Source organism: Desmodus rotundus, chromosome 1, assembly GCF_022682495.2.
Source record: "Desmodus rotundus isolate HL8 chromosome 1, HLdesRot8A.1, whole genome shotgun sequence".
Taxonomy (NCBI): Eukaryota; Metazoa; Chordata; class Mammalia; order Chiroptera; family Phyllostomidae; genus Desmodus; species Desmodus rotundus.
The window spans coordinates 25,507,582-25,579,670 of NC_071387.1; positions in this window are offsets into that span (position 1 = coordinate 25,507,582).

The window sequence follows — 72,089 nt, forward strand, 5'->3', positions numbered from 1 at the left end:
ATATTGTGTGCAATTGGGAATTTTTTTCACTTGTTTATAATTTCATGAAGAAATTAATAATATTCATTCCTTTAATACATTTTTATTTTATGCTTACAATTTTCCAAGTACTTATTTAGGCATGAAAGTTACAAAGATAAATAAGCATAATTTCTGCTATCAAAAAGCTTACATTTGGAAATGAGAGGAAGTGTAACATTATGGAAACCTGAAATTTCCATATAAAAGTATAAAGATATGACAAAAATCAAACAAAATGATATTAATTTTTACTGACACTAGGGAATGGCCTCAAACCACCATACATGTTAAGGTAATTCTGGAAATAAACCAGAAGATAGAAAAAGCTTCGTGGAAGAATGACTCATAGTTCTGTTTCCCAGGAAAATGGTAGGTAAATCCTCGTCATATCTTGTAACTTATAGAGGCAAGAAGTCATATCATTTACGTTAAGAACTTTTTTCTTTGGGAGCCCATTTAAAACAACATAAATCAATACATTTTTCAAATCACGGCAGCAGCACTGAAAGAGGACAGCCTGACTGCTCCATTCAGAAAATAATAATTGAAAAGTGTGTGTAAAGCACGGTTTGTGATGAGTGGGTGTATTAGTCTCCTGGGGCTGCCATAACAAAGCACCACAAACCGGGTGGCTTAAAATAAGAGAAATGTATTGTTTCATGGTTCTGGAGGTTAGAGCCAAAGAAAGGTGTTGCTAGGGCCACGCACCCTGTAAAACTTGTCTGGGTGAATCTTTCCTTGCCTCTCCTTCATTTCTAGTGGTTTGTCAGCAATCTTTGGCATGCTGTGGATTTCAGATACAGCATCGCAATCTCCATTGAGCCTCCATTGCCCTGAGCCATTTTTCCTGTGTCTGTCTTTAGTGTTTTTCTCTTACCACAAGAATTCCAATCATATTGTATTAGAGCCAACCCTAATGACCTCACCTTAATTAATTACATCTGCAAAGATTCTGTTTCCTAAAAGGTCACATTCACAGATACCTGGGTTAGGACATCAACATATCTTTTAAAGTCCCAATGGTAAGTTTTCATTTTTTTTTGAAGACTTATTCTGCTGTATGAAAACATCTTTTATTAAAGGATAATCATAATAAGGTAGAGCCTCTTCCTCTCCTTAGTGATAGATAAGAGTGAATCCATCCTATCGAGTTGAGACTAGGGTATGTACCATCACATCATTAATAAGATAGAATCTTAATACTTATTTTAAGCACAAAACAAAAAATTTTTTAAATAATAAAGTAGAAATTAATAATGGTAAAAGCAGGCATAAATATAATGAAATACAAAACAAGAAAATATTGAAAAAGATAAATCAATAAAAATCTGGTTTAGGTGCTTGATTAAAATATGAAATCAGATTTATCCACAGACATAGATAAACTGATAGATTTTGAAGAAAATATTACCTGTAAACTCTAGGGCAAGAAATTTAAAATCTGAAGGGAGTAGATAATTTTTTTTAGTGAGAGTTAAAATGCCTCCATCGATACAAGAAGGACAAATAATTTGATAAATGTATTACCGTAAAATAAATTGTGAAGCTGATTGAAAGTTTATTCTTTGAAAAAACACTGACTAGATCATTTTACAGATGGGTTCTCCCTAATTTTTAAATAGTATTAAATCCAATATAATTAAAAATATTCAGGACTATAAAAAACATAAGCTCTTTCTAATTGACTTTTTAAACCTAAATAACTCCTGGCTGATGAGGCTTAGTGGATTGGGTGCCGGCCAGTGAACCAGAAGATCACGGGTTTAATTCCTGGTCAGGGCACATGCTTGGGTTGTGGGCCAGTTCCCCAGATGGGGTGAGCAGGAGGCAACCAATCAATGTTTCTCTCCCTCTCTTTCTCCCTCCCTTCTCCTCTCTCTGAAAATAAATAAATAAAATCTTGAAAACAAATCCTAAATAACAACATTTAATAACCATGGGATAAAACAACTCAGTAAAAGAAAACAACTGACTACTTACACATGATTATGGATTCAAAATAAAATAAAAGCAAACAGTGTGACTTATCAATAGATTATCAGGATTTATTCTAAGACTTCAAAAGCAAATCATCTTTAGGAATGTTAACAATGTAATAAATTGCATTAATAAATTATAGAAGACAAACCATGTGGTTTTATCAAGGATGCTACAGAAGGAGCGAGTGGAGGCTGCAGCCCGGCTTGGCTCGCGCTTCGCCACTGCTGCCGCGAAGACCCCCGCCCCGCTTCCGCTGTGTTGGGATGAGCTCCCGGAAAGTGCTGGCCATTCAGGCCCGAAAGCGGAGGCCGAAAAGAGAGAAACATCCAAAAAAAAATCAAGCAGAAGATTGAGCTGCTGATGTCAGTTAACTCTGAGAAGTCGTCCTCTTCAGAAAGTTACGTGATGGCGGCAACATAGGTGGGAGCAGAATCCACTTCCCCTCAGCGCCAGGGAAATACCTAGCTGATCTGAGGAGCAGAGCGAACAGCCAACAGTACTCCAGCATATACGAAGATTAGAGACCAAAGATAGAGGACACTGAAAGATCTGACGGTAAGAAGAGTGCTCAAGGACAATAAGGTCCACGGGACCCAGGACCGCGCGGTAAAAGGGCTGCAGAGGCGCCAGCCCTGGCGCAGGGGCTGCTGCAGGAGTCCTGGGAGAGGGCCAGGCTGCGCTGTGAGCAGCCAGGTGCTTGATTGGACCAGGGGGGCTTGAAAAGGAAGAATTTCTCAAAAAGAAAAAGAAAATAGAGACACTCAGGGGCTAGTTAGAGAACTCTCGGTGGTGGCTGAGGCCCCTGGCGCCCCTCCCCCCTCCGCCCCTGGACTGCGAACGGGGAACGCGGGATAAGCAGCACCGGCGCTCACCTGAGGTCAGGTCCGGTTGCGTGCGGTAGCGCGCGCGCAGATTAGCGAACGGGGCCCATACATGAAACCCCGGAGGGGCGCCCACACCTGAAACCTCCGAGATCTTTTGGAGCAGAGACTAGCTGCTCCACCCACAGACCCAAAACCTCGGAACCGAGGACCGCGTGATTCGGTCCCAGGGCGGCCCCGCCCACCCGAGAGTCTCAAGCCCCGGGCGGCTGGATCGGGCCCCCAAGCGTAGAGCCTCTGGCTCGGCGGCGGGCTGCGCGCTCACCAAGCGTAGGGCCGGCTGGATGCGCACTTCCCAAGCACAAAGGGGCTGGCGAGAGTCGTAACACCAAGGCGGCTGAACCAGCAGCTTGCAGCGCGCCAGCCTCCCTAGCCTGGGCGGCTCGATTGGTCGGCCGGCTGCGCGCTCAGAGCCCAAATAACGTCACAAACCCGAAGCGGCTGGATTCCCCTGCTGCGCGCGCACGCGTCCGGAGCCAAAGCGGCTGGAGCAGCCACTCGAGAGTCCCAAGAACAAAGCTGCTGGATTGGCTGATCAACGGCCTGATTGCCTGCCAGGGACCACACCTACAAAACAGTGAAGAGTGTGACCCAGGAAGGAAGAAAAGTGAAACCAATCCTTCCAACCACCCCCTCCCATTGCACAGACAGGACAACAGCAGAAATAACCTGAACGGTTTAAAGCCAACAGAAGATTTTTTTTTTTCCCTTTTTTTTTTTTTTCCTTTTCCTTTCCCCCTGAACTCCTTCTTCCTCTCTCTCTCTTTTTTTTCTTTCATTCCTTCTTCCTCCCATCCTTTACCATTTTTATGTCTTCTTCCTCCCTTCTTTTATCTATTTCTATGTTTTAATTTTTGTTAAAATTCCTTCTTATCTTGCCTCCGATCTTTCTTTAATCCTTCTTCCCTCCTTCCTCCCTTTCCTCCTTTCCTATTTCCTTTTTCCCTCCTTCCCATCTTTGGTTTTTTTTTTTTGTTTGTTTGTTTGTTTGTTTGTTTTTTCCTTTTCTTTCTCCCCCCCTTTCTATTTTTCCCACAGGTGCGACAACAAAACCTGGAGTGCTGAAAAGACTAGAGTTAGACCGTGTTAAACACATAAACGTCAGCTCAAGACCAGTGAGCACAGGAGAGTAAGGAGACAGCACCACCGAATCCCATTGGCATTCTACCATAGAAGTTCATATCATAAACCCAGGGATTCAGAACAAAGCAATTTAAGAAGCAGAGGCCAACAAGAAGAGCCTCACAAACAATGGGAAGACAAAGAAACAATTCCCAAATGAAAGGAAAGGAGGAAGTCTCAGAAAGAATACTAACCGAAAAAGAGGCAAGTCAACTATCAGATACTGAGTTCAAAGCAATGGTCATCAGGAAGCTCACTGAGCTCTCTGAGCTCAAAGAGAACTACCAGAAACTACAAGGAAACTACAATGAACTCACTGCAAACTATATCAACATGAAAAAGGAAATAGAAAATATCAACAAGAGCCAAGAGGAAATGAAGAATACAATTTCTGAATTGAAGAACACAGTAGAAGGAATTAAAAGCAGACTTGATGAAGCAGAGGATCGGATCAGCGAGCTGGAGGATAAAGTAGAAAAAAACACCCAGAAGGAGCAAGAAAAGGAAAAGCGGCTCAGAAAGAATGAAGAGGCAATAAGGGAAATGCAGGACAACATGAAACGTAACAATATCCGTATAATAGGAATACCAGAAGGAGAAGAAGAAGAGCAAGGGATAGAAAACCTGTTTGAAAAAGTAATGATGGAAAATTTCCCTAATCTGAGGAGAGAAAAAGTCACCCAAATCCAGGAATCACAGAGAGTCCCAAACAAGAGGAACCCAAAGAGACCCACTGCAAGACACATCATAATTAAAATGGCAAATTTCCAAGACAAAGAGAGGATCTTAAAGGCAGCAAGGGAGAAAAAGGAAGTAACATACAAGGGAGCCCCAATAAGGTTAGCAACTGACTTCTCAATGGAAACGCTCCAAGCCAGAAGAGAATGGCAAAAAATATTCCAAGTAATGAGAACCAGAGGCCTCCAACCAAGACTACTTTACCCAGCAAGGCTCTCAATCAAGATAGAAGACCAAATAAAGAGCTTCCCAGACAAAAGAAGTCTAAAAGAATACATCTCCACCAAACCAGCTCTGCAAGAGATGCTAAAGGGACTGCTTTAAGGAAAGGAAGGAAAAGAGAAAGACAGAGGAACACAGGTAGGAAATAATGGCAATGAATAACTACCTATCGATAATAACCTTAAATGTAAATGGATTAAATGCTCCAATCAAAAGACATAGAACAGCTGAATGGATAAGAAAACATGACCCACACATATGCTGCCTACAAGAAACCCATCTCAGGACAAAAGACTTACACAGACTGAAAGTGAAGGGCTGGAAACAAATTTTCCAAGCAAACGGACAGGAAAAAAAAGCAGGGGTAGCAATACTCATATCAGACAAAATAGACTTCCAAAGAAGGGCCATAAAGAGAGACCCAGAAGGTCACTTCATAATACTCAAAGGAAGAATCCACCAAGAAGACATAAACATTATAAATATATATGCACCCAACATAGGAGCACCCAAATACATAAAGAAAATCTTGGAGGATTTCAAGAAAGATATTGACAGCAACACAATTATAGTAGGGGATTTTAACACCCCACTATCAAAAATGGACAGGTCTTCCAAACAAAAGATTAACAAAGATATTGTGTCACTTAACAATACCCTAGAGGAAATGGACTTAACTGATATATACAGAGCTCTTCATCCCAAAGAAGCAAAATACACATTCTTTTCAAGTGTCCATGGATCTTTTTCAAAGATAGACCACATGATAGGACACAAAGCAACCCTCAACAAATTCAAGAAAATTGAAATCATATCAAGCATCTTCTCTGACCACAAGGGTCTGAAACTAGAAACCAACCCCAAGGGTAAAAACCCAAAACACTCAAAATCATGGAGACTGAATAGCATGCTATTAAACAATGAATGGGTCAAGAACGAGATTAGGGAAGAAATCAAAAACTTCCTGGAAACAAATGAAAACGAAATCACAACAACCCAAAACCTATGGGACACAGCTAAGGCAGTCCTGAGAGGGAAGTTCATAGCAATACAGGCCTACCTTAAGAAGTTAGAAACAGTTCACACAAACAACCTAACCCTACGCCTACAAGAACTGGAGGAACAACAACAAAGACAGCCCAGAGCAAGCAGAAGGAAGGAAATAACCAAGATCAGAGCAGAACTAAATGACATAGAGACTAAAAGCACAATTGTAAGGATCAATGAATCCAGAAGCTGGTTCTTTGAAAAGATAAACAAAATCGACAAGCCTTTAAGTAGGCTTATCAAGAAGAAAAGAGAGAGGATCCAAATAAACAGAATTAGAAATGAAAGTGGAGAGATTACAACTGATACCACAGAAATACAAAGGATCGTAAGAAATTACTATGAAGACCTATATGCTAAGAAATTTGAAAACCTAGATGAAATGGACACATTTCTAGAAAAATATAATCTTCCAAAACTGACTGAAGAAGAAGCAGAAAACCTGAACAGACCAATATCAGCAAAGGAAATTGAAGCAGTCATCAAGAAACTCCCATCACACAAAAGCCCTGGACCAGATGGTTTCACAGGAGATTTCTACAAAGCATTTAAGGAAGAACTAACCCCTATCCTTCACAGACTATTCGAAAAAATCCAAACTGATGGAAGACTCCCAAACTCTTTTTATGAAGCCAACATCATCCTAATCCCAAAACCAGATAAAGACACAACGAAGAAAGAAAACTTCAGGCCAATATCGCTGATGAACATAGACACTAAAATTCTCAACAAAATATTAGCAAACCGCATCCAGCAATATATTAAAAAGATCATCCACCATGACCAAGTGGGATTCATCCCAGGGATGCAAGGATGGTACAATATTCGCAAATCAATAAACATAATACATCACATCAACAACAGCAAAGACAAAAATCACATGATCATATCAATAGATGCGGAAAAAGCATTCGATAAGATACAGCACCCATTTCTGATAAAAACACTCAGCCAAGTGGGAATAAAGGGAGCAGTCCTCAACATAATTAAGGCCATATATGAGAGACCTACAGCCAGCATCACATTCAATGGACAAAAACTTAGAGCTTTCCCACTAAGATCAGGAACAAGACAAGGATGCCCTCTCTCACCACTCCTATTCAACATAGTATTGGAAGTCCTAGCCACAGCAATCAGACAAGAAAAAGCAATAAAAGGCATCCAAATTGGAAAGGAGGAAATGAAACTGTCACTGTTTGCAGACGACATGATAGTGTACATGGAAAACCCTATAGACTCCACTCAAAAACTACTCGACCTAATAAATGAATTTGGCAAAATAGCTGGATACAGAGTCAATACCCAGAAATCAAAGGCATTCCTGTACACCAACAACGAAACTGCAGAAACACAAATCAGGAAAAAAATCCCATTCGATATAGCAACAAGAAAAATAAAGTACCTAGGAATAAACCTAACCAAGGAGGTAAAAGACCTGTACTCAGAAAACTACACAACACTGAAGAAAGAAATTAAGGAAGATACAAACAAATGGAAGCATGTACCATGTTCATGGATTGGAAGAATTAACATCATCAAAATGGCCATACTACCCAAAGCAATTTATAGATTCAATTCAATCCCTATTAGAGTACCCATGACATATTTCACAGATATAGAACAAACATTGCAGAAATTCATATGGAACCATAAACGACCTCGAATAGCAGCAGCAATTTTGAGAAAGAAGGACAAAGCAGGAGGTATCACAATACCTGATATCAAACTGTATTACAAGGCAACGGTAATCAAAACAGCCTGGTACTGGCATAAAAACAGGCTCATAGACCAATGGAACAGAATAGAGAGCCCAGAAATAAACTCAAATCTATACGATCAATTAATATTTGACAAAGGAGGCAGGAGCATAAAATGGAGCAAAAACAGTCTCTTCAACAGGTGGTGTTGGGAGATCTGGACAGCTACGTGCAAAAAAATGAAACTCGATCACCAACTTACGCCATACACGAAAATAAACTCAAGATGGATAAAAGACTTAAATATAAGCCGTAACACCATAAAAGTCCTTGAGGAAAACATTGGCAGGAAAATCTCAGACATTCCACGCAGCAACATCCTCACAGACACATCCCCTAAAGCAAGGGACATAAAGGAAAGAATAAACAAATGGGACCTCATCAAAATAAAAAGCTTCTGCATGGCTAAAGAAAACAGCACCAAATTACAAAGAGAACCAACAATATGGGAAAGCATATTTGCCAATGATACCTCAGACAAGGGCCTGATCTCCAAAATATATAAAGAACTCACACGACTCCACTCCAGGAAGACAAACAACCCAATTAAAAAATGGGCAAAGGACTTGAACAGACACTTCTCCAAGGAAGACATACAGAAGGCCCAGAGACATATGAAAAGATGCTCAGCATCACTAGCCATCAGAGAGATGCAAATTAAAACCACAATGAGGTATCATCTCACACCAGTCAGAATGGCCAACATAAACAAATCCACAAACAAATGTTGGAGAGGATGCGGAGAAAAGGGAACCCTAGTGCACTGTTGGTGGGAATGCAGACTGGTGAGGCCACTGTGGAAAACAATATGGAATTTCCTCAGAAAACTAAAAATGGAACTGCCCTTTGACCCAGTAATTCCGCTGCTGGGATTATACCCTAAGAACACTGAAACACCAATCCAAAAGAATCTGTGCACCCCAATGTTCATAGCAGCACAATTTACAATAGCCAAATACTGGAAGCAACCGAAGTGCCCATCAGCAAACGAGTGGATCCAAAAACTATGGTATATTTACACAATGGAATTCTACGCAGCAGAGAGAAAGAAGGAGCTTATACCCTTTGCAACAGCATGGATGAAACTGGAGAGCATTATGCTAAGTGAAATAAGCCAGGAAGTGAGGGACAAATACCATATGATCTCACCTTTAACTGGAACATAAGCAATAGAAGGAAAAAGCAAACAAAATATAACCAGAGACATTGAAGTTAAGAACAATGTAACAATAGCAAGGGCGGGGGTGGGGGGTGGGGGCGGGGACAGTGGGTAGAGGGGATTACAGGAACTACTATAAAGGACACATGAACAAATCCAAGGGGGAGGGTGGAGAGGGGGGAGGGAAGTGGGTTCACCTGGGGTGGGGTGAAGGGATGGGGGAAAAGGCATACAACTGTAATTAAATAACAATAAATAAATTAAAAAAAAAAAAAAAAAAAAAAAAAAAAAAGGATGCTACAGAAAACACCTTAGGATATTAAGCCAAGGACATTCATGAAAAAAAATAACAATTGAATGACTGATGATAATTTGTATCCCATGATAAAATTATATATCTGAATTTTTGTCTGCATCTTACTTTTACTGTGTGCACAATTATTTTTGGCATGGATTAAGGAATGGTTGATATTCAGAGATATCAGAAAAAACAATGACTTCGCTATTTTTCTGTTTGAAGCACCAAATGTTGCAGCCAAGACTAAAGCAGTTTTGGCTTAAGTCTGATTGCAAAGACACTCTTTGGACATTCGTACTAAAAACCTAGGGTTGTGTTCACGTCTTACTTTATTCTGGCTGTGTAAATGAGCTGGAAAACATCCTCTCTCATGTGATAAACATGTATGTCTGATTTTTAAATTGAAGCTCATTTCCACCAAAATGTAAGCTTCACTTTTCAAGAAGACTCCTCCCACCCCTAAGAGAGTTAACCACCCACTAGTAATTATTTAAAGCTAACTTAGTTCTTAGGACCATTTTTACATATAATATTCTGCTTGGCAATACTTCGTTTCTAAATTTATTTTTCTCATCGGACTCTGAGTTCATTAAGATAAAAATTAATGCACTGTGGAATTTCAATACATTATTACTGGGAAAATAAAAACTGAGAAAACTAAATTGAGGAACTCACTTTCTTAGTACTGAATAAAAGTGATCTGTTTCATCCATGCTATACAGAGATATTTCAAATGATGAATAGACTCCTGTAACAGAAGTAATCAAAATATCCCATAAAATTTGTACATAAAGTATCAAAATTCCCTAATGTGGGAGAACAATGGGTAAGGGCAGAAAATTCCACTTTGTAATTTTGTGAAATGAAAATATTTAATCATTTGTCATAGGTAAAATTAATCCTTACTCAATCTACCTTGCGATTTTCAGACAGAAGGAACTTGCTGGCCATGATATCATCTAGGAATTATCCCATGTGCTTTCGTCTTGTCAGTTGAAAAAGAGTCAACTGACTGTGATAGATGGGCATAAAAGTCTGTCACAGTGCTGATAGGTTGAGGAGGGAAAAGCCTGATGAATGCTGAGAGACAGGATGTCTTGATGACTATTTTTGCAAAGTTACTCAATTGTGTATGGGTACTTACCATAATTTATTCTAGGAAAATTATTATTGCCTACTAATCAAATACATTTTATTTCATTTTCTAGCTGAAAATGTCAATGATAATTTCATGCCTGAAATGATTATATATAGCAACAGAGAAAGAGACTTAATAAAATCATCAACTTTATAGTTTTCAATTTTAAAAACTATTGATATTCCAAGATTTATCTCTACCTTATGAATACCAATGTCATATGTATCTTAAATGTGTAAATATAAAAAATGACTACATTATGACTATATCTGGTAAACATTCTTTTAATATTTTATATTAATCTAATAATACTCCTTATAATTACTTTCACAAAACTCTCATTTTGAAAAAATCACTGGGAAATTAATTATACCTGTATAATTTTTCTGATTATAAATTGCATTTTTCTGCCAGAATAGTTAAATTATATATGAGAAGTCAAATAAAAGAAAATGCAATTTTTTGTTTCTATGTATTTTAATGTATATAATCTATCAGGCTGGTGTAATTCAGACCAACAAAATAGAAAAGAATTTTACATGGAAAGAAGTCTTAGTCTCATATAACTTCAGCTTTAATCGTCATTATATTTTGGACAATGTTTCTCTTTTTACAGAATCTCTGTCTCTCAAAAGATAGCCTCTTTAGTTTCCTCTGTATTCAAGAGGTAAAAAAAATAGGAGGGGCATCTTTTCATATCTTTCCTTAACCTTACGTGCGTTGCTGACCCAGAACCAACTGCCTTCAGATCCCTCACCCGCCTTCCCTGCTCTGTCTGGTGCAGCGCCAGGCCTGACCTTTGCCCACTGGGTTTCCTGGGCTTCACTTTCAGCTGACTCCAGTTTGTTTGGAGTTAGCGAGAGATGATACAGTAGCGGTTCCTCAAAAAATTAAATATAGAACCATATGAACCAGGATTTCCACTTCTGAGTGTTTATCCAAAAGAAAAAACACCAGTTCAAAAATGTATCTGCATCCATATGTTCATCGCAGCATTGTTTACAATAGCTACGATGTTCTCTTGTGCTTGTGTCTGTTTTTACATGTAAAACTCTTTGTGGTAATACTTTGTTTATATATATTTAAAATGTATGTGTGTGTGTGTGTGTATATATATATATATATATATATATATATATATATATATATCCTATTTTCTCATCAGACTCTGAGTTCATTAAAGTAAGAATGAATGCCATGTGGCAGTTCAATACATTATTATGGATAAGAAAATAGGACATACACATATATACATAATACACCCACACACAATGGCTATATGTTTACACAAATTTCTTCAACTGTTGAAATATAAAGAACTGAAAATATGTTCACTGAGTCTGCACATTATGCTTTTCTAACAATCTGCATGTCATCAGCAACTTCAGAGGCAAATCAACACTCATGTGAAATGATAAAGAACAAATCCTGAAGGTTGATCAAGAGTAATACCAGTCTCCTGGAGTATTCTCTTTCTCTGAGAGATTCCCAAAGCAATTTGAAAATCTCGGTAAAATCAATAAAATTAAGTTACTGAGTTTAGTTTAAAATTAAGTTCCTGAATTTAGTTTCTAAAAGTTATGTTGCAAAATATGGCTCTAAAAACTTTAAGAAAAATGATGCCTGACAAATAATATTTAAAATTTCAGAAAGGTTTGTTTTTCTTTTTATCTAGTTGTGGGATAAGGAAATTGCAAGGCAAAGGGATGCTTGTAATCGTTACCAAAGTAAAATGAGCACAAGCAAAGAAAGATAATTTAATTAATGAAAGTAATTGAGCCAGAGGTAGTCATCTGATCTTCTGCAGAAATCTTTGAGGTGTAATTATTATTTCCACAGTACATAAAATAGGAATTCAATCTAGTCTTACCAAGATGGTTTGGGCTAGGGTAATCCTAGACAAAACTCAAGTTACAAGTTTTGTGCCTTTTAATGTTTCTTTTTATTACATTTATTTAAACTCCAGAGCACAAGGATTCACATAATTTTATAGAATGAACTTGTATGTGAGTTTGGTCTGGAAGGTACCCAGCCATGTAATATGAAAAATAGAGACATTTATTGAACAATATACAAGATACAAGAAACGTTGTACTTAGGACAATGACACCACAGGCCCCCTCAAAATAGGCACCTTGCGACCTCACACAATTCTCCCAATTGTCATCAGCTGCCCTGTTGTATTTTCCTGCATCTCATCGACAGTCTGAAATCTCTTCCCTGTCCATGGTTATTTTAGTTTGGGGAAAAGCCAGAAGGTCCAGGGTGGCAAATCTGGGCTGTAGGGGTCAGAGGCACCTGGGTGATTTGATGTTTTGCAAAAAAAAACTCTGCACAAGATGTGAAACATGAACAGGTACCTTGTTTTGATAAAGCTGCCAATCACCAGTTACCCATAGCTGCAGCCTTCTGAATCATCCAAATAGTTTCTGCAGAGGAATGTTCAAGTTTAACACAAAATTTGATGCAGATTCATTGCTCTACTCATCAGTCATTTTGAATATGACAGCCACACAGTATACATGCTCACTCAACAGTGTCTACCATCCCCACTGACTAGTACAGTGAAGTCATCATTGTTCACACATGCACATTTGAGTCCACTCTCCTTGCTTGCCAGGTTACATGGACATCATGCAAACCATTCTCATTATATTAACAATAGCTGAACTTTTTCTGGACAGACCTCACATATGTTTCAATATTTGGTCCCAAGGCCATACCTAGTATCAAATATGGAAGGATAGATATGCTAATTTATATTTTATTTCTTTTGCCACAAAAGAAAAAATTAATTTTTAAGTATTACTAATTATTTTGGTTAAATATCTTCAAGACTACATATTTATATGAATCTTAAATTAGTAGTAAATTTAGAAATGTGCATTTTTACTTTGAAATAAGTATAGCCATAAAAATTCTTCATATGGGAATTGATATGAAATATTTTTTAAAGATTACATTTGCAGGGTGTTCAGAAAATGTGAGAAAGCTTTCATTGGTACAATAATAACTGTGTCGACATTCTGTATGCCAAAAAGTAGTTCTCACTGCATCTTGGAGACTGACAACTGACTTCAACTGATATCAGAAGAGAACAAAGCGCATCCAAGAAAAATTGAACAGCATTACAACTTTAGTTTGCTGGTGCAGTTGGAAAAAGATATTTCCTAGAAATAAAACGGTCAAAAGAGATCTAAGTTGGAGAGATTCTGTAGTGATAAATGAAGTTGTATGGTCTCTCCATGGGCCAAATTGTTAGGTTTCATTGTATTTCTAATTGGTTTTTGATTTAAAACTCCTAGCACAAATAAAAATCTTAAAGGAGAAGCTTAAAAGTGCAACTTGAATATCTTTATCATATGAAATTTGGCCTTAGTAGTCCTTTTGAACTATATAACCATTTTATCATAATTGGAGAATGCTATATTGAATCTCTAAAATGAACATATTGTAGTAAAACCATACAAATTACGTGCTCACCTAAGTCAGCTTCAAAATAATGTTTAAATAAGCTAACACATTTATGACCGATGTGCGTGCCAGGGAGCAAACCTTTGTTAACTGCTTATTTTTGTCTTCTATATTTCCATTTGCTTATTGTTAACTGTAAATAAAACATTAACAATGTTTTAAAATCTATAATCTTCCAGTTAGTGTTAAAAATACGACTATATGCATGTTGCTGTATTCTGTACATACTACAAGTGGCAAGACCTTGAAAGGATTTATAATTGTGTCTGAAAAATGACATGATTTGCTGGCTGAGGGAATTAAGGATATGACATTTCCTCAGATGTTTTGTTTAATGTCAGGTATATAAAAATGGAATTGATTCAGATAACAATGAAGAAGAATTCAAGAGACTCTAAATTATTCGGCAAGACACAGGATGGAAGACAGCATGGCATTTTAAAATAGCCAAGAGTAGGCTCACGGGGGAATTCGGTATATCTCCTCAGTATTTGAAAGCCTGTCATCAGTGAGGGGGTTAGTGGCTGCTTTAGATAAGTATTTCAAGCATAGAGTTGTGTTTAAGTGAAGGCAGTGTTTTGTGCCAAAGGGGTGCGAGTACGTCTGCTACCTGAGATAATGAGTACCCAGGCCCCACAGGGGAGACAACACTGATTCTACATATGAGAAAGAGGAATGCTTTGAAGGACATTTAACACTTATGCAGGCAGCATCTATCTGGTGCTGTTTATTGGAATTCATTTGACTTTCTTACTCCATTTGAGCACCTAGTTGGCTCAAACTATAATATCGGCATGAGTATACATGGGTGTATGCTCATAATTCTTTCACCGCGTTGACCAGATTGACGAACTCAGTGATTCGCAATGACAGTTTGAAGACGGAAACCTTGCTGACAGGGTCTGGATGTTGAAATTTCTATAGGAAATTGGCTAAACAGAATATGAATTCTTTTAAAAGTCCAGGTATTTCTGACAAAAATCTTTCATGTCCTTTATACACAGTTGCAAGCTAAAATCAAGGATGTCAAACATAATTCATTAGAAGAATAGTGGACCTTTTAAGTCAGCCTTGTATAGATTGACGTTTCAGCCCTGGCATTTGCCGGTTGTTGCCTACACCACTTAGGTGGATTATGAACAGGATTCAAGTGCGAAGATAAAAGTTAAATGAGATATGTAATGGACCTGGTTAATATCTGACACATATTATGGATTCATAAATGTTCATTTTTTCTTTACTTTAAAATGAAATTATTTTAATTCCAGCAGATTGAAATAACTATTTTTTATTGATAATCCACACATGTAAGAATATAACTCAAGTATGATTCATAAAATAATGTCCACCACATTTACTTCAATTTATTTACCTTCCACCCCCTGTCCAACCATGTCCTATGGATCACAGGCCAGGCTTGTGGAAGCAAAAGCTGTTTATAACTGTCTTATCCCCGCCCACTGTGTTTTAACTAATATATATGAACCACACTGCTTCAGACTAAGTCCCAGTCCCTAATTGAAGATAATGTAACTGGGACTGCAGGAGCATCCGTACTCCACTCCACCTGAAATAGCTGGCTCTGCCTTCCCTGTTCACACTACCTCTTCCTCTTAATCTCTTTTCAATTACACTTGACATTCAATATTATATTAGTTCAAACTACCACTTCTTAAAGCTAACAGAAAATTTGCAACCCTCCTGTCAAAAATCCGTTTAATTTATAGAAGTCAGAAAAGTTTGACAGAGACAAAGGAAGTCTCCAGTGCAGTGTTGTACTCTCGTTACGGTTTCTGAGGGAAGGAAGAAATCAGAGAGGTTCTAACGACTAACTTAAAATACTCAGTGGTCGCCAGGACAGCAGTGACGATCGTTTCCCTCGCCAGGAGCAAATATGTTTTCCTTCTGTGTGTGTGCTCTCTGTGAGTTATCGCCATTCCGAAACAATAAGCACAATTGCGTTATACTCTTAGCAAGCCATTGGCCTTATGTCATAAAATACTTGGTATTATTTCCATAAATATGGTTTTACAATTCTAAAATTTTCATTTTTATTAGTTTTTGTTGTTGGTAAAATGAAAGAAACTGCAATTGACTTTCCATGTATTTCTAACATAAGAATTTTGAATTAATAGATTCACCCAAATATGGACAGTTTCTTAGATTTTAATTGAATATATAAAATCTGCATTTTAAATTTTCTATATTATAAGCCCAGGTATATAATGATGGCCATATATCTTTTTTCCTGGGAAATATTATACCTTTTTATAAAAAAATATATTTTATTATTGAAAAATTTGAAATATTTGGAATTAGAAGAGGAATAAATATGTAGTGATTTATAATATGACTACCCAGTGATTCTTCAGCCTCTACATACATTACTGAGATTATAGTATATAATTTTAAGCCTTCAAATGCTGTTATGGCTTTTTCTCTCCTATTTCCACTCTACTTTTTCTTTTTCTCTGAGTTTCTCTTTTTTCTTGAATTATTCAACCCTAAAGCCATTAGTTGAGGGCAGAGCCACATGGCTCAGGATATCAGAGCTAAGCACAGTGACAGAGAAGCTGCTTGGCATATCGTGTAAAAGTCAAGGGAGACCTCGGCGTGCATCCACGTGGATAATTAATGCGGTGCGGGCTTTTGGATGCTAGTGGAGTGAAGCGGGTAGCCACCGGGCATATAGCCTCCTGTGAGGAGTCACAGTCCCAGTAGAGGCAGGAAGGCGTCCCCCCAGTGCAGGCTGTCTGACACCAAGTAGCCTGAAGAGTCTGTGGACAGCCTGGTGTAGTTCGGCAGTGCCCAGGCAAGGAAAAGAAGGTGGCCCACGCCTGGAGGTGTCCCAACGTGGGATGGCACCACCAAAATATGGTGAGGAATATGTCTATTCAGGGGGTAACCCCTTGTGGAGAGACACGCCCAGATGTAGTAAGTACATCAGTGACTAAGTGTGGATTAGCAGACCCTGAGAGAGTTACAGAAGGCATTCATACTGGAAGGAGGCCGGGCGTGATGTGTCAGATTCTGTGCTGGTTGGGAAGGACCTCTATGCAAATGGTAGAGCGCAACAGGGTGTGAGAGAGCAAGAAAGTGACAAAGGAGCAGAGGACACTGAAAATTCACGGGGGTGGCAAGAAATGGGGTGATGGATTTTAAGGTGACCTAGCATGAAGAGGCAGAGCCCGAGTGAGGGAGAGGAACATCCTTGTGGAGGTGTGGCCAGACAAGGAGTGTCAGAGCCCCTGTGTAGTGAGGGAGGGCTTCCGCTGGGGTGGTGCTGAGGAACACCGTTGTTGGAGCCCAAAGCTGTGAGTGCTTCCCCAAGAAGCAATAGCCCGAGGCAGAGATTCAGAGCCCGAGAAGGATCAGGAAGGCATTATGTGGGATGAAAACCCCATGAAATGGTGACAGAACCTAAAATGTTACAGAACCTTTCCATAAGGGAGCACGGCCTACCAAAGCTGTTCAGAGTCAGAATGAGTAAGGGAAACATCCAAAAGTGGGGGCAGCCAGTGTAAGGGGTCAGAGAGCATGTAGACAAGGAGGGTGCAGAGTTCCATCAGATGGATGAAGGTGACCATGCAGAAGCGTGATCCGCCTTGAAAGGCTGAAGCCTTAATGGGGCGAATGAAAATGTTTGCATGGGGAGGGAATACCTGGGTGGGCAGTAGAGCCTCTGTGGGGTGGTGAAGGGCTCTGCAAAGGAAAAGGGGTGTCGGGTTTAAGAGGGTGGATCAAGTGATAAACATATCAAAGGTAATGGCAGTAGGTTTCTTGCTGTTTAGGGAGAGTTATAAAAAGGAAGAAAATTACTGGATTGTCACTGGCAGTATCAGTATGGACTCATGGCTTAAAATATATAGAAACAGATGGTAAAATATAAATAAGGTTTCTGCTTCTGTCCATGAAGGAATACTTTCCAAAAGCCATTCTGTGTATCATAAACAACTGGGCCATTAGACCAAAAAAGGTGTCAAAAATTATTCATAAATATTTGACAAGAATAAATGCAGGAATTTGTTTCTTGAAGCCACATTAACCTTTCTTTGACCTCTTCCTGCATAGGCATTCTCCTAATCTTTCTCACGCTGTGAAGCGCTGGCAACCCTTGGGCTTCACGACCTCAAGCCTGGGCTACCACTTGGTGTGAAGATGCACCTCACCAGGTTAGCACAACTTGAAGCCTAGAGCCAAGTCTATCAGGGGTGTCCGAGCTTTTTGTGTCTCTGGGCCACACTGGAAGAAGAGTAGTCTTGGGTCACACATTAAATACACAAACATTAATGAAAACTAAAAAATCTCATAATGATTTAAGTAAATTTATGATTTTGTGTTGGGCCGCCTTCACAGCCATCCTGGGCTGCATGTGGCCCGCAGGCCGCAGGTTGGACACCCCTGGTACTAAGATAGTGGAAGTCAGTAAAATGTAAAAAAGGCAGTGCCCCCCCACCCCACCAGGGAATGATGCTGAATCAGCTGTACATGAACATGCGGAGCAATGAATTTAGACACAGGCTTTACACACTTCACAAATTTAACTCAAATAGATGATAGAGCTAGTGTAAAGTGCAAAATTATAAAATTACTGGAAGATAACATAGAGAAATCTAGAGGGCCTTGGATTTAGCAATAACTTTTTATATACAATTCCAAAGGCACCACCCATGAAAGAAAGTGAAAGAACTCAGTCTGAAAAGGTGACAGACTATATGATTCCAACTCTACGATGTTCTGGAAAAGGAGAAACTACAGAGACACTGAAAATATCAGTGGGTACCAGGGTTTAGGAAGGAGGGCTGACTAGGTGAAGCACATAGATTTCTTAGGGCAGTGAAAATATTCTATATTATATTACAATGGTGGATATATGTCGTAATACATTTGTCAAAACCCATAGAATGTTCAAAATCAAGAGTGAAACCTGGTGTAACCTACAGTCTCTGGGTGACAGTGTCGTGTCAGTGTAGGCTCGTAGATCGCAACAAACATACTGGATGGTAACAGTGGCGGACTTTGCATATCCCAGCGTGGGCACATGGAAAATCTCTGTACTTTCCGCTCAGTTTTGCTGTGAAGCAAACACTGCTCTAAAAATATAAAATCTATTATAAAAAACTTCAACTGAGACTGAAGCAAAAAAGATGATAATGGTTTCACACGTGGTTTCAAACACACACAGAAGTAAAACATAGGGTGACAGCTGTGGAAGTGCGGGAGGGGGAAATGACAGAATAGTACCTAAGATTCTTAAATTTATATGAGAACACAGTGTTTTTTGAAAGTGAAATGTGATAAATTGAAAATGCATAGTGCAATTCTAGAAAAATCACTAAAATTTAAACAAGGAAATTAGTTAAATAGCCAGTGATTAACTAAATATGCAATACAAATTAATTCAAAACACACGGAAAATTAAAAATGGGGAGGGTGCAAAGACGAGATAAAACAAATTGGAATCAAATAGCAAAATTTATAGCAAGATTGGGTATATACACTTATGTATAAATGTATTGATAACCAGGAAATTTTCTAAGGGTTTAAACATTGTAATTAAAAGGTAGATATAATCAAACTTGGTGAAAAAGCTGAACACAATTATATGCTGCTTACAAGAAAACCATAGTAGATATTTATTTTAAGTCATAATTAGAAAGTCAAAGTTTAGAAAGCAACATCCTATGCAAACACTAAACATAAGAAAGTTGTAGTGTATATATTAGTATCAGAAAAATGTGGCTGAAAAATAGGAATATTCTATGTATAAAAAGGAGTATTTCATTATAAAGGTGTTCATTCATTAAGGCATGACAATCCTTAAATATGTATGTACCTAATGTGAAAATTTCAAAGTAAATGAAGCCATAAATGACGGACTTAAAGAAATGCTAAAGTCATCTAGCTTTGGTTAATGGGGCCAAATTTATCCTCAAACAGCTAGAAAGTGGACAGAATATATGAAGCACGATTTTGAGCCATTGGAAAATGGTTAGTTTAGGGCTCCGATCCTTGGTAAATAGAATAAAAATGAGTGGAGCACTGTGGTTCCCCAGCCTGCTGCTTGTGGAGAGTTTGCAGTCTGGAGAGCAGTGAGGGACAACCCAAAAATGTTTCTGTGATTTTGTAGAGTTGGAAAGACTAAGACTGGAGTTTTGAGGGGTAGGCACAGGTAGAATGTGCGTGGCATAGCCTCTAACACAGGATAAAGCAAGCCTCTTTCCCTCCAGACCTTAATTGTACTAAAAGTTTGATGGTGTTGAAAAAGGAAAAAAGAATAATAGCACTTATACTTTGATCTAGTTATATAACATAGAATGCAGTGATTTAAATTGTCCATATCATTCACTCACACAGTATTTGCCATATTTTGCACTGTAATTTGTTTTTGTAGGAGGATTGCACACACTGATTGCATACACTGTGCGATGCCTGTGTTTGCGGGCAGCTGGAGTGAGTGGTAAGAAAGCAGCTTGCTCACTATCAACATGTATAAAACATGGAAACCATGGCTGAGTAGCTGCAATGTAATAATAGACCTAGTAAGTTATTTGTCATAAACTTAATGTTAAGAAATAATAACATGGCAAGGCTGTGTTCATTGAAATATAATCCTTAGGTCTGGGGCAGCAAAACTAACCCTGCTCTTTTCAGCTTCCTTAAGACATTTTCAGAGAAACCTCCAGTCATGGACAATTCACTTGCAGTGACATCAACACACTGGAGAACATTTAGAAGAGAACCTCTATCTTCAAACCATAAAGAATATTGAAATGCAAAAACAATAATATCATTTTAATATAAAATCAAATAATAAGAGTAGTTAACGTGTTTGGAACCTTTACTATATATCAGGCTGTGAGACACTGTCAAAGAGAAATACTGCTGGATTAAGTTCAACAGGCAAGGAGAACGTTATTCAAAGACATTTGTGATAAGAGGTCACGATTGTTACAACAGGGGAGAGAGAGTGAACGCTACTTCACTGAAAGCAAAGGAGGGAGACCTTTTAGGTGCGAGGGCGAGTTGGGGGAAGTCTACTGGAGGAAGTGAGGCCGGGGGTGCTGGTCAGTGTGATTGGGCCCTCTGTACTTGCTAGTTGGTGCTTATCAAAGTTAGACTTTTATTTTCCCACAGACACTGGGAAATGGGAGCACAATCTTTTCTTTTTAAACTATTGTACTGTGGTTTCATTGAAATCTAAATATGTAAAAAGCTTTACATATTTAATATATACAACAAAGTGAGTTCAAGGATACGTGTATACATGTGAAACCGCCACCACCATCAAGGCCATGGACATATTTAAAACATCCCAAAGTTTCCTCTCACCCCAAATATTAGTAGTAGTAGTAGTAGTAGTAGTAGTAGTAGTAGTAGTAGTAGTAGTAATTGTAAGATTACTTAAAAAAAAAATCTATTCCCTTAGAAAAATTTAAATATACAACGTGGTGTTGCTAATTGCAGCCCCTACGCTGCATAGTAGATCTTCAGAAATTGTTCATCTTGCACAACTGCAAGTTTGTAGCCTTGTAGCCACTTCCCCTGTCCTCCTGCACCCAGCCCCTGACGACTGCCTTTATATTTTCTGCTTCAATGTGACTTTGACTATTTTAGATTCCACATGCGCATGAGATTATGCAATATTTGTCTGTCCGTGTCTGGTTTATTTCACTTAGCACATTGTCCTCTAGGTTCACCTATGCTGTTACAAATTTCAGGAATCCCTTATTTCGTAAGGCTGAATAATGTTACATTGTATGATAATACCACATTGTCCGATCCCTTCATCCATCACGTGGTTGTTTAGGTTGTTTCCATATCGTGACTATTGTGAATGATGCCGCAAACACATGGGAGGGAGCACAGGTATCTCTTTAAGATCTAATTTCAAGTCCTTTGGATAAGTATCTAGAGATGGGATTTAAGGAATCATATGGTAGCTTTACATTTGATTTTTTAAGAATCACCATACTGTTTTTCACAATGGCTGTATCAATTTATATTCCCACCAACAGTGTCCCAGAGTTCCCTTTTCTACACGTCCTCATCAAATCTTGCTCTCTTTTTAATTTTGTTTTTAAATAATCACCATCTTAACAGTTGTGATGGGATATTTCATTGTGGTTATGATTTGCATTTCCCTAGTGATTAATAATGTTGAGCACCTTTTCATATACCTGCTGGCTATTTGTATGTCTTCTTTAGAGAAATATCTATTCATGCCCTTTACCCCCTTTTTAACCAGGTTATTGTTTCTGCAGCATCTAAGCGACGAAATTTCAAAGGATAGCTCCCGAATCCTTAAGAAAGACATTCCTGGGTTGTACAACTGACAAGAGACTAGGAGAAGATTGATACATCAAAGGGGCAGATGCTCTTCTAAAAAGGAGGTCAGGGGCATATAGTCAGGAAGAAATCTTTGAGTTTTCAGTCACCCTGAGAACATTAAGGCCACGATGGTCAGATAGCTCATGAGCAGCACAGCAGTTAAATACAGAGAAGCAGGGGACAACTGCCTGGACTGCAACACTGGCTAGCTGCCCAACATTGGACAAATGCTTAACCTCTCTCTATGTGCCTCTATCGCCTGACATATACAATAGGAGTAATACCTAGGTGGTATTAGGATTATATTAGTTAATATCTTAAATAAATACCCAGCACTTAATAGGCATTTTGTAGGTGATTATTAAAAGTATCTTTCGTTAGATCATTACAGTAGCCTCATTCCTATTTTATTGATAAGGAAATGAGGCTGAGGTGAATAAAATTACTTTATAGATCCGGCCTGTCTTGAAACACAGAAAGTCTGAAGCTGACACTATTCTCTACACGAGGAGGAACAAAGTGGAGTTGACGTTCAAGTAATAATTATGACAAAAAATTCCAGTAAACTAGCTGTCGAGTAAATATACAAAGGCAAATAATGATCTTTAATTTTTGTTAAGATTTTATTTATTTACTTTGAGAGAGAGGGAGAAAGAGAGGGAGAGAAACATCAGTGTATAGTTGCCTCTCATGTGCCCCTGCAGTGGGGACCTGGCCTGAAACCCAGGCATGTGCTCCCACTGGGAATCGAACCACTGACCCTTTGGTTCAGAGGCTGGCACTCAATCCACTGAGTCACACAAGCTAGGGCTAATTTTTTTTATTAATATTTTGAGATCCTATAAGGTCAAAATGGAGTTACATATGGAAATATTCATGCCTTAGAAGGAATTTTATTTAGTCACTTTTTTATTATTCTTTTTCTACACTCATGAGAAAGAGAAAAAAAATATTCACTAACCAGTTACTATGTGCTGACTACACATAGCACCATGATAAATGCCTGGGCGTTTCCCCCTGTATTAGTCAGACCCAGCTTGCATTTTAGTGACGTGCAAACGCAAACATGATAGATGCTTCTTTTCTTTTCACACATAGAGTTTACCAAATATTAACTACTGGTTAATAAAGGGAAGCTTTCAATAAGTAAGTCTTTTCAAAATAAGTAAATAAATAGAATTTTAAATCCAAAATTCAAGTAGAATGAATTATGCAAAGACTTTATAAATAACTTTGATGTTAAATTGCATATTTCTGCTAGAATCACATGAGTGCATTGTAAGAACACATGCTAAGTATATTTGCGTGTAAAGGGAAGTACAATAAGATTGACTTTACTAAAAGAATTCAGAATAGACCTAACCCATCCACAGACAAGTAGAAATTAATTGTACATTATTTTTATTATGATATTGCTTATATTCCATCTCTTTTAACTTTAGTTAGAAGGAAAATCCATTTTTAAACATGAGAAAGGACAAAAAAGAGACTGATCTTTACCAATTACCACATATAGAAGAGCAGATAATGAAAAGAGAAACATTATCAGCATAGATAAATGGGTGTGTGACCCCATTAGTTTAGCTGCAGGGGACTTTCAACAGTTAAAGAATTTCATATCACCTTTGAAAAATCATTACCTTTTTATAAACAGTTTCTCTGGCACTTTCTTCTGTTAGAAAGTCCTCTATTTGTGATGTCACAGATGCCATTATCCTCATGGGGTGAAAACTTCAACCTGGTTAATGGGGACACTCAGAACATAAATCTGAACTCAAATCAGTTAATGCAATAGATACACGGCTTGCCAGTGTGAGCAAGAGTCAAGCTGTTGTTGGAGAGAACAGACACTGATGGACCATTTTTAATTACAAAACATGGACTGCTTTTCAAAAAACAATATCAAACAACTTCTTCAGTAACTACTTTTGTTTTGTCATCTATAAAATGGGGCAACCTATCTTTACCAGAAAAGCATGTTGAGAATTTTTTTCAATGTCATTTTTGTTTCTTTTTTAAAAAAGTTTTCTGGAAGTTCATGCAGTGTACAATAAACTGCATATGGTCAAGGGCACCCTTGCTCATCCCTCGTCGTCCTTAGGAACTGCTGACCCACTAATTTACTGTTACTAGAGACCCGTGTGTATTTGCTAGAATGTTGTATCGGTAGAATGTTATGGTGTGTACTCTTTTTCTGAATAATTATTTTGAGGTTCCCTTATGTTGTGGCAGGTATCAATCATTTATCCCTGTCTGTTCCTGCCTTGTATTCCAATATGGATATACTATAGTTTATTCATTCACCTTTCTAAAACCATTATCTCTTTATAAACCTGTTGGTAGTTATTTAGATTGTTTCCAGTTTTTTTGGATATTTATAAGGCATATTAGGCATGCTTAAAAATGTTGGAGAGGATGTGGAGAAAAGGGAACCCCAGTGCACTGTTGGTGGGAATGCAGACTGGTGAAGCCACTGTGGAAAACAGTATGGAATTTCCTCAGAAAACTAAAAATGGAACTGCCCTTTGACCCAGTGATTCCACTGCTGGGATTATACCCTAAGAACCCTGAAACACCAATCCAAAAGAATATATGCACTCCAATGTTCATAGCAGCACAATTTACAATAGCCAAGTACTAGAAGCAACCTAAGTGCCCATCAGCAAATCAGTGGATTGAAAAACTATGGTACATTTACACAATGGAATTCTACACAGCCGAGAGAAAGGAGGAGCTTATACCCTTTGCAACAGCATGGATGGAACTGGAGAGCATTATGCTAAGTGAAATAAGCCAGGCGGTGAGGGACAAAACCATATGATCTCACCTTTAACTGGAACATAATCAATAAAAGAAAACAGCAAACAAAATATAACCAGAGACATTGAAGTTAAGAACAATCTAACAATAGTCAGGGGGGAGTGGGGAGGGGATAGTGGGGAGAGGGCTTTATAGGAACTATTATAAAGGACACATGGACAAAATCAAGGGGGAGGGTGGAGGCAGGGGAGGGAGGTGGGTTCAGCTGGGGTGGGGTGGAGGAATGGGGAGAAAAGGCAGACAACTGTAACTGAATAACAATAAAAAGTTTTAAAAAATGTAAACATATTATTTTGCCTGTACATTTCCTATAGTCTACCTGACAAATTCATAATTTGTTAACAGACTATGACCAAACTAAGTCAATGCTGTGGTTAAATTTTGATTTTATATTTTGAAATCTTTCAGAGTAATTTATTTTTTATATATTTATTGATTATGCTATTACAGTTGTCCCATTTCCACCCCTTCACTCAACTCCATCCTGCCCACCCCCTCCCTCCCACATTCCCCCCCTATAGTTCATGTCCATGGGTCATACTTATAAGTTCTTTGGCTTCTACATTTCCTACACTATTCTTACCCTCCCCCTGTCTATTTTCCACCTATCATTTATGCTGTTTATTCTCTGTACCTTTCCCCCCTCTCTCCCCCTCCCAATCCCCTATTGATAACCCTCCATGTGATCTCCATTTCTGTGGTTCTGTTTCTGTTCTAGTTGTTTGCTTAGTTTTCTTTTGTTTTGGTTTTAGGTGTAGTTGTTAATAACTGTGAGTTTGCTGTCATTTTTACTGTTCATATTTTTTATCTTCTTTTTCTTAGATAAGTCCCTTTAACATTTCATGTAATAATGGCTTGGTGATGATGACAACTGATGTAATGGGATTCTAGAATTCCGGTATCACGGAGGTAATATTGAAAAAATGAGAGAAGGAATACCCACTAATTTGTTACTCTGAAAGAGTAATTTAAATTACAATGTTCAAGGTAACAAATTAGTGGGTATTCCTTCTCTCATTTTTTCAATATTACCTCCGTGATACCGGAATTCTAGAATCCCATTACATCAGTTGTCTTTGGTTTTACATTAAAGAGAATGCTATGCCCTATCCATGATAGGAACATGCTATTTGTACATGGGGGCAGTTATTCCATTTTGCATCACCATGCCAGGCAGAATGAAGGTTTTTTTTTTAAATGGCATTTGCAAGGCATACACATTTAGAGTTAATGATGGTCACAGTAGATGAGATCTAATGGCTTCATTATTAGGTATTATTATAGTGGCCACTGTAGTAATGATTTGGATATCTTTTCTTCTAAGTATGTTTATAAATCATCAATTTAATTTAGCAATGTGAAGGTCGCAAGAACCTTGAGAAGAACATTTTTAATGGATGTATGAAGAGGGCTAAAAGCCTAGCTGGAATGAGAGAATCTTATAAACTGCTTTATAGTTTGACTATAAGATATTTGTAGATATTTATATTATGTACAATTTTTGCCATACATATACATATCTTCCCCAAATGCATGCCTCCATAAATTCTATGACTCAAATCATATTGGGTTACTTACTACTACCCAAAGATAGTACCATTTACTTTTAATTGCCTCTGTTTTTGCATTCCCCTTGATGACTCAGCCCTGACTCATTGCTATTTTTCATTATAGGAAAAAGAATTTATGGTCACTTACAGGAACCTGCTACTTCAATAATTGTAATTTCTTGAACTTCTCTTTCAACTTTTTTTGTTTATTTGAAAGTATACTAAAATAAATGTTTTTAAAATATCAGTAATATGTGGCATGAAAGAAAATAAAAAGTAAAGGGACTGATGAGAAATCTAGTTGAGTGAGATACTCCTTGAATAGGGTCTTTAGCTATATGAAGGGACAAGCCATGGGAAGCCGTGAAAAAAAAAATGCAGAGAAACACAAGCATGAAAGTGTTACTTAGTGCCTTTGAAGAATTACAAGAAATTTTGTAAAATGGAGTGGAGATAGTAGCAGGGAGAATGATTAGACACGAGGCAGTAATCAGAGTTTTGTAAATAATGTTAAATTATATGAATTACTTTCTCAGAGTAAAAGGGAACAAAATTGGGACACATAAGTGACGTGATCTGATTTACACTTAAAAATATTAGTTTTGTATACAGAAGGTTGAAAGGGAGATAAAGGAGGAAGTTAGGTAAAATTGTTAGAAAGTATTGCAGTGGTTCGGGTATAGAGGGTAGTTTTGCATGGACTGGTTGTGGTGGAGGTGGTGATAAGCAGTCACAAATGGCTTGTATTTTAAAGGGGAATCTACGGGCATTTTTTGTGGGGTCGCAGTGGTGCATCGATGAATGGAATGTCGTCAAGATTCTGTGCTTGGGCCGAAAGCAAACAAATGAACAAACAAAACAGACACATAGTCATAAACACAGAGAAAAAAACTGATAGTCACCAGAGGGCAGGGTGGTTGGGGAAATGGGTGAAAAATTGGAAAAAAACAACAAATTCTCAGTTATAAAATTTGTCACAGATATAAAATGCAGCATAAGGAGTATAGTCAACAATATTGGAATAACTATGTGTGGTGTCAGATGAGTGCTACACTTACCAGGGTGATAACTTCACTAGGCACAAGTGCCTAAGCACTGTGTTGTACACCTGGAACTAATAATATTGTATATCAACTGTAATTGAAGAATAAATTTTTTAATTAGACAAGATACATCATGATGAAATGAGAAAGTGCAATCTATTGCTAAGCGAATAAAGCTGATGATAAAACAAACAAAAAATAACCTGAATAAGCCATGAGCCATGAGGGGGCATCCTTAATATCAGTATCTACATGGAAAATCAGTTAAAAGGGACATGTATTTAGAGAATATATAGTAATTCAGCAATTAGTAGCTATTCAATAAAATTAACTACTAACATTGTGAGAACTACAAAATTCAACATATAAGGCAATATGCTTTTGGGGAAAGCAATAATGACTTAAATAACAAAAGGCATGGTTTATATTCCTACACAAATCTTGTTAGCTAAATAAACATAAAGAAGTAATTTAGCCATTTTGGGCCTATTTCCTGACATATGGATTAATGATAATAAATGACTTTACAAATTGAGTTTCTGAATCCAATAAAGTTGAATGTCTCATATCCCTTTGTAAAGTTATAATTGAAAACCACAGCCATCTGGATCTTAAGACATTTTATGGGCATTAGATGGTATAATAGGTAATAAGTCTTCCAATCTAGAAAATGCTAAAAATATGTGAATTAATGTCCTATTTGTAATTCAAAGCAGGTGACAAAATATGCTAGAGTAATAACAAAGCTTGTCTCTTTTTTATTGATGTATAGTTCACATGTAGTGTTGTGTCAGTTTCAGGTGCACCACACAATGATTTCATATTTGCATCCATTGTGAAATGACCACCACTGGAAGTCTGGTTAACATCTGTCACCGTACATGGTCACATTTTTTTCCATTAGGATGAGAACTTTTAAAATCTACTCTCAGCAAATTTCAAATATGTAATACACTATTATTAACTGTAATCACCATGCCATACATTATATCTCCATGACTTATTTTATAAACGGAACTTTGTGGGGTTTGTGCCATATTGTGTTTCTGTATTTATTTGGGTCATTCAGAAAAGTCCTTTCCTACACTTGATTTTTAGATTAAGGGTGAAGCTGTGAGCATAACTTCTTATTCACTATGTTCTCTAAGTGAGGTTGCTAATTGCTTCCAAGAACTTTTTATGCTATGAGAAAAACTTCAGTGTTTAAGGTGTCTATAAATCTCATGGACTCTGAAGGAATGTGGGAGAACTTCTTGAACAAAATAGGCTTCTGATGGGAATTGGTCTGTTCTGTTAGGTTGTAAATTGGATCTTTGATAGATTTATGGCTAACTGCAATATTGTAGCATAGTAAAGGGAGGAAACAAATATAGGAAAGAAAGAAAAGTGAGGAAAAATATGTACTACTAATATAAAAGAAAGGGATTAAAGACAAGTTGTAAGAATAAGGAAATAGAGCAGTCAGAATTAGTTGTAGGGAAAAAAATAGAAGGATATTCAAGCATCTTTCTGGTTCCTTTTTGGATATTTTTTTGTTAACTTATTTGTTCTAGAATAAACAGTTATTAGCTTTTGTGAACAAAGTGTGGATTTTCTTAATACTCTCAAATATATATATATATATATTTGAGAGTACTATATATATAATTATATATATATATAATTCTTTTATTTTGTTCAGTTACAGTTGTCCCCTTTTTTCTGCCATTGCTCCCTCCTGCCCTGCCCATACCCCCATGTTCCATCCTCCCCCACTGGACTACGGATTACCAATAGTTTTAAAAATATGATTCCATTTTTTAAACAGTCTGTTTATCTTTGTAGTTTCCTCATAGAGTTTCTATTACTAGAATATCTCTTTTGTATATATAAATCCTATGCAAGCAGTAAGGGTTTGGAGCCATCAAAATCATTCACTATATATGCAAGCTAATGATTATTAATAACTTCCTATATTACTATTGTTCTGTTATAATCTTTCACTTTGTTGGTCGCATTTAATTCAGACCAAATTGCTGGAAAGTAAGAATTGAACCTCAGAGAAGACCTGTGCATCTTGCAGAATCACAGTTAAATGAGCCAAAAAAAATCTACAGTTAAAATCATATTTTCATTATTTTAATTCCAAGATGGTTTTGGTTGTTGTTGTTGTTGTTCTTTTTTATTTTGTTGTTTTGTTTTGGTTTTGTCTGGTAGCCACAATTGTTGTAAAGGTAATTTCTTTACCAACAGTTAAGTTTATTAGTCAACGGTAAGGCAATTTTTAAGAATAGAGATGCCATTCTCCTTAATTCCCCAAACCTTTAGTCCTTAGAGAGAATTAGCATACAAATGAATAAAATGGCAATCATGAAACAAACATAGAATTTAATGAAACAGAAAATTAAATATGTAAATTAAAACGTAATAGTTTAAAGAGAAAAACTGATTATAATAAATAAATTGTTGACTAGAGTACAAACAAAAATTTCTCACAAGAGAAAAGTTAAAGCAATAAAAATGGGAAAAAATACCTGTGAGATGGGGAGAACATAAATGAAAGTTGCAGCATGTAACTAACTGGAATATACCAACCAGTTTATTTACCCATTCCATGTTGATGAAAATTAGGTTTTTCCAGGTTTATATTATTATGAAAAAAACATTCTATGATGGGGCTGTATGCACATATTTACTTACATTTCTCTTGAGTAAATACTTAAGAGTGGAATTGATAGGATAACTTTATGAGACCGACAAAATCTTTTCCTAATTGTTTGATTTTACACTGCAACTAGAAATGTGCGAGAGTTCCAGTTTAGTCCTTCATCACACACATTCAATCTCGTCAGTCTGTTTATCCTTCCCCGTTAGTCCTCTTTTTCTAATACAAGCATTTGTCCATTCCACAAATGTGTTTTTTAGTCATCATAATTTATTTCTAAATATTTTCTTTTTGTATTTCTCTGCAGGTTATTTACTAGTATGTGGATTAATCTCCATATAATTTATTACTAATTTTTAACAATCTCGTGTGGTCAGAAAACAAAGCTTGCATGTTTTCAATCCTTTTAAGTTTGCTGAGATCAGTTTTGTGGCCCAGCTTCTGGTCACTCTTTGCCAGTGCCCCACATGCAGTTAAAGAGAACATGCGTGCTGACATTGCTGGGCTTGGGTTTTCAAATGTCAGATGGTCAAGTGGGTTCACAGAACACTGTCTTTGGGTCTTACAATTGTTACTGATTTTGTCTGTTGAGTTTTATCAATTTTTCTATCAATTGCATTGAGAAATGAGTATTAATTCTCCTACTTTATTTCTATTTTTCTTCTTTCAGCTGTTTCAAGTGTGGTATCATCTATTATGAAGCTCCGTTATTATATGTATTACATTTAGGATCATATCATTATGACTTGGTCTTTTTGTCATTATGAAATGACCAACTGTGGTGGGGGTGGGGGAGGGAGGTGGGTTCAGCTGGGGTGGGGGGGAGGGAAGGGGAGAAAAGGCATACAACTGTAATCGAATAACAATAAAAATTTTAAAAAAAAGAAATGACCAACTGAATCCCTAGTAATATTTCCTGACACAAAATCTACTTTGTCTAAAGTGACCCAGCTTTCTTATGAGTAGTATATTTATGCTCTGTTTGTATCTTTTATTTTCAGAATACCCATTATTATAATAAAATGAGTATCCTACACCCAGCATATAGCTAGGCATTTGGTTTTGCTTTTTGGTGTTTTTTGGCATTCTGCTTTACTCCTCTTTTGGCTTATGATCTGTACACATGTCTAAATGGTCGCTCCTGGGTTTACGGTGTGTGCTTTCTACATATCACTGTTTACCTTCAAATGACACTGCCACAGTATGTTTCATGTAAGAGCCGCATAATAGGGCACTTCTCTGTTCTCCCAGTTCTCTGCTCTTTTTGTCATATGTTTTAATCCTACGTGTACTTTGAACAATCAATAGTGTTTTTTAAAAATTTTAAACTAAAAACAATACTTTAAAAAACTGATCCACATAATTATCATTTCTTATACTCCTCATTCTTTTGCACAATGTCAAGTTGCTATCTTGAGTTATTTTCCTTCAGCCTGAAGACATTAAATATTTCTTGTTGTGCAGAAATTCCTCAGATTTTCCCATTTTCACTGGATAGAAAATTCAGGGATGGTTTTTCAAAGTACTTAAAATATCATTTCATTATTGTATCATTGGTTCATTATATTATTGATTAATTATACTAGTTCTCTACTGATTATTTTGTATGTTATGTCTATAAATTTATCAGGAGACAGTGATATTTTATTTTTCTTTCATAAGTCCTTATAGATTTTATTATTTCCTTGGCTTAATGCCTTAGATAAGACCTTCAGTGTAACAAGGAAGAAGTGCTGTTGGTGGAAATCCCTGTCTGCCCACATGGAGAGTAAGGCTTCACTATTCAGCACCAAATATAACACTCTGGGTCTTTATATGTACACTTTCCTAAAGAGAAAAGAAGAAATTTTCTCACTTCTTAATACTAATAATTTGGTTTTCAATTTTTTAATCAATCTTTTGAGTAGGTTTTCAATTTTGTTGGTATTTTCAAAGAACCTCAATCTGGATATAATTTCTTACGAGATAATTTGTATTAAACATTATCATAAATATAACAGAATTATGTCCTTCAAAGTATTTTCATTAGGCTTACTACCTTTTATTTTCTAACTTTTATAATAGACACTGAGATCATTTCTTTACTGCCTAATGAATTTATCTGCTCACTCAAGTTCAATATATTATTTCTTCATTATTAGTCAGTTGTTCTGCTTTTAACTTTTCTGGGACTTTGCCCTCTCAAGCCTTAGCTGCCTTGGTATCCTTGAGTTTATTATTTTTCTTCCTATTCTGGTAAGACTGCTGAGAGCTCTGCTGCTTTCTGCTTGTTCTCTGAGCCCCGAACTGCTGAGGTATGGGGGGTTCTCAAGGAAAACACATCTAAGAACCTAGAACCCACCTTGCTTGTTCCCCACTTCCCAGCATCATGGCTCTTTGCTTACAACAAGTTATCTCTGAGGACTTTAAACAGAAAATGTGAGTGTGTATGTGGGGGTGTGTGTTTCATCTTTAATTTTCTTTCCTCTGCGAAAATGGTCTGATGTAGGCTATTCCATCATACCCAGAAGTGGAAGTTCTTTCTCTCCTCTTTTGTACAGAATGTGTCCTTGGCAGTTTATCTATTATAGCTCAGTAAATAAGGTACATAATATAAAAATGGGATCATCATTGTATTCAATAAAGAATAAGCATTCCTGTAGTGGGAACAATGACTGAGGGCACCTAGCGTCTTTCTCTGAAGACCAATAAAGAGGTTTTGATTTTCACAAGATATAGTTGCATTATTTTGAATTGTTCTTGCTGTTGGAAATTATTGTTGTTGAAAGTTAAGAGCAAGGATAAGGATGTAAGTTTTTAATAGGGTCAGCGTATTCACTGTGATAAGTACAGTTGGTTGTCGATGATATCTTGCTATTATTCTTTTCTCTGCTGCCATGGTTGGGAAATTAAACACTTTACTTTTAGATTTTCTTATGCTTAGAATCCTAAAAATGATACCTTTTTTTTTTTTGATCTCTTGCATGAGACTTGTATTTGGAACAGGGTCAAATGGGAAGAGAGTCGTGGTACCATCATGCTGTGGGACTGTAGAAGAGTGCCTTTGCTGTTGTCAAACACGGCAGAGGTTTCCAGAATGAGAAAGCAACTTTCTGATCATGGACGGAAGGAGCAGTGTGTCTCCTTCAGTGACCCAACTTCCTGATGTCGCCTTGAGCGTCACGTGGTGTAGACGTAGCTGAGCGTCTATTTCTCCATCCTGTCCTGTGGATCTTTAAGAAATGATGGACTCTGTGATAAACCTTTTTAGTTTATCCAAGCTAGAGCAGACTGTGTTCTTTCCACTTGAGTGTGCTCTAGTCAGCCAAGTTATTGCTGCTACGTGTGTCAGTGAGCTCTGTACATTGCGGTGCTGTGAGCAAGATGGACAAAGTAGTGTAGGAAACAAAAGGAACTTCACCTTTCTCTGTTACATATTTTGTTACTAAAATTTCTAAAACAAAAATTCCAAAATCTTATGTTTATTCGATATTGGTTGTGGGATCACAGCTGTTTTATTATTATTATTATTGTCTTTTTTCAGTATCATAAAATATTTCTAGCAATAAAAATATATATACTACCGTATAAACTTATATATGGACAGAGAAAGCAAATGCTTCCTTGTGAAATTATAAGTAAACTAAAAGTTTCTAAACTCACTTTGTGTTCACGATGACTCTGAGACTGTTACCAGGGAGTGTTGTGTTTGCGAGCAGAACACAAAGCGTAGGGTAGAAACACTGTTAGGTTTCTTACATAACAAGCTCTTTGATGAAAACATGCATGAAAAACTCTCTCTGCTATTAAAAACAGTACTTTTAGAAATACGTAATTCTTCTTTCTAAAATTTCAAGTCTATTTTCTTGTGTTTTATTTCTTGTTTTGTTTTCTCTTTTCTCTTTTCAAAAAAGCAACTCCTTACACTGATTGTTTGGCATTAAGTTCATTTAGCCTGAAGAAAGCTAAGTGAAATCCAGTATAACGGAGTCTATAACTCACTCAATAGCTGTGTAGTCATGTGACCTTGTCCAGCCCTTACTTTGCTTACTGGGAAAAGGAAGGGTGGGGCGTGTCGAACTATACAAAATGAAATTTCCCTGTTCTTTTCTTTTCTCTCAAGATGTGAAGGCTTTTGTTCAAAGGAACTCAGAACACTATGGAGATAAATAAATGTAGTCACTTCTTTTTACAGTAAACTGCTACTCTATGGGCACTTTAAAAATATAACTCATCCAGAACTCCTACATTGTAAGAAATAGAGTTTTGATATTACAAATATTTGGGTTAAATTGTGGACTCTACTGTGCCTTACTTGGTATATGGACTGTATTTTTTTTAATGGTGTTTTCAAAAATAGATTTTAGTCTCTAAATCTCTGCAGCCTTATTTAGCAGACACTTGTAGCTATTCATGTTGACATTTGAATTAGTTAAAGTTATAAAAACTCAGTTACCAGTCAGTTACATGTGATGAAGTTACCCCTTCATCACATGTGGCTATTGGCTACCATCGGACAATCTGTCACTGCAGAAAGTTTTATTGCCAACACCACTTAAAAAAGTTAGGCAGGTCACAGCAATGTGCCTGAGTTGTATATGTGGACAATTATCTGCATGTTAGCAATGCTAAGAAGGAAATCATTGTCATGTCGTAAAATGAAAAATATACAAATTTGTTCTTAGCAAAATTAGTAGGAAAACTGAAAACCACATAGGTAGGATGACTAAACCTAGAAAATTTAAAAGAATAAGTGTTGAAAACTATAAATGTTCTCTCATCTATAGTACTAAGTATGTATCTGTCTATAGAGTATGAATACAAATTTCTCTGTTGATTAAAACAAATCTCTGACTTTATAAGCAAAGAAAGTGGGTATAAGTATTTGGGAGCAAGCATGAGTGAGTATATGCAGGAGCTAGAAAGGGAATAGTAGAGACCTAACTTAGTATAATAATTTGTCAAAATGGATGTATTCACCACTCTGACGACAGCAGGCAGTCTAGGCTGTCCTGTCCCGTCTGAAATGAACCCTCTGGATGCCCTGCAATGTAGTGCAATGTAGTGTCAGGATTTAATGACTCATTGTGCCAGGACTTAGTTGACTTGCAGACCAGAAGTAGACGGGAGGCTTTGGCGGAAGACAGGAGAGGTGGAGGTGTTGCTTTACACTGTACAAACTGTGGCATGAAAATATTGAATGGTGTTGCTGTCAGAAAGCAACTGTTCGCAAATAGGAAAAAAAGCGAAAATAATTTCTGCATGTTTTTGTTTTTTGTTTTCTCTCTGTTAGTTTATTTTTCTCCATCTTTAATGAGGTATAATTGAGAAATAAAAATTGTATGTAAAGATATACAACTTAATGTTTTGTGTATATATGTATTGTGAAATAATCACCACAGTCAAGTGAATTAACATATCTATCACCTCACACAATTTCCATTTTCTTTTCTGTGCGTGTGTGTGTGTATGTGGTGAGAACACTTAAGGTTTACTCTCTTAGCAAATTTATATAATAATATATGAGTGTAATAGATTATATAATATATAATAGAGTATTGTTAACTATAGCCAAATTATTGTACATTAGATCTCCAGAACTTTTTCATCTTATTATCTGAAACTTTGTATCAATACTCACCTTTTTCCTTCCTGCTTAGCCCTTGGCAACCACTGTTCTACTCTCTGCTTCTAAGAGTTCAGCTGCTATTTTGACACTATCTCGTTACTGGGAAAATCTGGTGCTTTGTTTGGGTGACTAATAAGCAAGTAATTCTTGAATATTGAATATCAACTGCACGAGAGAACAGTTTAACGTTTTACATTCTTGACTTCTCCTTCCTCAAGCAGATAAACAAATATATTCATGTTTCATGCCATTCAAATTAGACTCCAGATGCAAATTCTTGAGGTGAAAACAGAAGACTCTTTGCTTTGGCCCATGCCACGCACATTTCCAGCTGTAATCATAGAAAGTGTAAATACATGTGCCACAGCAGCTAAGACCTGGTGAAAAGAGCAGTCACGTTAAATGGCATGAATCATCAAACACTTCCTTTTAATATTGTAACGCTCTTAGGAGATGTAAGGAATAAAGATGTTAAGAGTGTGTAAACTACACACCAAACATAATTCTGACCAGTTTTTCAAATCATGTTTGTCATATATGGAGAAAAAATAAACTAAAAAATATCCTCCCAGTATTTAATACTAACCTAACACTTCCCTGGGATTTAATAATAGAAGGCAAATTATTTCTCCTCAGGTAAATCATATTGCCTAGACAAAGGAACGAAATTATTTTCTCTTGCCTTTCGGAAGGAAGATATTTCCTTTTTCTGTTTCTCTCATGTAGTAGGAAATGTCCTTTCAGGATACTCCAGTAAATGGAAAGAAGCGATGATACATATACTTCTGTAGTTGAAGTGATAAAAGGGATTTCAAATGAATTCTGACTTCTTAATAGCCCTTTATAGCATTCTCTACCCTTTATTTATGTTTAAAGTCATACAGAGAAATAAAAAACTAGAACGGTAATGGAATGTGTATCACCCCCCCCCTAATGTGCTGCCTCAGAGCTCTCAGCCTCACTTTGCTGCTTGCTCCTCCCTAGCCACCTCTCTAGGGACGGACTCTTGCTGGTGCTCATGATTGTATCACCACCAAGAGTGGAGGTTGGCGCTTCTTCTCATTTTCAGATATGCGTGAAGCATGTGGCCATAGGCCATGGTATCTGACTTCCACAGGGGGAGCTTAAGGAACTGAGGGATATGACCTAGAACTGCAGAGGAATTAAGGTTAAACAATGAATGAGAGAAGATGGGAGAGAAATCATGAAAATCCATCACTTCTGGAGTGTCCAGGTGTGAGCCACAGCGCCATTTATTATTCCACACAGGTAGGTGATTGGTTATGTCTGTGCTGAAGGAGTAACCAGTTTGGTTAGATTCTGTCTTCTGCACCTTTACTTTCGCTGTTCTGGGATTGCACCAACGAAGAACTAGCACTTAAATTTGCCTTAGGTACGGGGCTCCTCAGTTTGAGGCTGTTTTCCTTTGAAGAGGTACCCAATCCACAAAATCAGCAGTTACAGAGATTGTAACTTAAAGAGATTATTGGAATGTGGGCTCCCAACACAGAAATGGGCTACATCTTGCTGCTGACAGCTTCCAACATATCTTGTTGGTCTGGATCCCACTCAACAAATTCCGATTAGTGGGTCAACCAATATAAGTGGCCAAATAAAAAGCTCGAGTGAGACACACTGGCTCTAGTACATAGAGCCCAATAAGACACTGCATCTTTTTTGTTGTTTGTCTCAGAGCAAAGCCACAGCAATTTTTCTTTGACTACTGAAGAGATTGACCAGTATGAATCTGCCCGTTTAATCCCAAGGAGTTTTACTTGGCTAACAGTCTTCTGAACTTTGATGGGATTTATCAACCATCCTTGCTGGCAGAGGTGTGATAACACTGCAGCCAGCTCCACTGAGACTGAGGCTTCAGGCTTGCCAAGTAAAACGACACTTTTTGTAGCTTGCAAATCAGAGGGCGGAAATACTTATGCTAAATCCTGGCATGCTCCCTGATGGCAAACGACAGACAGTGTAATTATCCCTGCCCCACCAGCACTCCTCTCTCTCTATTCTTTCCAAATGGGCAAATCCTCCCCGGCAAGTATGGAACGGAGAGGTATAGCTATAAAGCACATCAGTCCCTACTAGCTGTTCAGGTATGCAAATGGCAATGGCAGATTACGTTGGCCCAAAGGGCGCCACCACAAAGTCATTTTATGTGAATGTTGACTGAACTCTGTGAGCTCAGTCAGATATCTCTCCCCCCATGGAACCTCGTAGGAAGGTGTGTTTATATCCAACAAAATAATAAAAGTTTGAGTTTCTCTATTTCCTGAAATCCCTAGCATATTTAGATGGTTGCATGGCACCCTAAATCCCTCTTAGAAGCAAAGAGACCTCATTCCCACTCCCAATAGTCTTTTTCCTTAAAGCAGCTAAGTTAGAATAAGGAGGGAGTGAGCAGGCAGGGGACACAAAGGGAGAGACCAGTTCCATAATGTTAAACAAGGCTCATTGACTGTTGTTTGCAAGCAGTTCAGCTGTTGGCCTGTCCATGGGTGGGGTTGACCATGAGCTCTAACCCCACTCATAGTATAAGGCTGCTGTGTGAGGCTGACCCCAAAAAGCGGAATTTGCCTCAGCAGAGTCTGGTGACTGCCAAGATACCTTTTTGGGGGGCCACTTACAGAGCTGATTGGGACATGCTCTGATGTGGTCTGAAACCAGCTGTGTTGGTTCTGGGGCCTTTTGAGGAGAGCTGCAGGGCCAGTCAATTTCAAACACTGCTTCTTCCTGGCCCTGGGCTACCTGTTTGGAGCTACAAAGTGACCCACAGTTTGTGGCTGCCTCTGGGGGGCCCACGTGTGCATGGGTGGGGCCATGCTACGTACCAAGGCCAGCTTCTACCTGTATTGAGTCTGGGTGCAGGACAGCAAAATCCTAAAGCACCCCGAAACCCGCCTCCAGCTGCCAGCGGCCTGTTAGGCTCAGTCCCTGGAAGAGCCTCTCGTGAATTGCCAGGCATGAGTTTTGTGAGTCAGGGGCAAGGGGCGTTTACCAGGGGTGTCACAGACTGAAACTTGGTGCCAGTGCCGGTTCTGAGGCCATTCAGCAAAAGTCTCAGGGCACAACAAGGTCATCCGCCACCCACCTGGGGCCTGTGGACCTTCGTGATGAGACAAGTCAGGGAATCTTTAGGGTCAGGACAGCAGAGTTCATCAGGCTAAAACAGACCAAGATTTGGCAGTGTGAAGAAAGGGCTCTGTATAGGAACAGTGGCACCGTCTAGCGTTCAAGAGCCACACAACTCAGCCTGTCTCTCCTGGTGTGTCTCTGTCACCCCAAGTCAGCCCAGACCACCTGGGGAGCCTTCTAAGAAAGTCTGCAAGGCACGCCCAGGCTGTTCACTGTCAGTAGACTCCTCCACAAAGGCGCAAGCTTGAGGACACAGGGCATTGGGAGTGCATTCCCCAGGCTGCTGCCATATGAACAGGAATGCTCAACCCAGGAGAGATGGTGTCTGTGGGTGGCGTGGGTAATGATTCAGCATAGAGAATTTGGAAGCTGTCCCTCCAGCCCTCTCCTTGAAGCTATACAACCCAGCCTCTCCCTGTATGACTTTAGGCTGCTATGAGCTGCTTTTCTTTCTGTGGGAGCCCAGGGTGAGTGGCCACAAAGGAGATTTTTTTCTCTGACCCTTTAAGAAGGTAGGCACCTAGGTCTCTAGCAGACTCCCATCTCTCCCTGACAGATGGAATTCCCACAAATTATCACAGCCAGATGTTATATGAGCTTCTCTTACCGGCTCTGGCGCTCCGGGCGCACCACAAGGGTTGAGACCTGTGAAGCTGAGGTATCCCCGCAGACTCTCAACCACCACGTGCGGGTGCAGGACCTGCCCTTTCCATGTCTCAGACCTTCCTGCCAGTCTCAGTGCAGCTTCTTCTGTGCTGTTTCGTTGTAAGACTTCTGTTCAACTAGTCTTCAGTTCATTACTCAGGCTGATTGTTCTATAATTTAGTTGTACTTCCAATGTGGCCCTGGGAGGAGCTGAGTGTTCCACTTACTCCTCCAGCGTCTTGGATCCCCCACCATCTGTGTATCTTCAGTGGTGATGTGTCTGTCCAGAGCTTATGCCCATTTTTTAACTTGGTTTTTTGTTTTCTTATTGTTGAGGACTAAGACTATATATATATGTATATGTGTATATATATATATATATATATATATATATACACACACACACACACACACACACACACTATATACTATCATCATATATATATATATATATATATATATATATGATTCTTTATCAGATATGTGTTTTGAAAACACTTTGTTCAAGTCTGTGGCTTAAGTTTAGGTAGAAGACTGACATCCACAGAAATGTCTTCCTCTCCTCTCTTTCCTGCTACCACCAGAGGCTTCCTTCTCTTTCTCCAGAAAGAGTCTGATGAGCTCCCCCATACTTAGGACCTAAATTCTCTGCTTCAGGGGGGACCCCATTTCTGGGCAGACAAGAGACATGACGCTGACGATGGCCTCACCTGGCAACCTCACTCCAAGTGGACTCCCCCTGACCTGACTTTGAGGGAGATGAGGGCTCTCTCCCTCATCCCCACTGAGCAGAATCTGTCCTCACAGAAGCTGGATGTACTGGGGACGTGGGCTGGGGGCTGGCACAGGGCTGGGGCAGAGGTCACTCACTGCTGGAGGACCCTGAGGTGTGGTTTGGATACCATGGCCTCCCCCAAAGCCCAAGCTTGATGCTCTGACCTTCTGACATCTTCCATGAGGCCATTTGTAAAGTCTCTTCTGCTCACACAAGCTCAGGTGGGTCCTGCTGTTGCAACTGAGAACTTTACCTCAATAGAGCACCTTCGCCATGGTCCCTGTGACTGGATGAGCTCCCCTAAACCTGCTTTCCTCCTGTACTTTGAGGGAGAGGGAGCAGATCAGAAGTCCAGGCCCAAACTCTCCTGTGTCCTGGATGGCAGGGCCAGGCTGCTTAGCTCTTTTGAGTCATGGTTCAGGGCAGGGCTGGTGTGGGCAAGAAGCAGGTAGGTAGGACAGTGGGGCAGGGCAGAGAGTTAGAGAAAGACAAATACCATATAATTCCACTCATATGTAGAATCTAAAGAACAAAACAAAACCAAAACAGACTGAGAGATACAGAGAATAGACCAATGGTTGCTACAGGTGAGGGAATTTGGGGGACTGGGTGAAAAAGGTGAAGGGATTAAGTAGGTCAAATTGGCAGCTACCATATAGTCAAAGGAGTGCAAAGTACAGCATTGAGAATATAGTCAGTAATGTTGTAACAACTGTGCGTAGTGTCAGGTGGGTACTAGAAATACGTGAGGAGCACTCTGTAATGTATATGATTGCCTCATCACTATGCCATACACCTGAAACTAATACAAAATAGTACTGAATGAAAAATAACTTTAAAAAATTTCTATAAAAGCAAAGAAACTAGGATGGCCAAAACAATTTTGTAAAAGAAGATAAAATGTTTTAGGGTGTACAATGCCTGATATCAAGACTTATTAAACCTCCAGTGATCAAGGCAGAATACTATTGGTAGAAGTTTAGACACAAATAATAATGGTATTTAATTGAAAGTCCAGAAATAGACTCATATGTATAAGGCCCAATGATTTTGACAAATACACAAAACAATTCAATGAAAACAAGACACCTTTTAAAAATAAATGATGTTGTAAAACACACATTTTACAACATTTAGCATGTGTAATTTAAAAACACACATGCTAAAATATGTGGAAAAAAGAAAACATTGACCAATACTTAGCATCACATACCATGTACAAAGGACAATTCAAAATGGATATAATTAAAAATGTAAAACTTAAAATTATAAAACATCTGGGAGGAAACCTATGAAAAAGATTTTAATTGTTGTGACTTTCAACTCAAGATTTTTACATATAACCAGTAACATGGATCATAATAAAATGATAAATTAGACTTCAATATGATTAAAAATTGTTCCTCAAAATATTAATGAAATGCAAATCTCAGATAGGAAAATATTGGCATAATTTTTGTATATATATGTATATGTACACATATAATAAATCATTTTTTATCCATAATACATTTTAAATTAGAAAATTTAGTAATAAAATACAAATTACCTAATTTTTAAAAGTGGTCAAACTATTAGAACAGAGAGGTCACCCAAACTGAGATATGGACGGAAAACGAGCTCCTGAAAAGGTGTTCAACTGTACCCGTTGGGAAGGCAAGCTAGCATCACAGTGCAACAGTGCTGCACCCTTGTTAGAACGGCTAAAATAAAGGTGCCGTCATCGTTGTCACTGTAAAACTAACAATGCCAAGTTATGGAAAGGATGCAAAACAACGGGAAATAACATAAATGGCTGGAGACTGCAAAGCGACACAGCGATTTGGCCAATCTTTTGTCAGTTTTTAAATTTATTATATATTCTTCGTATGTCCCAGCAACTGCACTCCTAAGTTTTGCCAAAAAAATAAAATTTATTGTCGTACAAGGGCTTCTAGTACTAATGTTTATGGTGGCTTTTAAATATAATCTTGCAAATGTGGAAATAACCCCAAAATGCTTCAACTGGTGAATGTGAATAAATAAGTAGGTCATTTCCATACAATGGAATAAAATAAATGCCCTGCTGATTGACTCAACAACACAGAAAAAATTTAAAAACATTATGCTAAATGAAAGAAGTCAGATTCAAAGGGCGCTGCACTATGTGATTCCATTTATATGAGAAAAGTGGATAAACAATAAGATAGTATACACTTAGCAAAAATAAGGGATATGTGATAGGAATTAAAAAATAAGCAGAGATTGGGGGTCATGGGTGTAGGGTGATGGAATCAGATTTACACTGGGTTGACAAGGGACTTGTCTCTGAAAATGTTGCATTAAGTAAAGATCTGAAGAGGTGAGGGGACAAGTCACAAAAAGTTGTCCATATAACAATGAGATGTAAAAAGGGTTGGTCTCGGACTATGTCCGATGATTTGTGGTAGCACAGAGCACTGGACTTGGCCTCTGGCATGAGTAAGAGTATTGAAACACACATGCATAATCTATCCTCTGGATATATGAAACCCTGTAATTAATTATAAGGTGTTTTCCAGTTAATGAGATATGAAAGGACTGCAGTCAGAAGTTTAAATATTTATAAGGACACAGATACAACAGTCCTGGTGGATGAGGGACACTGCATGAATGTCCTCTCAGGGGTCAGAATGGAGCACAATATGTAACTGAAGGAAATGAGGAGACTGAATAAGAAAGCTAACTCACTATTATTCTGTGGAAAGAATGGAATTTATTTCAAGCTTACAAGAAGACAAGGGGCATAATCAGATTTATACTAACGTTTGTTGCACCGTTTTCACACTGTCATCCGAGGTCCTCTGACGGTGAAGTCCTCTGACAGCAGAAAATCAAAAAAATTGGAGAAGGGAAGCAGAGAGAAAAGCCGTACGTAACACTGGAACTGCCTGAGAAATCAGTGTCAACTACAGGTGCTTTTCAATGGTGCTCTCTGAAACCTTGTGATCACCTGTGTGCTCACCCTCAAGATTTTGCGAAAATGAGAACATATTTTCAAGATGCAGTGTGATGAAAGCTTTTCCCACTTTCCTATGGCACATTTTAATCCGTTTCTCTAGTTGCTCAAAACCATCATACTGCACATTTTATTGTGCCTTTTTCTGATTGTATTTAGTACATGTTTATTGTAAAAAGCAAATGCACATGAAAGAAAAAAAGAAAATTTAAACCAGGATATTACCACTGTTAGCACTTTGTTTTATTTAGGAAGTAAAGCTAGCATTAATGGGCTGTTTTGTTCTTTGGTTTATTTTCACTGAAAATTTTATCAGGAATATTTTACTATGTCATTAAAAATGATTTGAGATATTTGGTTACAGCTTCACCATGTACAGACTTTAGAAAAATCACATCAGCCTTCACAACTAGAAAACATGCTCAGGAGAACTGAAGTGAATTAGCTGCAATGTAGAAACCGGCCAGAAAAATACTTTGAGATTAAACTGAAACATTTAGTTACACAGTATTATGGGGATACATATTTGATAAATTTAAAAAGTAGCACTTTTGTAGGTTTCAAAATGTCTACGATGTTTTTGAAGAAGAATGTGGCATAACGCATGTGCCTTTTCAGACAAATAAATTCTGGGAGCTAGGAATCTATTGTAGAATATCGGCAAATGATAGATACTTAAATAATTGTAAATGATATAGAAGAATAAAAGCCAGAGGTGCTAAGCTCATGTTGCTATGTCTTTTTATCCTTTTTTTTTCATTTATTTTTCGTGAGGGACATGATATAAATAGATGATATTTTTGACCTAAGGATAAAAGCATAAAAACATTTTAAGTCATTTGTTTTCAAAACAAGCATTTTTTTTCATTTTATTGTGCCAGCTGAGGATTTGCCTCATAATCAATACCAACTTAAACCCATAGTTTGTCAACCAGTAATATTATGTTCTCTTCCTTTCTTGTGCATGTGGTCAAAGTTGCTTATAACGTCATCATTGAAATTATTTAGGGGTGTGTGTATATATGTGTGAATGTATATACTCATGTATATATGTGTATATGCACACATATAGATAGATTAATTGCTGTTTAAATATCCTCAAAAATATTATAAACACTGAGCATCTTGAAGTGATATGAATATTTTCACAGTTTAATTAACATATAAGTCTATATGTATATATAAAGGTTCATTATTGTTTAAAATGTCATAAAACATAAACAGCATCTTGAAGTGATATGAATACTTTCACAGATTAATTAACAATGCTTTATTTTTAATGTATAAAATATGGGTAGATATTACATTAATGTAATCTTAAGTTCAGTGACATACAGAAATTTGATATGAATCCATGTTTGCAAAGTAATAATTTCCTCAGGTAGTAGTAACCTCTGGGAGCTTCAGTTTGCTTATTTGCTAAACAATGTGATAGCATCTCATTGACAGTATTTTTATAAGGGTTTGTTGGGCGGTGTATAGGAATATGCTTTGTAAATGTCAAGTTATCAGGCAGGTATAATGAGTTATTTCCGGTAATTCAAGCATGGAATTAGGTTATCAGAATTAGAAATAAAAACTTGGTAATGAATATGGGAACATGACATTTTACCAGCTAGAAACCACTTGAAATTGTCCTTCAAGGAATTAATGAAAACAGTGTATAGCTGAGACAATATAATTAAAGGTAATTCTGTGGAATAAAATATATTACTCATTGAGAACATAAAATATGTAATATATGGTCAAGGAGACATCATTATATAATGACAATGGAAGAAATATCTATGAAACTATGGGGATAAATTGTCTACCCATTTTTTAAAGAATAAATTTAAATATATAGTTCAAACCTCTATATGAAATTACCAAATTATTTTTATAGATATGTTTTAAATTTTTAAACACAAAAACATAAGACAAAATTATTGTATATAAAAATTTTGGAAGCAGAAATGGTATTTGTTATATTATTATTTATTGTATTTTTTTGTTATCATTTATACCCCCATACCCTCTTCCACCTACCCCTCTTGCCCCCAAAATCACCACACTGCTATCCACATCTGTGAGTTCTTTCATTATTTTTTTCTTTTTTCCTCAATTACTTCAACCCCATGACCACCCCCAGATAGTCAGCCTACCCTCTATGAGTCTGTCTCTATTTTGCTTGTTAGTTTAGGTTGTTCATTTGATTCCACATATGAGTGAAATCATATGGTAACTGTCTTTCTCTGAGTGGCTTGTTTCACTTAGCAAAATGTTCTTCAGGTAAATTTTCTTCTTTTTTATGGCCAGGTAGTATTCCATTGTATAAAGGTACTAAAACTGTTTTATCCACTCATCTACTGATGGACACTTGGGCTACTTCCAAATCCTGGCTATTGTAAATAATGCTGCAATGAACATACAGGTGTATGTGTTCTTACACATTAGTGTTTGGAGTTTCTTTGGATAAATGCCCCGAAGTGGGATCACTGGGTCAAAAGACAGATCAATTTTTAATTTTTGAGGTATCTCCTTCCTGCTCTCCACAGTGGCTGCAACAATCTGCATTCTCACCAACAGTGCACAAGGGTTCCCCTTCTTTCTCACCAACACTTGTTTGTTGATTTATTGATGGTAGTCATTCTGACCCATGTGATGGTGTGAGGTGATATCTCATTGTGGTTCTAATTTGCATCTCTCTGATAATTAGCGACATTGAACATCTTTTCATATGTCTACTGGCCATCTGTATGTCCTCTTTGGAGAAATGTCTATTCAGGTCCTTTGCCTAGTTTTTAATTGGATTGTTTGGTGTTTTGGGTGTTGAATTTTAACAGTTCTTTATAAATTTTGGGTATTAATCCCTTATCAGATATATTGGTGAATATGTTCTCCCATTCAGTGGGTTGTCTTTTCATTGTGTTGACGGTTTCCTTTGCTGTGCAAAAACTTTTTAGTTTGATGTAGTCCCATCAGTTTGTTTTTTTTTAAATATATTTTTCTCTTTCTTTACTAATATTTTATTCCTCTTGTTTCAAACATTAGATACAAAAGTATAAAAACAAAGCACTAGAATTATGCGAGTGCCAACTTCCAACAGACATTGCTGTTGGATTTCTAGTGAATATGTTTCCTTGAGTTCTTTCAGTACAAACACTTTAAATGCATAAACACTATCGCACCCAGCTTTTTTAACCCTGCTTTTTGTAAGAATCACTATTTTCTGTACATCAACACAATCAAATATATATGTGACAATTATAGATGGTTTTATAGCATTCAACTATATGAATGGAATATAATTTATATAACATTATTCAATTGAAGAACATTTAACATATTTCTAACTCTAACACATTATGAAGAGTGATGCAATACACATTATATTACATAATATTTGGATATTGTCCAAATATATAGCAATGAAATACAAATTAAATTTTGATTTATAGCCACAAATTGTCATCATTTACATGTCTACATTATATGAGGATAACTCAACCACTATGAAAAAAATTCATATTTTAAATTTGAGAGTATTGTGGATGAATCAAAGATAAGTTATTCTTATTTTAATTTGCATTTTAATTGTTAGCATGCCTGGCTGTTATATCTTATTGAAAAGTTTTTATATTTTCTTTTATGAATGGTCACTTGTCATCTGACAACTATTGTGCAGTATCTAAGATACCCCCAAATCTGTGTATCTAAGATGGTATAAACTGTATGTGGTGTTCAGACATAGGGCTGCTAAGATGAATGAGTTAGTATATGTAAAGCAGCTGGCATAGAGTCTGGCATAATAAAATGCCCATCACAAATCTGCTATAATTACTATCATAGTTATTGTTAATAAGAGTTATACTAATATTGACATAGAATAATATGTATTAATATAGAATAGATCTCATCTAACACTAGTGACTTAAATGTTATAACCAGTATGTATGATTCTATTTATTCATTAACCTACTACAATACTATGTAAATAATATCTATCTTGCCACATAGAACTGGATGTTTTCTAGTTTTTATCAAATGTTTAGTCACACCATTACCAATTATTTCTGAGACATAGGGTTGCATGTCTTTACATGGTAATTGGCTCCCAGTTACCATATAAATCCTGTTAAATATACCTTGTTAGCTAGCTTACACAGAGACCCTTCTATGTACTGTTACTGTCTCCATACGGGCTCACTACATGCTCCTCGAGGAGAACTGAAAAAAGAAGATGACATGGATAAGCGTGGTTCCATAGCAAAGCCTGAGCCCTCTGCAGAGAAAGGTGATTCTGACAAGTCAGGGATGTAACCAAGATGTAACCCCTAAGGCATTCACGAAGCCCAGGGAAGACAGGGGTCTGAAAGCGGAGAATGGAGATACTGTAGAACAGGTGATTCCACACCCGAGTTCGTGTGAGTCACTGAGCTCCAGAGGTAGCAATAGTCAAGGAGGACCTTTAACTCTGTCACACCAGTAACACGGGTCTCAGTTTTGGGAAGACAGCTTGGTCCTCAAAGTTAGTGACATTCGGAGTTACCTGCTATGCATGTTGAGAGCCCTACAGAGGCGATAAACAGAGAGCATGACAAAGAACCTCTCATGGGCATTGCATGGCATTTAGAAAATAAATCAAAAAGAAGAAAAATAGAATAGGAAATATTATTATATTATATTAATATCATGGTAACACCCCTGAAATGGCTCCTAAAGACTCCAAGGAACAGTTAAAGTTCCCTACAGTGCATTTGGAGGGATCACCTAACGCTAGGGGAAAGAGCCGGCTAGATAATCTATTTGAAATCAGTAGATTTTCTGTCAAGCAACAAATTCTGGAAAACCTTTGCAAAGCTTATTGAGTCTGGTAATATGAATCAAATTCCAAGTGTTAATGCATGAATCAAGTGACTAAAAATGCTTCCCCACTATGAATAAGGCAAGAAACCTATAACGAGAGTCCAGAATCAGTCCAGACCAGAAATGGAGCCACAGGATAATGCATAAGAAGCAAATGCTAGATGCAGGGTATCACTCATCACCTGACAATCAATGAAGAATAACTTGTCATCTGTGTCAAAGGACTGCTTTTATTGATCAACCAACCCTTGTCAGCAGTTTTATTAAGAATGTCAATCACTGCTGTTCTGTTGCTTGACTGCCTGCCCACGTGATTCCAGGAGATGTCAGAGAAAACCGTCATCCCCTTTACACAAATGATGGACAAGGTGCAGAAGCGGCAAAGCCTAACAGGGATGGGCGGCACTGCTGCAGATGGGAGCATCGTATTGTGTAATCCCATCCAGAACAGGCGGATGAGATGAGAAGGCACCATGCCTTGTCATCTGCTTAAGAAACAAAGAGAAACCTCTATTAGGACTTTAAAATAGTAAATTCACACATGTCCCCAGGCTCATACAGAAAAACCTAAAGAAATAATAATTCTTAACTTTTGTTAACTCAATGAATCTGATCTTACTTTATATGATTACCTTTATTATAGTTCCATTATGTAAGGGCAAAGATATCAATTATAATCTAAATACCATATTTCATTTTCTATATTCTAATTTTATCATGTTTAGACACAATTTAATATCATATTGCAAAGAATTAAACAATCATCCAAACACAATTAATTAAGTAAGACTTCTTTGCCCTGTTTTCTAATTGCATATTTACTATACCGGTGTTCTAGAAAGCCTGCACGGGCACATGCACAAATAGGGAAACACACACACACGCGCACACACACACACGCCTTTTTTCCATTTTATTCAGTTTCATCTCTCTGTCTGACCAGCAGAGTCCAGATTTCACAATTTAAGCTATTAAAGACTTACATTTTATTTGTGCAGAAGTCTGAAGGTTAACCAAGAATAATGTTCAAAAATTATTTTGACATTTGTGTGTCTTCCTGATATCATCAAGTTCTAAAGTTTTTACTTTATTATTATTTCTTTTGGGATTATCTTTTTTATTATACATTCAGGTGCAAATTTTTAAAGAATTTTATTTATTTATTTTAGACAGAGGAAGGGAGGGAGAAAGAGAGGGAGAGAAACACAAATATGTGGTTGCCTCTCATGTCCCCCCTACTGGGGACCTGACCTGGCCCACAACCTAGGCATGTGCCCTGACTGGGAATTGAACCAGCGACCCTTTGGTTTGCAGGCCAGTGCTCAATCCACTGAACCACACCAGCCAGGACTAGGTGCAAAATTTTTAATTGAAAGTTTTCTGTATTTACTCTTCTTATCCAAGAACATGATAGACTTCTTTGTTTATTCAAGTTTCTTATTCTCCTCATTACAGTTTAGCAATGTATTAATATCTATACTAAAATGTAGGTATTTTATATCCCTCTTGTCATTATGAATGAGTTCTTACTTTTCTATTTCAGTTTCTTAGTGGGCACTGAAAATACATAAGAATTTTGTAAGTTTTTCTGTATTTACTTATTAACGGCTATCTTACTTGTCGTCCATACCCTAAAATAACCATTTTTTTCTAGCTTTTTAAACATTTCCTAGGTGATCATGTTATATGAAAAAATTTGTAATTTTATCACCTTCAGTCATAAAGTTAGACCTCTTATATAGAACTACCAGTGCATATCATTGCATCTAACACAGTCGTTCAATAATTATTTACTAAAAAATGAACAATATTAAATGATAGTACATAGAGTGGTAAAATTTCCCGAAACTTAATATAAATTTCTCCAATGCCATGCAGACTTACCTTTAATACTTATAAGAATTTTTATGCAGTTATTAAAATCAGGAACAGCTACTAAAATTATCTAATGCTATCAACATTTGCATCATTTAACTTAATGTTCATTTTATTCATATGTGTTCTATAACACAAATCTTTGTAGGAACTCTTCTATTTGCGTTAAAGAAAGGTGATGAATTCCTTTTTACGATAATCTAAACTTTTCAGAAATTGTTGTTTCACCCTCCTCTTCTGAAACTCAAATATTTAAGGGATTAGAAGTCTGAAGCCACAGAAGACAGACAGGGAAGGCAGAGTGGAAAGCGTGCCTAAGGGAAACCCCTGAGAAGAACCTGAGCTCTGCCCTCCTATGTGTTATGTAAATGTATGAACAAGTTATTTGTATTTTAAGTGAAAAATTTTCATTGATATTTGTCAATTAATATATTTATATAACTTTATACATAAATATATTTTTTTTCTATTTATAAACTCTAATGTATACTTTAAAGAGCTTGCTTATGTATTCACATCTCCCACAGAGGGTGTGCTCTACTCGCGAGGGGTGGAAATGCCCGAGTGGTGTGCTGTGTACTCCTGCTCATTTGTACAATGTGAGGGCTCAGGCTACAGAAAACGATGAGCCTGCTTGTTTACACCTCTCATTTCACCTATTTACCCCCAGAAATTACATATTTCTCATTAAATCTAAAGAGGAAAAAGAAAGGGTATTCTGATATTGCAGTTTTTAAGTTGACTGACATGTTATTTAGCTGAGTGATGTGTTTTTACTTAATGTCAGTTCTATGTGCACCTATAATATGAATTATTAGCTTAATTGTATTATGAACAGTTATCTTTCAACCTTCATAGATTTAGTGAATTTTATTTCAATGAGAGCAAAGGAATTTTATAAGGTTATACAAGTGAAGTAACAATTGACCTACAATATTTTGTTTGGGCAGTACAATTTTTTTTTTAATTTCTCTTTTTCTCACTTGCATACCATTTGAAGACATTTCACCTTTCTTCATGGTCCTTGTGGTTTCTATTTCTTTACATAAGATTATTTCACACACCCACTTTACATGTCTGGTTTCACAACACACTGGGATTTATCACATCCATCCTAGATACTTTTATTTGTTATGACTGACATCAAATTATTAATGAATGACACTATTGTATTTTGATCAGTTTTCCCCTTTAGTTCCTAAATATTTATCTCATGTATTTGTGTTACTAACTGAAGATTTATTTTCAATTGATGTTCAAAATGATTATGATACTTCCTCAAAATGGCCTTATTTCCTTTGTATATTGATTTTTCTTGAATTGTGCTGTTATCTGTTAATATTTGAAACATTGCATTAATTTTAATTATATCTCTGGAAATCTTTTTCATAGTAAAACCATCTGAGTTGCTTAGTTAAGGCTTATCTTTATAGACTTTTTTGTCTCATTTATTATATGCAACTTACATATTTAACCATTTAATATGGAATTTTTCTGCTATATCTAACACAGTGGTTCTGTATATTAGTCTTTGAAGTTCCCCCAGGGAGATTTAGCAGATTCGCTTCTAGTGTTAAATTCTGGAATGAATTTTTTCTTTATTTTCTTTCACTATCTTTTCTTTTTTTCCTCCCTGGTTTATCACAGTATATTTTCTTACTTCTTCATACGTGTTTCATAGAACTCATGATATTTTTTTAGACATCAAACTGTCTAACCATTTTAATTACATGTATAATTTTTTAACCCTCAAAACTATCCTATTTGTGTGATGGGTGTTTATTGCAGCATTATTTATAAAAGCAGATTCCTATAAAAAAGATAAATTTCTCAATAAGGCTGGCATGAATAAATTATGGAACACTTAGTCAGTAAATATTATACATATGATAGAATGAGCCATAGTCTAATATGGAAAAAGACCTAAGTAATTATTAAACAGAAAAGGCAAGGTTCAGAAGTCTGCATTGACTATTTCCATTTGTGTAATAGATTGATATTCATGTCACTTAAAAACATAGAATTTATCTGTGTATAAATATTAACAGTGGTTATGTCACAGAAAGGAGACTAGGGTTCAAATGAAACATATATTTAATTTAAATTCCCTTTATTCTGTTAGGAAGATATTATCAGGAGCATGTATATTGAAAATACAAACATATATTTAAAACATTCTCATGATGATATATACAATATATAGGTCTTATGTAATAAAAATATATAATAAAATATTTTTCTATTTATATTTTGGAATCTATGAATAAGCTTTATTTTTGCTGGCCTATTTTTTCAAATTATAACTTCAGCCTAATATAGTTAATGGACATTAAATTTATTCAATTTCTGAAGTTCACTGAATTCTGTAAATGGATGCTACTAGAAAGCATCTTTCTGCTAGTAGTTGTCTACAAGTTTATATTATCAGTCTGTATTCCCATAAACCTGACGAGTCTGTGGGGGGGGGGGGGGGAGGCTTTGTAGCCATATACAATCCCAGAATTATAAATGTAACCTGGTTAAATTGTTTCCTATACTTTCTGAGCTCCCAAAGTTCACTTTCATTATTTCTCTGCTCCCAATATTAATATGCCATTATTTTAAAAAATGAAACATTAACACATATGAAAGTAAGGACTTGCTACTGGGAAAAGATCTTGACCATGACTCACTACCACTCCCAATTCTCTCTCAAAGTAGGACTCGCAGCTCCTACAGCAAAAGAACAGAGTAAACACCAGAAACAGCCTCTAGTAAGCCAGGGGGCAAGGTCCTAAGGGGCACTTAAGAGTGTGCATAGGTCAAAAGTTCACTACCTACAGAAACTGCAGCACCTGTGAGCTAGTACAAGCTGTGCTGAAAATAGCGACAGGAGGAGAAAATGGAGTTCTGATGACCCTACGGGCCAAAGAAGAGAGAGAGAGAAATAAATATTTGCCTGGAAGGAGAGCAGGTGCCACGACAAGATCTGAAGGAAGCCTCTGAGACTAACAGAGGGCTGCAAAGGCTCCGAAGTATTTACGAGATCAAAATGACCAGTGGGACCCACTAAGTTAGAGAGTTACAGGGCAGCACAGGCTAAGTCCCCAGGACATCAGAAATAAAATAAAACATATTTTTAAAAGAATATATTTCTTCCAGAATATGGAGGTGAATGCAGAGGATAAAACTGCAAGACTTAGAATTTGAATTGAGCAGGGCCGGTAGGGAGCAGATCAGAGAACTCTTATTGATTGATAAAGAATCATACGAAATGAAATATCCAGGTAAACATTTAATAGAGAACTGGGCTTTTTGAAAACAAACTTTAGTTGCTGTGTGGAAGAAGAAATAATTTTTTAAACCTAGTTTTATTAAATATTGCTTCTTTGGGATGTTCTTATAACAACTTCCAGAACATTTTCCTGTAAAGATTCAAAGTGGTCATAGTAGAATACAGCTTCAACATAACATTTATCACAGTTTTACAGTATTTAAAAATGACAGACCTACCTTAAAAAAACAAGAAAACAAAAGCCATAAAAGACTATTACACCCAAAATATAAGAAGACAATTAAATAAACAAGTTTGGTATTTCTGTATATTTATAGTATAAAACAGAATATTAACTGTATGATTGGCAAGCGGACACTGATCTATGACCTAATTTCAAACGTGTCCCATTTAAACTCACTGCCAGGATTAGAAGAGCAGTAGAATTCTTTATACGTTATATATTGAAAGTTACCAAGTCATTCATCGTAGCGGTGCCTCAATTCTGATCAGTTAAAGTGTAAAGGCAACACTTGAGTTATATGAATTGATGCCAACTGGTAGAAAGCATTTCATCAAAAAGTCCACTGAATAGCCCCATAATACATGTATGTATATGTACGCATGTACACGAATGGAGACTATGCAAATGTGCACTCACAGGTGGGTATCTGAGTGCATGTTTGTGTGCCCATGTGTGTGTGCATACATGTACACACACTCATGTGCATGTACTCATCTGACTATATGTATGCCCATGTGCTATCTACAAATGCACAACTGTATTTGTATGTGTTTTTTAATATTATCATAGGCATGCTTAGTTTTGTGCTAACATCGAGCTTATTTTTAAAACATTTCGTAGGTCACTTTGTAACTTAAAGATGATTTTTCCAGATATTTTATGGCTATATTTTCTACAGTTGAGAGATAAGATGATATTGACGCTGAAGAGACCACCCATCTCACTCACTCTATTGAAAACAGAGAAAATTTAATTTTAAACACAACCACACTACTTGTGAGAAATAGAATAGTATTAGCAAACTTTTTTCCAAAATATACATAAAAGTGAGGGAGCAAGAGTGAGTTCTTTGATGAAGAAAAAGACCAGCGGAAGTCCTAGCAGGAGCATAAGGGGAAGGACTGCCGCGGATTTGACAACTTGGGGCCGTGCTGTCACTGGAGAGCGAGGGTCCGTCCTGAAAGTGTCAATTTTTCTGCATCTTTACTCTCAGCTCTAAGGACTTACATAAATCACTGAATAGTCTAAGCCTCGGTTACTGTTGGATAGAGAACACCACCAGATACGTTGCGTTATCCGAAGAAGAATGTATAATGTGAGTAAAACATCTGGCACGTAGTATATGATCAATAGATAGTCATCGTCACAGTACGTTTTATTTTAATCATCAGTAATGTTAGGTATGTGGTTTGTTCAGCACCACAGACGAAAGGCTATGATTGGGTCTGCTCATATCCTGAGATGCAGAAGAGGTTCCATGCTGATCGGATAGGTTGTTGATCAACTGTGGTCAGGCATTAAAAATATCGGTTTTGTGTTTAGAAATCTGGAATGTGTTATCTGCTAGATCATCTGTTTTTCATAGGTCTTTAGTATCTTTATTTTTATAATAAAATGTTCCTCCTCCATTTTCCTCTCTCTAAAATCAGTAAGCATGTCCTCATATGAGGATAAAAAATATAAATATATATATATCTCCCCATCCATCCAGAGTGTTAATCAAAACTATCAGTATAGTATATGTTACCCTTGTACAGTGTACACTGTACATATTCTGAAAGAGTAAGGCAAAATGATTAAAAACACAAAGATGATCCCTATGGAATAGTTTAAGACCTTAATAAATTTAATACTAATTAATGTGTTTTAAAATGTTAGATGGGTCTATTTAGAACAATAAAATTCCCTACAAATGAAGCCTATCTAGTCTTCAAATATTGGCTATAAAGCCATAGCTTCATAAAGTCCTAAAATTAAAAAAGCGTTGATAGCCAAGCCTGGCTATAGTAATGAATTTTATAATATATCTTACTGGTTCTTATCAAATATTTTTAATGTCAGGGAATTTCCAGGTAATATATATCCCTATTATGCAACTCTAATTCTTAAAAAAAAAAATGTTCTTCCAAACCACCTATTCTTAATGAAACTCATAGGAGGAAAAATTGTTATATAGCCTATAGAAATATTTGACTGAACCCTTAAGTTAGGCATTGTGCTAATCACTGTAAATGAATTACTTTAGTTAAATATCTTTAAAGCTCTATAATAGAGGTACTATTATAGTTTTTACTTTGCAACTGAGGAAATTGGTATATGAAGAGACTAAATAAAATTGACATAAGGCATATAGCTAGTAACTAGATTATTCAGGATTTTGACTTTTGTATACATGAGTCCAAAATATCTGATCTGAGCTTGTAGCCAATAGTGCCTTTAAATTATTAAACACTTTTTGAAAACTTAGTGAACACTTACTATTCATTGCCTTTGGAGGGCAGGAACTAATACTTACTTGTGCAACCGCTCTGGAATAGAGTTTGGCAAGGCTTCAAAATGTTGAAAACACCATTACCATACTAGCCTGCAATTACATACCCAGCTATACACCCGAGTATTGCAAATATATGCCCACAGAAAAACTGGGACATAAATATTTATAAACAGCATCATTTGTAATAGGTATAAATGAAACATCCCAAATGTCCCATCGACTGACAAATGAATAAACATAATGTGATGTATTCAAACAGTGAAACATTACTTGGCAATAAAAAGGAATGAATATTATTTGGCAATAAAAAGCAATGTGACATTATTGATCAATGTTACAACAGCAATTTACCTGGAAAAAATTATGTACAAGGAAGTATATATTTTAAAAGGATAAAGTTGAAGTATATGAATTATCTCAGGTAAGTCTGTTAATAAAATAAAGTTCACGTAAAATTTCTAGAACTGAACGTTTTAATGACTAAAATTAAATTGTATAAAAGATTATACTTAATAGTAATTTATTGAAACTTTTTACCACAAGATCGGGAACTAGATAACATCTACATTTCCCCTACACACAATTTTTCTTTCAAAATCATACTGTAACTTGTTAAATTAGGCAGAAGAAATAAAAAGCATATGGGAAAAAAAGACATACCTCTCTCATTATTCTCATTAAACATGGTTGTTTACATAGGAATCTCAAATAATCAACAAATAATTAAATTAATAAGTGCAAATGTTATATAGAGAAGTAGGGAGGAATACAGGGAATTAAAAAGCAGAAAAGAGAATGGAGAAAGAAAATGAAAAATAAATTTATTAACTCTTAAATAAAATCCAGGAATAAATATAACATGTTAAGCTAATGGATTAACAAGTAAATGCTTAACTATATTAAGAGAACAGCAAGCAACAAACTATTATTTACAAACTGTAATGACCAAAGAGAGAAGCAAGAAGGAGGAAGAGGGAAGCAAGATGTGACAAGGCAATCTTATTGATAATTATAATGGGAACTAACAGATGCTGTCTAAAAATAATACATACATAATCATGTGAACAAAAATATAAATGCTACTGAATTTGGAAGTGCAAACATATAGTAAAGAAAAACAACCTGTAGGTTCAGCTGTGTTTAATTAATACACATTATTTTAGGTTTGCTATTTATATGCAAATATATATAAATATAAATTTATATGTATATACAGTTTCTAGCACAAATAATGCCCCTTTTTAATTACAAAATAATTTATTATAAAATCATAAGCATGTCATTCTGTAGCATAACAATATCACACTCAAGCACACCGTATATTTCAGGTGAAGTGTTCAAATTGCTGCCTGTCTTATGTGAGACATTCATGTACCTTACCAGCCACACTCAAGCAGGTGTGACTTTTGCTGGACCCTATATATATGAGGGGGGACCCCAAAATCGAATTATCTTCTGGAGGGCAGACCTCTTATAGTACAGGCTTCCCCCACTAGGTGAGTGTTCTAGGAACCCATCTGTATCAGTGTGCCAGCTGGTGTTGTTGTGAGAGGCTGCATTCAGCTTCAGTGAATTTTTTTTGAAGATTCTTTGAACACGTTTTCCCATTTCATGATGGGAGACTGGGGAGTGCACCTGCCCACATCACTCTGAGTGTTCAGCAGTTTTTGACCAAAAATGGCATGACCCCCATGCCCTGACCTCCCTATTCACTGGATGTCACCCCCAGCAACTTTTTTTTGTTTCCCTAGATGAAAAAAGTCTTCAAAGGGAAATGTTTTGCCATGTGGAAGAGGTGAGACAAAAAATGGCAGAAGCACTAAAAGGCATCAAAACTGATGAGTTCAGAAACTGTTTTGAGCAGTGGGAAAAAAATGTCTTCATAGGTAGATTACATCAAATGGAGAACTTTGAAGGTGACTGAAGTTTAAACCTGTAAGAATAAATACACAATTTTTCACATATAAATTCCAGGTTTTGGGGGATTATGTCTAATACAGCAAAATAATATGACACAGTTTAGAAAAACTTTTGAAGCCATATCAAGTATATAAACTGGCTTACCACATCAAAAAAAAAAAAAAAAAGAAAAACAATGATTTTTCCTATTGGCTTATGAAGAAAAATTAAACTATGCTGAATATTAGATAATATTCACAACGATAACACAAATACATGCAACTAAAGTACAATAACATGCATGAAAGAATACGCAGAGATACATCAGACAAACGCAAGTCAAAGGGAAGATGAGGGCATGGGATTTTTCACCCAGCTACGATTGGACCCACAGAAGCCTTTTAAAAGTTCAAAAGGATATTTTACATTCATAAGATCTCTAGTCATAAAGACAGTTGTTAATAACTATGGAACAAGGATCAGCCATGGATTGACAAAGTAGAAACTATAAGATACACTGCAATACGATTTATCACGAAAAGAAACCTGATTGACCTCCTTGAGACGCTAATGCATTCCAGGTCTGGGACAGAAAGCGTAAAGACAGGCCTGGGATATTTTCGCAGATGAGAAGAGAAATAAGGTTTCAAAAATTAACAGGCTCATGTCAAATGGAGCCAGCAGGCCCTTTAAGGAAGTCCTCTTTGAAAAATAATCTGGACACATTAGGGACTGAAAATAATAATTCTAATGTATGACATGCAGAATATTGAGTGAAAATTTCTGAGTCTATAAGATACTTAAAAGGCTAAAAAAAATGGTATGTCACTATTGTAGGTGCCTATTAAACAACTCCTTAATTTGGAAAACAAAACAAAACAAAACAGTTACTAAAGGACAAACCATTACACATTTATCCTGCAGAAAGTCTTTATAATGTAACTGGATTCTTATGCTAAAGAAGCGTCAAACTTTCTGCTATGCTTTTGTGGAGGAAAAAGAGGCCACACACTAAACCTGACAATGGCGGCCTGGCAAACTCAGAGACCTAAGGTAACCATGTAGGACGGGCTGAAATTAAAACTTTCTAACTAAAAGCAGGTCATGACAGGTAGTCAAGTCCTAGGCCAGTATCTTACCTGACAAAGGTCAATCTTCACCTTAACTGAGCCTGTCTAATGTTTAGTTTTTGTTTTTGTTTTTGCATCTATGACAACCTACCTTTGGAATGTCAGGGCAATTTCCTTTTCCCAGACCCCTCGGGGCACGGCCACTGCACCAGAGCACAGACTAGGGAACCCTTCATTGTCATTCTTATGGAGTTAATTGTGAACTATTAACTATTGCTAAGGTAAGAAACATTCAAACCTGTAGAGAATTAGCTTTGATTAGATAAATAGCTCTACTTTTAAGGCATTATACAATAGCTTGAAATCCTTCCCAGGGAAAATCCGATAAAAATGGATTGATGGTGAAGAAGGTATATTAGAATAATGTTTCCCCTGCGTTTCACTGTAATAAACAACTAGGGGGAATCAATTTAATGAGTAGAAAAAAAAAAAAAAAAAAAAACCCTAGCCAAATTAAACATAGCGAATCTCGATCTAGTAAAAATAAGACTGACAAATGAATAGTGTCAAAAGTTGGGTCAGTCACCTGGCTTCCAATAACTAATTTAGGACCAAATCAAAGTGCGGAGGAGATTAATGAACCTTTAAGTAAATCAGCATAGAATAAAGAGTTGGGTAAACAATGTTGCAATTAGCGCACAGGCTGGGCCATCAATCTGAGATTCCTAAACACAATATGCAAAGTTGTCGAGAGAAGACTGAAGACTGGATCAGGATGCAGAGGAACAGAGATAAATCATGGTGTCCAAGAATGAAAAATGACCCGTCAGGTGACACCTGGTCCACGCAAGCAAAAGCTTGTGTCTCTTCGACCAGCATTCTCACAAAACAAAATTCTCCTCTCCAAACAAAACTCAAGCATTTGTCCCAGAACTGTGTTTCACCACATGAGGGCTTTCATAATTTGGCTGATTGTCACTAGCCAGACTGAATTGGTAAAGGGAAATGAAAATTGATCATATCAGAGATGAAGCCTCCTATGTGAAACTTTTGCAACGACCCTTGAGCAAATTGGTTTAAACGGTTTTCTTGCTCCAGCTGATGACACAGGTTCCAACTGGCTTCTTTCCACTTCCCAACCTCAGAAATTGCCTCCCTCACTCTCAACACTTCACGTACTCCTGAGCATACCATCCTGTTTTACTTGTCAGGGTTCTCTTAGTTTTAAGGGCTAAAAACCAACTTGAACTAGTTTCAGGCCAAAAGAGAGTTATGACCACATAGAAAGGTGGGCAGGGTTAAAGCGAGTCTGGGATACTTGGATGTAATTAATCCTGTCAGGACTGCTCTGCTTTGTGTAGCCTTGGCTTCTTTCTACAAGTCCACTTCCTTCTTGCAACTGTTTTGTGGGGTTTTTCCAACTGTGAGGCTAGAAATTCTGGGCTTCGGCCATTATTTCTGGGCTCCCATATGCTCAACTTCATTGCCACTGTTAAAGAGCCTTTCTTTCTTTCATACCAATTTGAAATACGTCAGAGAAGATTTTTGCATTGAGCTTTGCATGAGGAATAACTCAGGGACAAAAGAACTTAAAAAAGTGAACGGCATTTACCAGAAATGCAAGGGTGTCAGATTTAGGAATGAATAATAAAACACAAAAAAATAAAAAGTAAAATAAAACAAAGTGACATTAAAGGGGCAAAAAAGTACAATATCACCATTGAGTTTATTAAGGTCTGAAAAAAAAATTTTTACCGTGAGTATCGCACTTACGAAGGGTTAGGTCTTCAGACACCAGAATTGAAAAGTCAGTGATAAAATTGTTTTCCTTAGAGAATCAATATTTTATAAGACAAGATTAAGATTTAACTTAGTTTGTGACCTAAAACAAAAACTATTATTTTTGGTTTATCTCAGGGTGCAAAGTGCTTTCCACTCACTTCCTACCAAAGGACCTGCTATTCACACTTATTGCAAATGTTGGCAGAAAAATGTGTTAGTTTTGTTCCTTAGTTGTCAAGTATCTTTATGTTTTATTTGACCAATTTTGCTTGCATAGACATGACAAGAGATGTTGATTAATTCGCAAGACCCTCTTTACTTGGTTTAACAAAGCTAGAACCGTATGATATTTTAAGACAGAATTTAAAGCTGATCTAGATGCATCATAAGTCCCCTAAGCTTATAACTCTATTGTAGTTTCAGAAATATTCTCTTTTTACTATCATTAGCTCATCCTCTGCGATCAGGAGCAAAGAACCATTTCATTCACTTCACCTGGGTTATACTAGAGTCTCATCAAACTAAGGAACTCTGGTACCGTTTATCGATAGGTTTCTTTCTACCTTATCATGGGCTTTTTTGTGCTGCTAGACCAGTCCTGCTGTGAACTAAATTAGGGGACACAGCTTCTCAGCATTGAGACTTAGCCTTACGTCCTGACCACACTTATTTCTTGTTTCTCTGGTAGTTTTTTATCTTCATTTGAGTAAGGACACATAAAGTCATACACTCATAAACCTTCACATTTCTCAGAAGGCTATGAAACTCTGGACCAACCAAAAAGTCATCCCGCTTTCCACATACATTGAGGCTCATTTTAATAATTACACAAATTAACGAAATTCTCTTAAATATCGCATTCCTATACATACCATACAAACACTGTTTTTTAAGCTATTTAAATCTCATGCATTATTTTCCTTTTTGATGGCAAATCTGTTTGTGTTTACTAAATACACCTAGATTGTGCACAAATATCAATAAGTAACTGATCCTCAGTTGAGAGAGAGAAAAGAGCTTGCATTGATAAAGTGACAGAGCTGGCCGTACATACAGGAGATATACAACTGTAAACTGTTAATTACCTTTTTATTGCTAGAAAATTCGGGGGAGCATAATCCATTGCCACAAAATGTGTCTCTTTGGCTAAGGATTATTTTAGGCTGACAGGTTTTAAGAAACAGAAGGTACAGGAAAATCTCTGAAAACCAAATAAAGTTACCCTTTTGTAAGAGACATTTACATTTATTAGGAAATGTAAATGTCTACATTTATTATCGCCACTTATATAAGTGTTGCCCTCTCTATATCAGGAAGCAAAAGATGACTAAATCTCCAAAAAATTCTTACTAATAGAGAAGGCAAGGGTTTAGATCTGCATACCAGCCATACTTGGTACGTGTTACTGTGCTTTTCCTAAGTAACCTCGCATTAGCAGCCCTTCCCCCGCCCTGTTACAGGGCCCCAGGGTTAGAGTCCGTCTGCCTGCACAACTGGCCCAGGGAAATGCAGGAACAAGAATGTGCAGTGTAGAAAGAAAAATGATTTAACATTGTATTGGCCCATCTGCCAATGGGGAGCATATGCCCAGAAGACCTGACTCACTCATGGCAGGTAGGTTGCCGATGACATAGGACAAAATTTCAACACACTGCATTCTGGGGCTTCACAGCTGTGCTGGGAGCCAATTAGGCAGAGGTGAGGTAAGGGTCATAAACCATTCCTTCAGGTCTTGAAGAGTGTTCTGAGGTCCGCTCCAGCATCCCCTTTGGCTTCATGGGAAAGTAGCCAAGGGTTCATTCCACCTGAGAGCTCTGGAGCTTAAACATAACTTAGGTCAAGATGTTCTCTTTAGCCGGCCAGAGGTCCAGACCTGGTGACTGTTAGTCAGGTCCAGGCTGTTGTCAGTGCTTTCTGATTACCTGGGGGAAAGGCTAGGTCTCTGAGTGGTATATATGCAGAGGTATGATTTCTAGAGCTAGGGTTTAAAGCTAAATTTAATCAAAAGTCATATGGACCCTGGTTTCAACTGCTCCCCCCAGTATCTTTTTTCTTTTCATTAGCTGAAGATGGTATTTAAGATGGTGGCTGGGACCATTTTGGGGAGCTACTCAGTATTCCTGGGTATCTCCCATGTCTACAGGAGGTACACATGTTATTAAATTTCTGTTTGTTTTTGTCCCCTTAATCTGTCTTTTGACTACAGTGGTATCTCTCCCAAGAACCTAAAAATGTAGAGAGAAAAATATTTAACCTATGCTACAGAAGGAAATATCTTTTATTTATATTTATATACACACCAAAACCACACAAACACACAATTAATGTCAGATAATTCACATTTTTTTCTAGGTTGCAGATCAACGAAACTAAAATCTGAGATTGGCACCCCCAGCTGTAGCCAGTGGAAGTGGTGCCCTTTCACGGGGTCATGAGACCAGTATTTTGGGGAGACCCGCACATGGGAGGTCGAGGTTTCAAAGTAAGATTTGTTGGTGTGGAAATAGAAAGCTGCCCCCAGGTTCCCAATGTCCTAACCTTGGCCATCCTGCTGTAAAGAACAGTCCAACCTTGTCTTCATCAAGCCCGGTTCAAAGGCCAGTGGCCAAAAATTCTGTGCCATGCTGAAGCTCGGTCCATCTGACGAGTCTGTTCCTGGCTGCACTCCAGCTGTCCCTGTGTCTGCCCAGGCTCCAGACAGCTGCGAGGGCCACCTGGCTACTATGAACAGAGAATACACAGATGAACCTGGTGAACGTGTATTACCAGGAGAGAGAGAGAGAGCTCTCTGTTAAGCCTGGGTTAGGTTATCCCCGCCTTGGAAAGGACCAGCTCCCTTTCAAACTAAACAATCATCTTGCCAGTCCTTCATGGGCTTCTGCTGGGCCTCCCTCCCCCTAATCAATCCAGGTTCTGTGTGCCTTATCCAATCAGATCCTTTCCCAGCCTAGACAGACAGGCCTTTATGGCTGCCAGCTTAGCTCCTACTGAGCATGCCTCAAAGTAGAATTACCTCCTTCCTTGCCATTTTGGCTTCTATTACACATATGCCCAGCAGGGGAATTTCCCCTTTATTGTTTTATCCATCCCCTGGTAATCTGTGGGGAACAACCCATTTACCCTGGAGAAATAGTAAAGCTGGTCCTTTCTTCCTACACAGGGGAGAGAGAGCTGTTAATCCCTGTGGCAGGGAAATGCTGTGATCCCTTGGGGAGCCTATAAATACTGCAACTTCCTAGCAAAGCAGGCTTATGCACTCTAGTTTACTATCCTTCGTAATGTCTGACTCCCTTTGCTCCCTTCTTTATTAATATCTAGCTACCTACGCTAATACAATGATATAAGGCAGCAGTCTCCAACCTTTCTGGTACCACAGATGGTTTTTGTGGAAGACCAGCAGTGGGGGACAGGAGGCAGAGCTCAGGTGAGCTTCACTCCCGCTGTGGGTTGGGGGGAAGGGAGGGAGACAGGAGGTGGAGCTCAGGTGAGCTTTGCTTGCCACCTGCCAGGTTCCTAACAGGCCACCCACCGTACTGGTCCATGCCCCGCAGGTTGGGGACCCATGATTTAAAGAACATGAGCACATGCTTACTTGGATCAGACTACAAAAGATATCACTAAAAGAAATTCAGCTACAAATGTTAACTTACTGCTAAAAGTTGAGTATATTTTATGCTAGTCAGAGTATAGAACCCCTGGTGACTTCAAACACAATGGAATTAGTTTCACATCTACTCACAGGTTCTTTTCCACATGCCAAAACGAGGGCTCACAAATAAGGTTGACAGGATTCCTAAGAAAACTTGTGTTGTAAAGATGGAGCGTGGCGGGGGACAGGGGTCAGCTACTACAGGAAAGGCATGGAACCACACCTGGATTCCTTTTCCTAGCTCTCCTATTTTCTACAACATTAAACTGCTTAGTGAAGGGTGTAGCAGCCCAGGGCAGGCTGCCACAAAATATGCCTCAGTGGCATATTGATTGCTTTGAATTAATGTTATTTCACAAGCAGCTAGTGCAACGAGGGCATGTTGACCCTTCCTTTCCTTATAGAACACAGGAAATAAATTTCCCCTGTGAGAGGTGCCCTCCTTTCTCCAGGGGGGCTGAGAGAGACACCTTTATCTCTCCAGTTGAGGTATTCAGGGCCAAAAAGCACTCAAATCCACATGTCTTTGTCTTGTCATTTCTTCTCAAATTTCTTGTTTCTCTGAAAAGTCTAAAATGCTGACTGGCTTATCCTTTTAGAGGAGATTATCTGTAAACTCCCGTGTGCATGTACAAAACTGATTTTTCTCCTGTCAATCTGGTTTTGTGTCGATGTTTCTCAAGCCCAATCATAAGAACTTGAGAAAGGGAGAGGGGGGATTTCTCCCGCTCCCCAACAACAGGCACAAACTGTATCTGTCTTGTGACTGTTGAAAACTTATTTCAGCCCAGGGAAGTCCCTTTTGCCATATAAAGGAACACATTCACAAACTCATAGGATTAGGATGTAGATGTCTTGGGCAAGGAGCAATAGTATTCTGCTGCATGTCTCTTTTCTGTTTCTTTCAATTATATCTTTATCTTTGTAAGAATCATGTGTGTTTTAAGTTGATTTCTTTTTTAAGCAAGGTTGCTTGTGTTTTTCTGTTCTCATTTTCTTTCCTCACCATGTTCACACATACACTACCTTTTTTTTAAAAGGCCTTGTATTTCTCAATTGCAGATTTAGTCTGCATTGAAATCACAGTCGCTGCCCTTGACATCTCATTGGTTTTGAAACTGAAATGTTGCCTTTTTCCAAGTATGAAAAATAATTATTTAACTATTTAACAATTATGTAATAATGTATAAAATAAGAGTTTGTTAAAAAAACAGAGAGGAGAAATTTTTCAAAACTGATATTTTAACTCTCTCTAAAACAATATATTAGTATTAAAGATGAGACCCTGAATAGTGATTGTGTGAACAGTATTCACGATTGGTTCTTCACCCTCACCAGGAGCTTCTATTCTATTCACAATTGATTATTGTTAACAGATCTGAATTTTTCTCTGTGAGCTAAAATAATGTTAAATGTATTAAATATAAATGTGAAAGCATTTGTCTTAAAAATCATGTTAGACCAGTGTCACCTTTGAAATTGAATTGCTAAACACTTTTTAAATAGCATTCTAGTTTATTCAATTTTGCTAATTATTCCAAGAACAAATTTATTGTTAATATTCTCTCACCAAAACTCCATTGCTTAAAATTTCCAAACTTTTTATATCACAGTTGGACATAGAAGTCTCTTATAATTTTTTTAGAATTACTAACAATTTCTGTTCTGTAAATAATCAAAGTTATCATTAGTATTTCATTTCATTCCATTTTATGTTCTCTTTGGCATTAATCCTCTAAGACTTAGCATATGAATGTATGTATGTGTGTGTGTGTACTGTATTATAGATACTGCATCCTGCCGTGTACAATGCACACCCACGTTTTTGGCTGAAACTTTCAGGAAAAAATCTTGCACTTTGATTTTTTAATTCTATTATTTATTGATTTATTTATATTTATAAATAAAACTGATTATTATAACCCAAAGTATTATTTTGTATATGGATATTGTTATTGCTTCTAGGGTTATACTTTGAATGCATAAGCATAAATAAAAGAATTTAAAACATTCACATAGGTATGAAATTTGTACTACCCATGTATAATGTGCATCCTTATTTTTCTGTCAAAAATTTGGGCAAAAAAAGTGTGCAGTACACATGGCAAAATACAGTATGTCACACACTAAATAAATATATTTTCATTAATTTTGTGTTTCTCAGCCCTTGAAAATGGTTTACATTGTGGTTTACGCTTTCATGTATTCACTGTTTCAAAGAAATAACCTTGTGTATGTTTACCAAGCCCATGTTTTCTAATTCATTAATTTAGCCATTATTATAAATTAGTCTCATATTTCCTGCGGGTTTATTTCTTTTGCTTTCAGCATCTTGTGTAGTACTTTATTTTTATGCACTCGTCCTATGATAAATTAAAGGAGGTATGTCTTCAATTGGTAAAACACTGGCTGAATTTTATAAGTTTTAAGTGATGCATTCTCATTGCCATTTATTTCTTTATACTTTATAGGTCAACTTTTAATATCTTTTCTTTCTTGAGAATTACTAAGATTGTTTTACAATTTCCTAGAATTTTAATATGCAGGGTAAGGATATTTCTCATTTGTTTTTAATTTCCTGTTTTAAAAGAATTTATCATAAAATATTTAACCTATTCTTTAAACTTACAGAAATATGAAGTCGAAACTTATAGTTTATTTATTGAAATATATCATAGTTATATAAAAATATTTTACATACGGAATCTACATAGTCAAACTCGTAGAAGCAGAGAGTGGAATGCAAGTCTCCCAAGGCTGGGAACGGGGGAGATGGGGAGATGTGGGTCAAAGTGCACAAGATTTCAGTCACACAAGATGAGAAGGTTCTAGAGATCTAATGCTTTATATATATACGTAGTATATCATATATAGTGCATGGCATTTTTAATACATAGTATGTATTATATATGGTAATAGTATATGTAATGTAATATATATGCACACTACTATATATTTTATACATATATCCAATGATACATATGGTATATGATGTATATAGTATATAAGATACATAGTACATCTAGCGTTGAGAACTTAATTGTGGTGATCCTTGCACCATGTGTCCATGGATCAAAACACCCAGTTGTGTACTTTAAATATGTACAAATTTTGTTTGTTGATTATGTTTCAGAAAAGCTGACAAACAGAAATCACCCTCTATCAAAACATTTTTAGTATATATAATTTAATATACAGTCAATATGCATAAGTTACATAAAGTATATACGTGTACATTTCTATTATATTCAACTTTCTTCACTTGCACATCTAAAGGTCATTACCACTCATGCATCTAACAGGCATATCAAATTTACAAGCGTACAGAACAAAATTATAAATACACCCTCCATTTCCTCAAGGCTACTTCTTTCCTCAGTCTTTCTTTCCCCAGCACGTGTGCATGCTTTCTTTCCCCGCAGATATGAGTGCTAGGACCTTTCCCCGCAGACATGAGTGCTAGGACCTTTCCCCGCAGACGTGAATGCTAAGACATGAATGTCAGGCCAAATGACCTTGTAGCCAATATTCATTTGCTCCCCCCACCACTACCCCATCGAATCCATTAACGAGTCTTACTGATTCTACCTCAAATATATATATGACCTTTCCATTCCTCTTGAGATATCCTGTTACCTCCCTGGCTAAAGCTACAACAATATTCACCAAGATTATCATTACAGCTTTATCATTGGTAGCCTTCCCACTATTTCTCAGCATTGCAACCAAAATGTGTTTAAAAAAATTAGCAGTCCTACATTTTCCATCCCATTTGCTTAAACTTCTCCAATGGCTTTTAATCATCCCTTGAATAATATCCAAATACATTGCTGTGGTCAATAAAATCTACTGACTATCTATCTCTCAAAACTATACTCTCACTGTCCCCCTAATGCTGTGCTGTGACCACCCTGTCTGGCTTTTTCTTCTGTGCCCAGCCCAGCTTACGTCACCATTGCACTTTTATACATTTTCTTCTTTGTGTCTGAAATTCTTTCCACCCAAATTTTGCACTTATTATCTTAATAATGAGTATAAAATTCATTAATAACAAGTAAAATAACTCATACTGTAACTTATTATTAGAATTTGACAAAATGACCCATCCTCAGAGAGAACTGCTTTTACCCCTCTTTTTAGGTAAATTTCCCAGTCACTCTCTGATTTTGTAATCCTCAATTATTTGATTCTTCACATGTTCATTTTCCAAGAATCCTTCCTATAAGACACGGGGGCCTTATAGACCTTGCCGCACTTCTCTATCCTCTGCACTTAGTGGGAAACATAACGTAAATGTTCAATAATTATTTGTTGGATGAATGCTCTCTCTCTTCACACCAAATGATCTCCTTCCCTTTTCAGAAATTGATTTCCCTTCTCACAAGAAGGAAGTTCAATCCTTAATCCTTTCAATGAAAAATACCCTACAACTTTGTCCATTAGCTTGAGAAATTCCCAAGGTTTCTGCTGGATGATCAGTTTCATTGTTTCCCAGGCACACGACACAGTGAAGTGGGGAAGGCAATACGCTAGCCCAGTGCAAACCAGTGACCTGGGGTCTTAGCATCTGTGACAGCATGGATGGACCTAGTGGGTATTAGGCCAACTCAGCCAGAGAAAGACAAATACCATATAATTTCACATCTATGTGGAATCTAAATAGCAATTTAAATAAAGAAACAAACTCATAGGTACAGAACAGACTGAAGCTTGACAGAGGTAGAGGGGTTGGGGGGCTGGGTGGAACGGGTAAAGGAATTGAGAAGTACTGGTTCGTAGTTACAAAATAGTCATAGGGATGTAAAGTAGAGGATAAGGAATATAATCAATAATACTGTAATAAGTAGGTATGGTACCAGATGGGTACTGGAAATATCAGGGGGAGCACTTTATTAAGTATATGAGTGTCTAACCACTATGCTGTACACCTGAAACAATACAAAATAATATTAAATGTAAACTGCAATTTTAAAAAGTTTAAAAAAATTGTTAAATAATCTAGGCTCTCAATCATGGTTTTAAAAATACCATTTCTGCCAGTAAAGGGTTTTCAGTTTATCTGTTCCTACATGAAATGATCCTTCTTTAAGATAAAATCCTCTCTCATTCTTCTAATCAATAGCTTCCATATATAGCTTTGAGGGCCTTTAATTTTTATTCTGTTCTATTTAGATGACTGTAAACAAAAGTATTATATTTTAATTTTTTTATTTTCCTGATTTGAAAAATGGCCTTAGAATCATTTGATCAAAATATCTTCCCTTTAAACACTGTGGTTGTTATTCTATTGCCTTGCTACATTTTATGTATCTTCCCCCTTTCCCAGCAGTGATAATTTTAGGATTTGTTTGCCATACTTAAATAACTATAATTTCATCAGAATATATTTTTCTTGGAGTTTCTCATTTTATTCTAATTATTCAATTAATTTTTAGGAAGTTTAAAATTTTAATTTAGATTAAGAAAATTGTATCCTATCATTTCAATATATTAGATATTAAAATACTTTCAGAAAAGACAAATTCCAACTTTTAGCCAGGATGGAAGCATAGGTAATAAGCTTTGCTTCCTTGAACAACCAAAAGAAGGACAACAACAAATTTAAAAACAAAAAATAACCAGAACTGCCAAAAAACCCAACTGTATGGAAGTCCAACAGCCAAAGAGTTAAAGAAGAAACATTCATCTAGACTGGTGCACCGAGACTAAGAAATATGGCCCAAATGAAAGAACAGATCAAAGCTCCAGAAAAAGAATTAAGTGATGAGGAGATAGCCAACCTATCAGATGCACAGTTCAAAACACTGGTAATCAGGATGCTCACAGAATTGGTTGAGTATGGACACAAAATAGAGGAAGAAGTGAAGGCTATGCAAAGTGAGATAAAGGAAAATGCACAGGGAACCAACAGTGAAGGGAAGGACACTGGCACTCAAATCAAGGATTTGGACCAGAAGGAAGAAATAAACATTCAACCAGAATAGAATGAAAAAACAAGAACTCAAAAAAATGAGGAGAGGCTTAGGAACCTCCAAGACAACTTTAAACGTTCCAACATCTTAATCATAGGGGGGCCAGAAGGAGAAGAGGAACAGCAAGAAATTGAAAACTTATTTGAAAAAATAATGAAGGAAAACTTCCCCAATCTGGCAAAGGAAATAGACTTCCAGGAAGTCCAGGAAGCTCAGAGAATCCCAAATAAATCCCCAAATAAAGGGGAACACACCAAGACATATCATAATTACATTACCCAAGATTAAACAGAAGGAGAGAATCTTAAAAGCAGCAAGAGAAAAGGACACAGTTACCTACAAAAGAGTTCCCATAAGACTATCAGCTGATTTCTCAAAAGAAACACTGCAAGCAAGAAGGGGCTGGAAAGAAGTATTCAAAGTCATGAAAGGCAAGGGCCTACATCCAAAACTACTCTATCCAGCAAATCTATCATTTAGAATGGAAGGAGAGATAAAGTGCTTCCCAGATAAGGTCAAGTTAAAGGAGTTCATCATTTCCAAGCCCTTATTATATGAAATGTTAAAGGTACTTATCCAAGGAAAAGAAGATTAAAACTATGAACAGTAAAATGACAACAAATTCACAACTATCAACAACTGAACCTGAAAAACAAAAACCAAAATAAACTAAGCAAACAACTGGAACAGGAACAGAATCACAGAAATGGAAATCACATGGAGGGTTATCAGTGGGGAGGGGAAGTAGGGAAATGGGGGGAAAGGTACAGGGAAAAAGAAACATAATTGGTAGGTACAAAATAGACAGGGATGGTTAAAAATAGTATCAGAAATGGAGAATCCAAAGAACTTACATGTATGATCTGTGGACATGAACTAAGGGGGGGGGGTGCTAGTAGGAAGGGGTTGCAGGGTGGAGGAGAATAAAGCGGAGAAAAAATGGGACAACTGTGTGTAATAGCATAATCAATAAAATATACTTAAACAAAGAAAAAGACAAACCATATGATTTCACTCATATGTGGAATCTAATCAACAAAATAAATTAAAAAGCCAAATAGAAACAGGCTCATAGGTACAGAGAACAGACTGACAGCTGTCAGAGGGGATGGGGTTAGGGGTAAAAAACATTAAGGGATTAAGAAAAAACAACAACTCCTAGACACAGATAGAAGTATGGTGACTACCAGAGGGAAAGAGGGTGGGGGGAGGCACAACGGGGTAATAAATGGTGACGGTGACAGAAGGACGTGCTTTGAGGGGTAAACACACAATACAATACATAAATGATGTATTATAAAATTTTACACTTAAAACTATACAATTTTATTAACCAATGTCACCTCAATAATTTCAATTAAATAAGGAAAAAACAAACATGACCATTAGGAAGGTTGTGTGCCCTGCCTGGGGAGAGGGCCCATAACATGTGTCACATGGATTTAAGCCCAGCTTGATGTCCATTCTCTTCTCAATGCCCTGCAGGGGTCACCATGGTTCCCCTCCTGCAGTGGGGCTCTGGCCCCAGACATTGCCCTGAGCTGCTGCAAACTGTAGGAGGAAGCACCTCCCCCTGCTGGCTGACATCTGCCTGAACATCCTGATTGCGAACCTGGAGAAAACTGTGTTCTGAAAGACTTGGCGCAGGAAGCCTTCTGGAGCATTGAAATTTCCCTCAGGAAGTAACTGGTTGATTCCCTGAGGTACTGTCTGGACCAGCATTGTTGTGATGTTCCATTGAACAGGCTTGATGCTGCCAAGCTTCTTTTGAGATGCCTCTGAAAACACATAAATCCCAAGATGCAAACTGTGGCAGGGAGCATCTGCCTCTACTCTATCGTGCCGAACCCG